The sequence below is a fragment of the Thalia democratica genome, chromosome 3 (genome assembly GCF_965202585.1).
Source record: "Thalia democratica chromosome 3, ktThaDemo2.hap1.1, whole genome shotgun sequence".
Classification (NCBI taxonomy): Eukaryota; Metazoa; Chordata; class Thaliacea; order Salpida; family Salpidae; genus Thalia; species Thalia democratica.
This window is the reverse complement of record NC_139167.1, coordinates 76586335-76658423: the sequence shown is the minus strand read 5'-3', so window position 1 is coordinate 76658423 and position 72089 is coordinate 76586335. Positions and strand designations below refer to the sequence as shown.

The window sequence follows — 72089 nt, the reverse complement described above, 5'->3', positions numbered from 1 at the left end:
GTAAATTTTCAAACCGCTAAGATTAATTCAACTTCAGTTATAGCACCTTTGTTTTTATTAAAAGTTACTGGACTTTAATAAAATGACGTATACAATAACATGACAATATTTAGACTAAAAGAATGTTTTTTTTATAATTATATTTTACAAACGTCGACAAGTGCTGTACTATGTTATAATTTGTTAAAGTTGTAGCAACTTTTTGAAAAATGTATTTTGCTCCTAAAACTATTTAAAGAAATAAAAGTGCATTTTGCTTTACCGCATACATTAAGCTTATAAATTTTAGTTTTCTAGTCATCCCATATTAGAACATATGTACACCATTTGAGTTTTTAAAGGGTTAAAAATAGATTTTCCAAAATACTTTAGACAATAATCTAATTTCAAAGAGGTGAAACATAATACACACTCATTATACATTTATGACAACCAAAATTACTTACATTATTGTCTATTTTAGTTTTCAATTTGCTTTTAAAACTCTTATTTTTAGATATTTAAACCTAAAATCTAAACCCTATTACTTGTTGAATTTTAAGTTTGCATAACTCAAAAGGTTTTAACCTTTACTGTGCATTTTTAAAGCAAGTTAAAAGTTTTTTTAGTTTTTAGTTTTAAGAATTATGAAGCTAAAATGTATTTTTGTAAGTAATTTTTTATACAGCTGTTCTGATATCTAACAAATGAAATTAAGTTTTTTTTTTAAGCACTTTTAAATTATATATAACTCTTCGCATCTTTATAACTATAATAAAAAGAACGAAGCTTCTAAATTATAGCATATGTAGCATTTTGATAACAAAGACACTACTTACTTTTACTAAACAACCGTAGTTTTTTTTTATTACCAGAACTATTTTGTTGAATACCATAAAAAAGCTTTTCTCGTTATTTAGATGAGTTTTAATTTTAATCAACACATGTAATTGATATTGAACACAATCCATAAGGAATTACTTTATAATTTTCTATTTTGTGCTATATTTGTAAAAAAGAACAAGAAACTTATTTAAGAAAAGTAAATTAGTTATGAATAACAAAATAAATTTAGATTTACTATAGTATTGATAAAAATTATACCCCAAGTTTTTTTATCTTGTTGTATAGATTTTTAACTTTTGAAATAGTATATTCTAATCTTTTAATATAATATTTTTTTTGAAACTTAATACAGGGCCGACAAGCACCAACTGTCATTTTATTTTATCTTTATTGATGATACATGTGAATAAAATGTTCAAGTTTGTTTTTTCTTACTGCATATAAATCGAGCGTCGAAACTTTCATTTGGATATACATTACTTTTAAATAACTTGGGAAATTAGTATAGTTCCAACTTTATAAAAAATATATCTTTGTCTAAATTGGTGAAAATAAAGACAATTTCCATGAAATGTGGGTTTAAAATTAACCGATGCGATTTGTAATCTGTGTTTACGACTGTCAAGCTTAAAGAAAATTACACAAAACTTTCTGTTTACAAAGGTTTCATGATCGAGTATTTGGGAATATAATTTTTTTGCTGCTTATACTTTATTTTTAAAGCTGTACTTTTTGTCTGTTTGTCTTCGAACTAAATTATTTTTGTTTTTTGTAATGTTATTTCTAACTAAAACTTTAACCATAAGAAATTATATTCGAGAATAAAACTTTTAGTCGAATTATTTTATTGGTATGTGTTTGGTTAAAACTTGTTTAAGTATTACTTATTCACAATTTAAAATATTAAAATAACTTATTTAAATTCAGTTCATGATTTTGCAGTTGGTTTTAATTTATAAGAAATTTTCTTATTCTAAACACAAACATGTACAATGATTAAAGCAATTTAAAAAAAGAATAAGAAAAATAACATTTAACGCTTCAAATGTTTTTTATAGTTCTAACAACTTATATGTAATTCAACAAAATTTTGATTATCGTAAACTGACTATCAATAATATATTTAAAACAAATTATCAAGTTATAACAAAATTAAAAAAAGTTTATTACTTAAAAGCATGTAAGAAATTTATTTAAACTAAAAATGAAACACCAAACAACGAAAGTCAACAGTGATGCTTTTAAATAGCTAAAATTACATCATTTGTCAAATTACTGTGTTAGTTAGAAATACTAATTAAATTTAAAAAGTTAGATTGAGTTAGAAACTAAAACAATGTATTTTAAAAATATTTTACTTTTGACACAAAATGTAACTAATTTTTGAATTTTTTATGATAAGCTTTTTAAAAAGCTTTTTTTTGGTCATTGTAATTATTTAGCTATAATAATTAAATAAGTTTTAAAACTATCTAATGAAAAAAAGAACACTTTAGTTTTTATTTTATCATACACTGGAGTATTAAAATAATAATCTAAAATAAAAACAGTTAAAACTTTTATCACATAGCAAAGTGTTAATATTAAATTGTTTATACTAACCTTGTACTAATATGTGAAACTGATGAAAAAAAGCTATATATATATTTTATTGAATTAAATATAAAATACATTAAATATAATTTAAAAACGTTGAATTGATCATAAACTTTTTGTATTTTTACTGATAAAAACTGTAACAAAAACTTTAGTAGACTAATAATTTAAAATTTATTTGAATTATTACTAATATTTGAAAATTTAGTTTAACTATTTAAAATTTTTCCAATTTTACATTTTAAAATGTAAAGTTAATTACTTGCCTTTCTTTATCATATTGCTAGAGTTTTAAATGATTTTTAACATATATTATAGTATGGAAAGATAATTTTTTCAAACATTTAAAACATAATACTTATACGAGTTAAAAAAATATATAATGTAGAGTTTATTTTTCAAAGTATTAAGAAAGTAGTAGAAGTTAATTTTACCTTTCTTTAATTAACTACTCCTATATAGTTTTTACGTAGTCTTCATTCTTAATTAACATATAAACAATCGAAAATTTTAAACAAAAATTTTTAAGGCAGTACTATGTAGTGAAATTAATTTATTTAATTTTTACAGATGTAAAAATTATACAGTTTTTTTTTGTCGCTATTATAACATTTTCTACAGTTTATTATTCCGTAATCTTCCTTTTGGAAATTGACTAACTGTTTATTATTAAACATTAATATTAAACTTATAACATTATGGATTATTTCTTGAAAAGGTGAAAACTTAACTTTATATATTAAAATTGATTTTATGTAAAATTTTACAACCTTAATTGAAGAGGCTTTTGTTATTCCATTTTGATTTAATTTTTTTTAAACAGCTTAAACAATTAAAATAGTAACAAGTAACACAAAGTTACTAAACATATTATTACTAAACATATTTAACAACTTATTATTATAATCACGCAAATAGCTCATCAATAACTTTTTGTAATATAACGTGTTAAGTTACTATAAAACAGTGCAACAAAACTTGAACTAGTTTCAATAGTTTTATCTTTTACTCAAACACATTAACTCCAGTTCAATAAGTTAATCTTTTACTCTAGCTAGTACTATGAAATCTTTTAAAATTTATCAATCTTTTACGTTTTAAATGACTAAATTAAGTTTGATCTGTGCTTTAGCGGTTTAAACTAATATTTTTTTAATTTATATTATAATTATTTTTAACTTGTAGTTAATATTTTTAATTTTTTTAACTAATTAATAAGATGAAATGATAAAAAATATTCAACGAAAAAATAAGTTTTATATAAACACATAAGTTAAACCAAAAGATTAACAACACCGATTATAAGTTTACTTTAATTCTACTTTATTATAGTTGTTTTCAAAACAACTTTTAATTAAAAGAAATAAAAGAGTAATTACAATCTTTTTTTAAATAGTTAAAAACAAAAACATGATTTTCTAGTATTTTTTGATTAGTATCAAGTAATTTGAAACTAAAAATCAAATTATCGTGTCTAAGTACGTCAATTGTCAAGGTAAATTCTTTTGAATGAGAAAAATCTATAATTAGGCGTTGATATGTTTTTTACTATTTTATATTTAATATATTTTTTCTATAATTGAGTGTTTTGAAGACTCTACTAAACAATTTATTTAAAAATGTTTGAAGAATGTTAAAAATAAAGTATATAAACTTAAAGAACTTTTTAAAAGATATATTTTTTGCCAAAAACAGTAAAACCAATTTAGTTATTAAAAGCATATTTTAACTTAAAAAATTTTAAACTGTGATTTTATATTGTGTGTATAATAAACATTTTAACTTATTATCAAAACTAATACTTTAAAGTGTAAATTTCAACAGCTTAAAAGTTAATTGACAATTAAAATAAGCAACTAAAAGTGCTAATTATATTTTATTTACAAATTTAGCTTAGTTCAATTTTATTAGCAGCGCATTTCTTTTATTAATGATGAGTTCTTTTTCAATGTGTTTAACTATTATTTATCTGGCTTTATTATAATTGTTAAAGCCTAGTGTACTTTTTACGTTGTGTTTAAATGTTGTGGAATATATATTAAATAGTTTTTTTTATTATAAAAAATTGTTGTGTAAAGTTAAAATAATAAAAAAACTATTTAATACTTTGTTTAGTAAAATTGTTAGAAAAAATCATATGTGATTGAAATTGAAAAGTATCAGGCTATAGAAAATAATATAAAAAGTTTTTTCGTTATTAGTATATTTTTTCTAAAGTCGTAGCTTCATTGTTGTTTTGTTTCATTTTGCTTGCCATTAAAACACGAAGTTTAAATTTACGAGAAACAAAAAAACTGTGAACAAAGGGAATAACTAGAAATGTGCCACAAAAAAAAAACATGTAATTGCTGTAGCTGGCTCGAAAAACCCGAAATAAAAATCTGTACAAAATTAAATAAAAATTGTTAATTTCTAAAGTAATAGAAAATTATATAAATTGAGACAAAACATGTTGATAATACTAAAACTCTGACTAGCATCTTCAAGATAAGTTCTTCAATAATAGACATGACACAACAAATACGATGAACGTGAATTGTGACACTAAATAGAACAATTTGTTTGTTAATAAGGTCACTTACTTGTCCTATCCAGTAAAGAATACAAATTACAATGCTGCCGGTTGATGATATATTCAATAAAATCCATCTTGTTTGGTTTGTAAGGCTAAATTTTTCTCATTTTTATTTAGAACATATTTAAAATTTAAAAAAAATTCAGCAATAATGTTCGAAAACTACTAACTAAGTAAAAAAAGCTTGCAAATAATGATGATTTAAGTTTAATAAAAACTGTAGCATTATCTTCTATGACGTTTAGTTTTTATTCTTCTATAAAGTTATTTGTCTTAACTTAAAAAGATTGCTCAGTTTGCTGAAATGTAAAGTGCTTATTTAAATAAAGATCATAAGTTTGGTTAACTTCAAAAACTTAATGTTATTAAAACTATTAAACACGTCTTTCAAAAAACATTATGAAAGAGTTACATTTATTTATTGTGTTTTTTTAATACAAATTTTGTTATGAACACTGCAACTTTTTTTTATTTATCTAAAATAATATTTTGAGCGCTTTATAAGATTAAACACGCAAGTTTAACCCGGTTAAGCCATAAAAAGCCTTCATTATAAATTTAATGCCAACCGCAGTCAATTTTTGTCTTGCACTTTGAAGTGTTTGTTTGTTATTGAAACACTTTCTTGCGCTGTCACGAAACTATAGCATGGAATACAATTTAAAATCGAAAGAAAAAATTTAAAACAATTAAATTCACAACATTTTTAAACATTTTTTAGTACTTTTTTAGTTAAGAATAAGAATTATGTACTTACGTATTTTATTAAGCTTGCTAACTCAAAAATAATTAAGCATTAAGTTAATTTTGTCTAATTACTAATTTAAAGGCATCATAATACTTTTGTATATTTTTTGTATACTGTAAAAACAAAACATAAATAAGCTTAATTTTGATTCCAAATGTAAAACGTTACAAATTTTTACTGAATAAAAACAAATTGTTACTATTATTTTAGCGTAATTTAAAATGATTTTATCAAGTACAACAGCACAACTATTAATTACTTGAAAGTTATTAAAGTTTATATATTTCGTACAATGTTGACAAATATGAAAATTATTTTTATAGACTAGTCTAAATTTTAAGCTTTTTTTCTGTGATTACGTGATAATATTTTATAATTCTACAGATTTTTACATCCACAGTTATTTTTGGATATAATTCAAACCAATAATTTTTGCATTTAATTGTAAAATAATTTAAACCGCTTTTTTTCTAAGCTGGCTAATCCTGCGTAAAATTGCTTAAACAACAAAAACAACTGTTTTTAAGTTCAGTTAACCTAATGGCGTGGTAACAAGCTCTTTATATTAAACTTTTAGATAAGTTAGACCTATGTAGTTAAACAACTTTATATATGTAACTTAAATTTGTTAAATGTTTTATAGGTCGTCATTTCTTTTAAAATCTTAAATAAAAAATTTAAAACAAAATCTTAACAAATTATTAGAAATAAACAATAAAACGTACTATCAACTTAATATAATTCACAATTTTTATAAACTTTTGGTACTTATACATAAGTATATCAACTAATTTTCTATAATGTACTAAATATCAAAAGTTTATTAATTTTTCAGTGTGTGTTTCATGTTAGTATTTTGTAGTTATTTTTGTAATTACCAATATAATTTGTTTGACTTAAGAAATTTTATACTTTATTTATTGTATAGTCTTTTATTATTTATTTTCAAATTTATCAAAGCTTGCTTGTTCAAGTTAAAGCTTTAAAATGAACTTTTTTTTTATCTGTCACGAAGCAGAAACAAACTGATAAAATAATACAATAGAAAAATTGTAAAATTAACTTTGAGTTGTTTTAACAACTAGAAAAAATATTTTTATATTAGATCATGTAGGTACCTAAGAAAAACGGCTAAAGCTGGCATGTTTATATGTCGTCAAGTTTCTATAGAAAAGATTTTGCGCGATATAGCTAGTTAAACTATCACGAATATATAAATAAAAAGCAAACACAACACGAACATACAATAACTGTTTGTTTAATCTTAGTGCTTACTTGTATTTAGCTAATTTGTTTTTAATGAAAATACATTTTTAAAATCTAATTTAGTTGAACGATTTTTGTAGAAAAAAAGCAAGTTTACACAAATTTAAGTTCTACTTTTTGTTATTTAACCTTGTCTAAACTTCAACGAGAAACCACTAACATAATTAAACAGTATAGTCATTATTTAATCAAAACCAATTAAAGTTTTGGCACATCTTTTTAAATATTATTTTTTATACTTTCAATTTAGAACAGGGTTTCCCATACAATTTTTCTAATCGCCCTCTTTAAATAAAATTAAAAAGCTATGGCCTTCTTCAACAAGATTTCTCAAAAAAACTACCATTTAAAACACCTAAGACCTTTTTTTCTCTTCATCAACAAGTCCAAAATATATAGTGTAAGTTTCAAATTATGACCTCACGGCACTCCTGTGGCCCCTTAACTGCACCCTTTTTTATGCTGAGAGCATAATCGCTTGATCTTAATGTTTTTAACTCGCTTTGTTTTATTTTTCCATTTATTTTGATCCAGAGCCGTTTTAAAATCGGCTCAAGTATTTTATCCGGTTTAAAACTATTAAGACCTTAATTTCTAAAAGTTCGATGCATGTTTTTTTTTTCTTTTGATAAACAAAATATATATCAGATACTTTGTCTAACTTTTTATTTATTATTAGTTTTTCCATAACAATAAGTTATCAGAATAAACTAAAATAATATTTTTTTTGACAATACATTAATGTTGCAATGTCATTTATGATACTTACTTAAAAAACATTACAGTTACTAAGAATCATATATTTATCAGCGACTAAAACACATAAGAATTTAAAAGATTTTTGCCTAAACTATACAAGTTAATTGTATGTGAAATTCTTCTATTTATCTATACTCTTTAGGTTCAAACTTTTTGTCAAAGCCATTAAGCTGCAATTTCGATCGTGTTTTTCAACCCAACTTGAAATGCAATGATCGTGGAAAACATGGTCGTATTTTCCAAACATTGCACCGCAATCTCCGGTCTTGTTTACGGACAGACACTTGATGCACTCGTGGTGTTGGCAGATTGCATACTTTTCGATCTTGGTGTCGTATGCCCAAGTTGCCACGGCATAGATGTTTTTAACTTCAAGCAGCTTTTTAGGTCAGTTTCGAGGAGCTGCCTCAGTATTTGAAGTTTTTGTCATGGAAGATGAAGATTTTTTTCAGTCATTTTTATAAGATAATAATAGTTAGATAATGATAATCTTAATGAATAAAAGTGCTCAATACTAACTGAAATAAGTTATTTAAAAAAAATGAATATGTTTAAATTAAATAAACGCATTTAATGAGAATTAAATACATCAGTGTGGCGTTGCGAAAGCGTGCTGGGCCCAAAATTCAGAAGTCGATGGAGCGAGACCTTTGTTTTTATTTAAACATACATCACCTAATATTTTTCGGCCCTGTTAACGAATAAACTTTCAGTAGTTCATTTTCATCAATATAAGTTTGTTTTACATAAAACATTTTTGTTACGGTAACCTCTACAACAAAAAGTTATTATTTTTAACTGCATCAAAATTCCACACTTTATAACAACATATAGACAAATATGTATAGTCTATTATAACATGCACATGAAAATACATACAATCGAGTTATGTACAACAAAATTAATTAAAACAGATTTATTTCAACTAATTTAATAAAAAGGCTTTTATTACATTTTTATTCCTCAATAATAACAAAAAGTTAAGAAGATGTTTTTAAAGTTTAAGGGTTGTAATTTATGTTTTAGGTTTAAAGTATGAATATAAGTTCCATAAAAACGGATAAAAAATTATCTAACTGAGCTAAGTTTTGTAAAAACTCCATTTTTTAATTAAAACTTCAACATTGTGATTTAACCTCATTAATATATAATAATAATTTACAATTTGCTTAAAACCTAAGTTATTTCAGTGTTAATATACAAAAAAAAAACGCAATTCACAATTTATTATAATTATATTGGTACATACACTTTCAAAAACTAACACACTGTGTGATTCAACTCACATAACGCATGATAACTTTCAACGCAATCTTCATCATAAGCATTACCATCTGTTCACTACCGCGCAATCGAGCTTTAAATTTGGGTTGCTTCCATAAATTTCGTCCAAATCTCCCGTTTGAAATGCCTGTTTTGTTGAGTCTTCAGCTGACCCTACTTGAACTGGGCTTCCTTAGTGTTAGCGTCCGTTATGCTCATCCACAATCTGACTTCCTGGGCTTAATCTACTGTTAAAAACAGTTTGTTCCAATATAGTCTTATAATTAATGATTTTTTTAACTAGTTGTGTTAAATAATATTTTCTTAACAGTGTGCTGCAAGCACTTATCTAAATATTCATTTTTTTTCTTATATAAAACATAAACAAATAATTATAATATACTTTATGATAATTAAAACATATCTGGATCAATTTCAGGGGTATCAATATAAAATTTAGTTTAATTTACTAAAGTTGCAGTAATTCCAATTAACTCGTATTTAGTAAAAGTTATCATTAGATAGCTTAGCTAATAATAACATATAAAAAATATATAGTACCTATAAAAGAAATCTTCTGAACTGAACCTAAGTTTTAAACTTTTAATATTGTCCAACTAAAATTAATTATCACTTCAAAGCAAAGTATTTTAATTTTTAAACTTCACAAATCTGTATTAAGATTTTTTATTATTTAAAAAACGTTTATTTTTTTTATAACTGCATTTCTAAAACTTTTTATCTTTAATTTTTTTTTATAATTGAGCACCTTAACTTGAAGCTAAAAGTGAAAACTACGATTTTATTTTAACTAAATAATAAATATATACATTAACAAAAAATTATAGCGCAATCGTACATAGCATAGTTTATTGAACAAATAAATAATTTGCTCAAAAACTTTTTGGTTCAATGACCTGGATAGCAAAAAGACTTCTCGGTCATCGAGTTGCATACCCAAACTTAATCAAAATTAAAATGAGCTAAAAATAGAAAAGAAGAAAAATTTAAACTCTAAAACGAAAAGCTCTATGGAAAATGAGACTATTAAACTTAACAACATTAAATATTTTTCAAAAAAAAAAAATAAATAAATAAATATCGAAAAAAAAAAAGAATTTTTGTACACACATATATCTAACATTATTAAAAGTCTTATAAAAAGTCCTGGTCGATAGTGCTCGACAAATTAAATTGGAGCTAAATATTTATCTAACTACATAAAGACTATAATTTATACAGCTGTTTCACACATGAAATGTAAAATTTCATGTGATCCTCAGTAAGTTACAGTTTATTGTAATAGTAAACAAGAATTTAGATTTTAATATTTTTTATAATAATTGTGACGTAGTAATGGTACAGTTTATTGTACGTTTAGCTGAATTTGAAATAATACGCTGTGATTGTTAATCTATGCTTTTTTAGGAAAGTTTAGAAAGGTTATTTTGGAAAAATGTTATAAGCTATTAGAAAAAATTTTTAGACTGTTGAAAAAATGTTATAAACTACTCGTGTTTGCCGATTCAATTTTTTTTTTCAATATTAAATTTTATGGCAAACTTTGTAACTTTGAAAAAAAAAATCGAAAAATCGGATAAGAACGTAACACTAAACAAAAAAAGCGAAAGACAAAACATATACATCCATTATCAAAAATACTTTTTTAACAAAATTAAAACCAACTAAATATTAAAATAAAATAAAATTGAATCGGCAAACACGAGTATTTTATAACATTTTTCCAACAGTCTAAAAATATTTCTAACAGCTTAAAACGTTTCCCAAAATAACTTGTCTAGACTTTTCTAAAAAAGCGTATTATTAACAATCACAGCGTATAATTTCAAATTCAGCTAATCGTACAATAAACTGTACCATTACTACGTCACAATTATCATAAAAATTTCGAAATCTAAATTTCTGTTTACTATTATAATAAACTGTAACTTACTGAGGATCACATGAAATTTTACATTTCATGCGTGAAACAGCTGTATAAATCATAGTTTTAATATAATTAGATAAATATATCTAACATTATATACACATAAATATGCATCTAACTTTACGTTAAAAGGTTAAGTTTTTATCTAAAGTTTTAATTTTAGAATTCATCCAGAATTTCGGAAATAAATTAACCTTTATATGATTTAAAACATAAAAAAAAACAAAAATAAATACATTTGAAGCTTTAATTTTTTTATTTTTATAAGAATGTTTAAGAATTTCGACTCTACTACCAACTTATTTTAACTTTACAAAAAATAAGTAACAGTAAACTAAAGCTATAACATTGAAAAAAAAATAAAATAAAATAAAGCTGTAATATTCAAAAGAAATTAAAATAAAGCTGTATCCATAATAAAATTTGCTTTCACAAAATAAAAAGTATAAATAAAAGTATAGAAGTATAATAAAAGTAGTACTGTTTGTTAATCTCAGTAGTTATTTTCTTTGAGAATGTTAGAGTAGTTATTTCTCAGTGAGATTGCAAAATCTTTAGTATAGAAAACAAATAATAAGTATTTACTAAACGTTTTCGATAATAATGTATAATATTTTCAATTTTAGTTTTCATTATTTTTAAAACGGTAATTAAAACCATGTATACAAAGTTAGATCTAGTTGGGGAGTTATTAATAGTTTTGCTAAGCTCATGCAACTTCTCATGCAACTTCAAAAATACAAGAAACCATATCCACTTATTAATTACCTTATTCTGTAAATATGATTTTACACAAAATTGAAGACCATGCAAAAATTTATAGTAGACTAGTTGTTGTTGTTTAGTATAATTTGTATACAAAAGTTGTTGTAACCATTGGCTTTCACCAAGTTTCTAGTTTCTTTATATCATTTTAAATTATGTAATACTTTTGTTGAATAGGATTTGTTCCCTTGCTCTTTTAAAGATACTGACCTGGTGCAAAATGATGTAATTAATCATAGGCCTACTTTTCTTCCTTTTCCATTTTCCAATTTCTTAAAAATCTTGTACATGTGTTGACCACGGGGTCTGATAGAGTTTTAAATGATAGAGTCATTAGGACCCTACTTTATTATGCCAAACTGTCATTTTGAGTCATTAGTGTGTGAGAGACTTAGGAAAGGGTTGCCAAAAAATCCAAAAACCTGGGAAAACCTTGAGTTTGGCAGTTTGGGCGAAAACCTGGTAATACCTGAAATTTCTTAATAAAATAATTTAAAAACCTAAAAAAAATCTTGAGCTTCAAGCTTATATTACATTCAAAGTAACAGAATTTTGATTTGATACAAAACTCTATCATAAAGATTACAAAATTTGTAAAATTTTATTTATTTTTCATTTTAAAATAAGAAACTTAAAAAATAATCACAATATCAAAAAAAGTAAGCCTCAAATTTTATTGCAGTCATAAAAAAAAGGTGACAAAACAAGCTTACACACACACTATGCTCTTTCCTATAATTAAAAAAAAAAATTCAATGTCAGTTAATTAAAAATGGTAGAAAAAAAAATGATGTAATTTATTAAAGGCCTATTTATCTTCTCTTTCCATTTCTAATTTTTAAATCTTGTTCATGTGTTGACCACTAGATTTGATAAAGTTTTCAATCCTGTCATTAGGACGCTACTCAATTAGGCCACACATTAATTTGAATCATTAGTGTGTGAGAGACTTAGGATGGGGTTGCCAGAAACCTATAAAACCTTGAGTTTGACAATTTGGGCAAGAAACCTTGTAATACCTGAAATTTCTAACAAAAATAATTAAAAAATGTAACAAAAATATTGTGTTTTAAGCTATTATTACATTTAAAGTAACAACATTTTTATTTGATTGATACAAAATTCTATTATAAAGATTAAAAAAATTGTTTAATTAAATTTATTTTTTATAAAAATAAACACATTCAAAGAAAATTAACAGTATTTTTCAATGTTGTTATCTATTAAAAACAGTTTTTTAAATTTAATCTTATACTAAATATGTACAAAAAATACTTGTTGTGAAAAACCTAGAAGAAATTTAGAAAACCTGTAATAAATTTACAGAAAACTTTTGACAACCTTGTATTTAATAGTTAATCTCTTAACTTTTTCTTGTGTATTTCAAAATTTTCTTAAAATGTTTTCACTTTGAATAAGTAAAATCATAAAATCAAAAAAAGTAAGTCCTAAATTTTATCAAATCATGTAAAAAAGGTGACAAAACAAGCTTACACACACACTATGCTCTTTCGTATAATTAAAACCAATTTTGTTTGTTTATAAATTTAAGTGTGGCCTAATGGCATAGAAGTCCCAATGCTGGCTTTTAAAACTCTCATTATTGAACGTTGCAAAATCAGAATCCAGTGGTCAACATAATGCAAAAAATAAGCTAGCTTTCATTTAAATTTCAAAATAGGAAACTCTTTTAAAAGTTGATAGTCCACAATTTAATTAGTCTAAAATTACAACTAACTACATTTCTAAGCTAACATTGCTTGGTATGCACAATTATTTATGTATTTTTTCATTTACATAGTACACTTTTATTACTACACCGAAGTAGCTCTAACACTCTGACTAAGTAACTAAAATTGTTTGAGTAAATTTTTATTCAATTTTGGAAGCTTGTGTTTTATTCATTTTTGTTTCAGGTTTCAGAAAATGATATTTAACTTATAACCATCTACTAATCAAAATGATAAAAGCAAAACCAATTCTTAACTTCTGCTTGAAAATTAAATTTCAAAATCAGATATTAAAAAACAGATATTATGCAACAAAAGGTGAGTAGTCACTTTTGTAGTTTTATAATGTTTAAAAGTGAATACTCTTCTAAAAATAAAAATTTAGCACTTTGTTATTAAAATTCATAGTTTTTAATATATTTTACTGTAATTTTTTTTAACAAATTATGTGTACAACAGGCAATCTATTAGAATCTCTTGTATGTAATATTTTATATAACAATCTGGTTAATTATGTACATAATATATTTATAAAAATAGTAATGTCATAAAATTAGCATAACATTAACTATTAATTTTTTTGTTTAAGTTATTATAGATTTTAATTCAAAATTGTAGGTACCTCAAGAATATAGCAGACAACTCCATTGAAAACAAAATAATAGTTATTTGTTGTGGACTTAATTTTTTTTAATTAATTTTACAAGCAAACTCTTAAGTAAACAATATAAACAATATCAAATTAATTATTTAACTTAAACTGAAAAGACTTGGTGGTAATTTATTTTAAGCTTAAATTTAATTTAATTTAATTTAATTGTAATTACAAACTTTGAAGTAAACAATTACAAACTAATTCAATGTACATAGCAAAATATATTAAAAAGTAGTTTGTTATACTCTTTTATTTAATTTAAACCTATGTCGAAAACCAATCCTAAATAAACAAGAATTTAACTGTAGTTTTGTAGTCAAGTACATTGAAAAAACTTGATAGTAATTTGAAAGTCTTAATTGTTGTTATTTTAGTAACAATTTCCAAGTAAACACTAACAAAATAACTTTAGTTTTTAATATTTCATACTAAAGTAAATTAAAATTACTATCACTTTGTTGTAACATATCTCAAATTAACTTTAATTAAAAAACTCAAACTACTCACCAAAGTACATTGAAAAGAGTTTTGTAGTGATAAATAAAAAAAAAACTAATTAATGTTTAAATATACACAGTCATAGAGAAGGACTTGGTAGTGATAGGAGGTGGATCGGGAGGACTCGCTTGTGCCAAGGAGGCTGCCGATCTCGGTATGAAGGTTGCAGTGTTGGATCTTGTTACTCCTTCACCCCAAGGTTTTGAGTATTTTGTAAAACTTATCTGTTTTGAATATGTATCTCTTTCTGGATAACACATGTTGTCATTAGTAGCATTGCTTCATTTATTTGCCACAGGGTCTACTATTATGTATTTATTATACTTTTTATCAATTTTTATCAATTAATGCTTTCAACCTTTATTAACTTTACTCAGTAAGTCCTTAACCACAAGTACTATAATGAACTTAATCTTATACAATTTGATCCTTTGTAATTTTATTTAAAAAAAAGTTGTCACAAGTAGTTGTAGCAAAACTTTTTTATTTACCACAGAGTATTTTATTTGAATTATTATTATATTTGAATATTATACCAATTTGTTTAAAAAAACTATTAAAATCAATTTTTTTTAGCTATATATGTTATATGTGCTGTCTAGTTCTTAAATTTCTAAACAGAATATTATGTAAATTTTTTTTAATATATGAAGCAAACCTACTGACAATAAAATTTTGTTTTTCTGTTTAGTCAAGATATACTTTATTTTGCATCATATTATTTATTACTTATACAAATCATTTGAATTACCACAACTAAAAATTTCTACAGACGGCTGCAGTTCATTACAAAGATTTTAAAACACATACAAAGGCTACTTGATTTAATTAATCTTTATTATTTTCATGGTACAAAATGAGGGTTGAGTGTTGTTAAGCACTATTATTTACAGACCTCTATTAGTAGAAAATTGTGCATTTAAACAAGTTTATAGTTATACTAAAACACAATAGTATTTAATTTTTTCAATTTCAAGGTACAAAATGGGGACTGGGTGGAACGTGTGTGAATGTCGGGTGCATTCCAAAGAAACTGATGCATCAGGCAGCCATACTGGGGCACTCAATAAAAGAAAGTGAAAAGTATGGGTGGAAATTACCAACTAAACCTACTCATGATTGGTGAGTTTATTAAAATATAAATTTATATTGTTAAATTGAACTTTTTTTTGTTCATTTAAATTTATTTTTTTTGTGCTTTGCTCAATTTTATGAAACATGTGAACATCAGGGGTTAACAACAGCTCAAATTTTACTTTTCAAACTGTAACAATCTTAGTTATTGTCAAATATCTATGTTATTATTTTTATAGTATTTTACTATAGTTTGCTTTATTACTTTGACTTTTTTATTGTGTTTCTTTTTTAAGATAAGGCGTCTTTAAAATCTCAAAAATAGCAGTTGTTGTAATTAAAGTTGTCACTAACCACTCATACTAGTGTTCAGAGAGTTAAAAAAACCTGAATGTTGTTTATGAATGGTTTTTTTTTCAACTAAAGAGTATTAAACATTAAAACTATACTTTAAAACAGTTAAGTTAGAATACAAGAGTAATTAATTTTTTTTTCTTAAAACACTTTAAGGTTAAATAAAAGGTCTGTGAGAAACTAATCAACCTAATAAATTTGTTTTAACATTATAAATATTTTTTAATTTTGAGTTATTAAATTTTGTTACAAATAAAGTTTTAATTAAATATAAAAACATCATTTATATAGGATATAAGACAGTATAAAACTAAAGATAATATTTTTTGTAATCAACTTTTTTTTCTATTTTTTAAATCAATATTATTTCTATTCGTGTGTAAAGTAAATTTAAACTGTTTAATTTCTATGTTTTAATACTTTCTTTTTAAAATAATAAAATAGTTTAGTAAAGTTTAGAATAAATAATAACACTTAATTGTCTTATTAATTTTGTTTTAGTTAAAAGTATCAATGATATATCATGCAAAAAAAGTTAGAACGCTTTTTTATTTTCAAGTAAACAATTGAATAGCTGTAAATTAATCTATCAACAAATACTTTGAATTCCTGTCACTCATGGTTTCAAAAAATAAATATATTATTGTGATCAGTTTTGTAATTCATTTTTAACAAATTTTCTTCTTTATGATTTAAAATTTATTATTATTTACGTTTTTAACTTGTATTGTTCTAAAATCAAGTTATGGCTTCTCATGGTTTGAAATAAACAGCTTAAATTAGTTTTTTAAAATAATGTAACCAAGTTGATTTTTATAGGGAAACTTTAGCATCCGGAGTTCAAAACTATGTGAGGTCTCTAAACTGGGGACACCGCGTTCAACTGAATGAAAAGTATTTACTTGTTTTTTATATTCAATAATTTTTGTTTGTGTTTTTTTTTTGAACCATAATTTAAATTAGTTTCTTAGAAAATTTCTTTTAGTAAAACCTAAATATTTTTCGAAAGCAATAAGTCGTGTTGTTTATTGTTTATACTACGTTAATGGATATATTCTACCAAGTTGTAACTGATGTTGATGATTTTAAATTGGTCTATGTAAACTAAGTTCATTTATTGTTAATTAAATCTAATAGTATTTCAACAAAATTCAAAGTTCAATTTAGCCAAATTAAAGTTTTTTATAAAATGTATGATATATTTGGTTATCTATCAAATACTTTTTTAGATAAGTAAAACTGAGTTATTTTTATATTTATTTTATTAGTTACATACAACTCTTTGAAGTTTTTTGTCTCAAATTAAAAAAAAAAAAACAATTTAAAAAAAACAGAAAAAAAATCCCATCTTAGCGTTTAAGTTAATGCAACTAAAAAAAATTAGAACTACGAAGCTGATATTGTTCAAATAAATATTGTTTAGAGGGATGAGAATCATTTACCGGAAATATTTAAGTTTGAAAACAGACAATTCTGACTTTTCTTTCATTTTTAAACTTGCCATTAGCTTGGCTTTCAAAGTTTGTGCTTCAATGAACGTTTCATTGATATTTTTTTATAATGATAATTTACAATGGACAGTTCAAACTCATATGTTTGAACATTATTATAATTAACAAAACTTAGTTGTTTTATAAAATAACTAATTTTTTAACCAAAGTTGTATAACTATAAGTAGATAAAAATAAATTGAGTTTATAAATTTCTAACAACAAAATTTTCACAAGAGAAATTGAATACTTCAACGGCAGGGGAAGCTTCATCGATTCAAATACAGTCAAGTCGGTTAATAAAAGGGGAAAAGAAACTTTGATAAAAAGCAAAAATTTTGTTGTTTCTGTTGGTGGAAGACCATCTTTACCCAATGTAAGTTAAGATTATCAGTTAGTTTTAATTGTTCTATCCTTGAAAATTTCTCAATAAAATATTATGGTATTCTAATTAAAAAATTAGTATAGTTGTTAGTGTTAAAATAGAAAATTAAAGCAATGATTTGTTTTGTTTTTGTTGATTTGTTACAAGATTTTCTTCATTTTAACTTTTAGCTTAAAAAGCTTTAAATTAACAGTCTGATGGATTTTTTTTAATTGTTAAATTTGTTTCTCTATGCATAGAAATGATTTAGTTTGCTGATTTGTCTGAGAGATTAACATAAAATTATTAAATAAGTTCCAAATAGTGTTATTAACTCTTTTAAGATTTTAATTTATCAGATTTGTTTTGGATTTCACATTTAAATTGTTAATATTTGGAAAGTTATTTTGGTAAAAATTAATCCTTTTTTGTTTTGTTTAATAAAAAGAAAGTTTTTTAAAATATTTTGTAGAAATAAAATTTGCCTAAAGGCAAGAACGACTAAAAAAGTTGAAAAATTGTAAAAGCATTACATTCTTTTCAGATTTCACAAATAAGTAAATTACTCTATAAAAAAATTATAAAAGTATTTTGAAATAAACTCAATAAACAACCTTTAGTTTTTATGAGCAGATACCAGGTGCTAAGGATTTGTGTATTACAAGCGATGATTTGTTTTGGAAAACTGATTCACCTGGTAAAACGTGAGTTTGTTATATATGTTTACTTTAGATATTTTCTTTTCTGTTCTTAATAAAATAAAAGTTTAAACAGTTAACCCTTATTTTAAAAAGTTGTATTTTTAAGAAGTATCAATAAGTCATTGAAGTAAAATGAATGTGAATTTTTATAAACATTTTAAGGCCATACATAAATAATTAAAAAAATTACTCTGCAGTGAAGTTAATCATATTTTAAGTAACACTATTTGATAAATACTAGTCTTGTAGGTTAAATAGTAATTAATCAATATGTTTATTAATATGTTAATCATTTTCAACCTGTGAATTTAATTTTGTAGGTTGGTCATTGGGGGAAGCTGTTAGTTTTTTTAATAATATATGTCCTTGTTTTTAGCTCTTTTTGTATTTCGACTATTTTTTAATATATTCTTTTCAATTATCTATTCATAAAAAGCTTCAATGTATTTTATAACGTTTTTGATCAAAATTTATTTATATTTATGGGATTAATTCGATAAAAGCTCAAGTGTTACAGTTTCTCTTTAACAAAATGTCTTATATATATTTTTTTTACTTAAACAAAATAAACTTATATATATATACAAAAGTATAAAAGTTAAAGTCTGTTTAAAATACATTTATTTTATTTTTCAGTATAAATAACTTTTTTTATTACAAATACTTCATACCTACTAAAGTATCAACTGAATATTTTTACATTCTGTTATTTTAACTTAATTTTTCATTACCAATTGTGTATAAAACACATATAACAGTTCTTCAACAAACAAGCAAAACTAACAAACAATTATATGTTAATAATTTTTTGTTTTATGAACACCAGATGTCGGTCTTGAGTGCGCGGGATTTTTGACCGGATTGAATTTGGATTGTGACGTCATGATTAGATCTGTACCGCTGAGGGGATTCGATCAGGTTTGTACTAATTAACCTTTTAGATTTTTATACTAATCAACGTGTTTTATATATTCAACAAGAACTATGTTTTAATTTCACTACTTTAGTAAAACTTTTGCAGTTTACCGCTGAGGGGATTTTATCAGGTTTGTAATAATTAACACATACAGGGTTGCTAAAAAACCTGGAGTTTGAGATGTTTTGAAAAAAAAACCTGGAATTTTGAACAAAAATCACAAAATACCTAGAATGTTGGATGAAAATCACTATAAAGTCTGGAATGTTGAACGAAAATCACTTTAAAATCAGGAATGTTGAACGAAATCACATAAAATCTGAAATGTTAAACAAAAATCACTATAAAATCTGGAAAAAACTGAAATTTTAAACAACTTTTACATGTCAAGTAGTAAATTTTCGATTTTACACAAAAAAATCTATCGTAAAGATAAATTTTTGTTGTCACCATCAAAAAAGAAATTATTTAAAAAACTAATTTAAAGAAGCTTTAAGGTATCTTTGAAATTCCTGTAATACTATTTAACACAGTTTTTTTACTTTAAACTTAATTTTAAACTAAAAATAGACCTTAAAACGTGTTATTTATAAACCTGGAAAAAAATTGTTAAAAATATTTTGCAACCCTGTATATACCGTTCTAGTTAGGGTATTTTAAGTATTTATCAAGAACAATGTTTAAGTTTCACAAATACGTTGTGTCGTGTAATTCTGATTAGGTTTGTGGTCAACATATACATTTGTTTGATACAGTCGTAGGTACAAACAGTTTTCATTAAGTTTTCTTTTTTTAATAATGGTTTTAGCAATTTTATATCAAATGCTTGTTGACTTTTCACCTAGTTTTACTAACCATTACTAAATAACTATTCTTCAAATAAATGTTTTATAATATTATTTTAAAAAACAACAAACATTAAGTCCAGTAAACTATCAAACTCAACTCATATAATATTATGTTTTTTTACTTAATTTTAACTGAATAAATTAAATACTAGTTATAGCACAATAAAAATTGATCTTAGGAGACTCGACGCATTACAAAGCCCAAAATGTGTTTTTTATGTATTGTGTAGCAAATTTATTATAGCAAGGATTATATCACTTCCATCAAGTTTATGTTGAGAGTATTTGATGTTTTCATTGTATCTACTTTTACGAATTTTTTGCGCTTTTATGTTCTTTAGTGGTTTTTATATTTCCTCTAATATTAGACTCCTAAAAAAATTGAAAAAAAACTTATTTGAAAGTAGTTTACAAAAGCACTTTACTTAAAACTAAGTAAATAAATTATTTCACAGCAAGTAGCGGAGATGTTAGTGGACGAGATGTCGTGTAATGGAACTAGTATAATGAGAAACACTTCACCACTGAGTTTTGATAAGAAGGATGGTAAAATACTTGTCAAATACAAAACTGGTGATGATATAAGTGAACAATTGTACGATACTGTACTCCTCGCTACTGGTTAGTTGTTGTTATTATATTTTTCAAATTAATATAAGTTTGAACTCATACTTGTTAATAATATTTGTTCTTTTTGCTACTGTTTAATTACTGTTATTATTTTTTTCTAATATTTTTAAGTTTTGATTCATATTTGTGTTGCTTGCTGGTCAGCTTTTGCGTATTAGTATGTTTGCTTATGCTGTAGCGAATTTAAATGTATACTATAAATGTTTTAACTATACATACCTATGAAATAAGTTGATTTTGTGCTGAGAACGTGTTACTGTCATTTAGATTTAATTGCTGCTTCTGTTAATTTAACAAGCACCAATGAAATTGTATAGCTATAAATTCTCTAAAGTTATTAACTTTTTATAATTAAAAAAATATAAGTAATTTTTAGTTTAAGGTTATTCCAAAACATATCTTTATTATTTTACTCGGTGATTTATCTTATAAAAATAGTTTTTAACATGTTGAGTTTTTTTTAGGTAGCATAAATAAAAACATTCATATAAAAAAGGTGAAAATTTGCTTTAACTACTTAATACTCAAACAGGCCGGAGAGCCGACACGGAATTGTTGGGTTTGGAGAAGGCGGGAGTCGATTATGACGTCACTGATGGAAAAATCCCCGTGAACGAAAACGAACAGACAAACGTTGATAACATTTACGCCATTGGCGACGTTGCTAAAGTTTGTTTTTATTTTATGGAAAAACAAAGATGTTTTATTAACGTTGCTACATTCAATTCCTTACAAAATGAAGCTTTTGCAATATTTTTGAGTGAAAATTTACACTTAAACTAGTAGTGCTGACAAATACTATTTAATGTGCAGTTACCATTATACGCTTATCAGACAAATTTAAATTAGTTGTCACGTTTTTGTTGTTCAGCTAATTCCAGGACAAATTAAAATAAAACAAATACCAAGCCCTTCCGACCAACATTGTAAAAGTTTCCACTTTTGATCGATTTTTTCGTCAACTCTTTCACACTGGTCCTGATTAGAACTGATCCCTAGAACAACTAGTTCTAACTAATGTTTTACTTTTGAAAGCGAAAAAAACATTTTTATATACTTAATAATTTGCACAGGACAGATTGGAACTGACGCCGGTAGCAGCGATGTCGGGCAGGACAGTGGCGCGCCAGTTGTCAGGACAACCGGCAACAATGGACCACAAGTTGGTGCCCACCACAGTGTTTACACCTCTCGAGTATTCATGTGTCGGTTACAGTGAGGAGGAAGCATTGAAAAAATACGGACAAAATAATATTGAGGTTTGTTTAGTGCATTTTATAAACATTGTTTTCAAATTAAACTTACTCTATTTGAACAAGAGTTTTGTTCTAATTGAGGGTCTCATTAATTAAATGAGTAGAAACTTGAGAATAAATTTGTATTTGTTATAAACGTATAAAACGTGTGATAAATTGAATGAAATGTAAATAGTTTGTTTGTTTTGTAGAGTTGTTTTAAACCAAGGTTTCCCAACATGACCCCTTTAGAGCCATTAGTAGCAAAGGGGCTATGAGTTCATTATTAATATACACTAGATATTCTGGAGTTGATGATGAGGAGCATAAAAAGTCTCAGGCGATTTTAATTGTAGTTTTGAAACAGATACTGGATATTATGTAAAAATTTTAGGGAGCTACAAGGCCATAATTTGAAACTCACACTAGGTATTCTGGAGTTAATGATGAAGAGTGAAAAATTAAAAAAAATAGGTATTAAGCATTTTTAATGGTAGTTTTTGAGAAATCTTGTTGGAGGGTACTATAGTTTTTCAATTTCTTTAAAGGAGGCCTTTTGAAAAAAAAGGTTGAAAAATATAAAGCTAGAAAGTTGCAGATATAGAAGTGATATTATTGAAATATTTATTATTAGTTTATAGCAAATCTTTGCTTGTTATTTTTTGTTTTTTACTACAAATTATATCAATAAACTTTATTTTAATAGCTTATTTAGTTTAGGAATGTTTTGTATTTATGAATAAACAATAACTGGGATACTAGATAAATTGTTAATAAAGTTTTTTAGATAATTAAAAGAATAATATTTTATTGGCTTACAGAACTGCTAAAATCTTTTATTTGAAATAAACTTTCTAGACATAAATTGTTATAAAAATAATTCTAATGTAATAAACTACTAATTATAAGTACTAAAAGAAATAAGAAAATTAGTAAGTTGTTATAAAGAGATTAGACTTTTAAAGTTTTATATTAAAATGTTTTCTAAGGCTTTATTATGAGTGTATTTTTTTGTGATTAAATATATCAAAAAGAAAAAAACTAAAAAAAAAGATATTACTAATTTTTTCGTTTAAGTATATTAAGTAGATATAAGTGATTTTATACATTATGCAAACTTAATAAAATAGTTGCAGGTATTTTAAGAGTTGTTATTCTTGTGGACAAGCATATTAAAATGATAAAAATGTTTTCAATAAAATATAGTACTACCAAAGACTTTCTCTGCAAAACTGACAAAAAACAAGTTATCACACGAATTAAACAAATAAATAAAATTACAGGTGTTTCACGCTTACTACCGCCCACTAGAGTTCAACATATGCGACAAATCGTCCGACAACTGCTACATAAAGCTGATATGCATGAGTGATTTCCCGCGCAAAATACTGGGACTTCACTTCGTCGGTCCGAACGCCGGAGAAGTAATGCAGGGATTCGCGTGCGCCATCAAGTTCGTTTAATTGAATAATTTTTATTTATATTGTTTTTATTTTGTTATTAAATGCAGCTCTATAGTTTCAGTTGTTTTAGTACAATTTTTTTTTGATTTTATTTTAAAAAAAGTTTACATAAATCTAACAGTTTTTAAAACAAAAAACTTCTTTTGTTACTTTACAAAATGCTTTTACAGATAGCAGAAAAAAAAAATTAAATTATAACATTTTTTTGCTATATCACTTAAAGTAATGTTGTATATTTTTCAAACATAAATTAGTTAAAACACATGTATTTAAACATCAGAATAATAGTTCAATTTTTATGTGACATGCAAAATAAGTAGGTAGCAAATAACACATTTGTTTTGATACAACTATTTATAAAGTTTTGAGTTAATTAGCTAAAGTTTAATAAATTTTAAGTATCAAATCTTTTATCCCTGTTATTATTTCCCGCCTAAACCAAACGGCTAAACAGTTTCAATAGTAAAAATTATTATTTTTTGAGTAATTTTTTTTAAATTTCTTCTAACAATAATGAACTTTCTTACAAATTCTTCTTCTAATGAACATAAGAGTGAAATGTATGAGCAGCATGCATTAAAGCAGTGTTTATCTATTTATTCAACAAAATTAAATGTTTTTAAATATTTTACCTCTTACCTTTATTAACTTTTCTAGATATATTTCGACTTGAACAAGACCAACTAGTTATGTAGCAATTATTTCACCAAAAACAACCTGAAAATGTACCGAAATTAAAGAAAATAAAACATGTTCTTTTTACAGAGTTGGTCTCACCTACGAGCAACTAATATCAACGATGGGAATCCACCCGACTTGCGCGGAGGAAATTGTCAGACTGAACATCACTAAGAGATCGGGTAAGGATCCAAAAGTAACTGGTTGCTGAGGGTAAATTCACCTGCTGAGATGGAGAGTAAGTTTTGTATATATTAAGTTTGTGATGTATGTTTAACTATATGAACAGACTTGTACAGTATAAACAATGTTTAGATATACCTGCTGGTTGATTGTCGGTTTGTTTATGTAAAAGCATCCAAAAATAGCTTAAAGAAGATAAATTTATGTAAACTCATCTAAAACTTTTCTTTTTGTCATTAAAATTATATCAGAAAATTTGATAAATTGATTTTAAGGCTAATAATTTTGAATTCATTAACTTTAGATGGTGATACTAAGAAGTATAAAACATTTTTGTTATTTTCTTTAAATGTCAGTTATAACGAAACGTACAAAATACAATTAAACTCTGGTTATAGATTTTTTAGATTTTATTTTATCTTTTTTTAAAGTTTTTTTAAGTCTTTTTATTTACTCTTTACCAGGTTAACCTGATGTTAATTCGAAGTTTAGCAGGCCTTATAGAAGCTTCATTTATTTTCTATTATGACGTCATAATCTTAAATTCCATGGAAAGGAGAATGACTGAGCTGAAAATAACCATGTTGCTTTTATTATATAGCAGTTATCGAATAATTTTATCTAGTTTATTTATTTAGGCAGTACTTTTGTTTTGTAATTATACAAAGTGATTTATTAAAAATCATTAAAGAAATTGTTTTTAGTGTTAAAGTTTTTATAAAACTAAGTTCAAAAATTCTATTTTGTTAAATATTTATCTAAAATATTAATTAGGTTCATCATTTAAGACTGGTATTTCTATTCAGTTCTTCTGTTTTGTATTCACTGTTTTTTAAAGACTTTTTTTTGATTACTTGGTTTACAACAAGTTTATTTATTTAAAAAAATAAAATTAAATAAAATATTTTTTTCAATGATAGTTTTAATTTGTTTTATAATTTCTTTTCAATAGCAAAATTTAATCTTTATCTGTAGATAATTACAATTTTTATTTTTTTACAAACTGATTAAACTTCAATATAATTGTGTTAGCCTTATCTCATTACATTCTTGAAGTGAGTTTTAAAAGTTTATCAAAAAAAAATTTAAGTTAGCCTATGTCACTGATCAAAGTTAGTCTGAGAAAATTTATGCAAATATAAAAATGATTTTTATTATGTTAAAATACTACTTGCACTATTTACACTTGATATATACATGAATTTTGTAATGATAATTTTAAATTTTCATTAGAAAAATAAAACTCAACTTACTTCGTAAAAAAAACTATAAACACTTGATTGCTAATATATTTGCTCAATTTTGTTTAGATGTTGCACTGCTTTAGTTTATACCAATCATCTTTATTAATTTAATATGTTTTAGTTTAAGGTTACCATTGAAAACTTTAAAAAATGTGTAAGATAAATGCTTATAGTCAAACATTATACAGTTTTATCAAGCATTAGTGTTATTCAATCTAAAATAAGTTAAGAGAACTTTTCTATCCAGAAAAATTTCTAGTCGACTACACGCCGTATTTCTTAGACTTTCGCTGGTTGTTAATAATAAACATCACGTTGTAACGAATTTATCGTAAAGTTAGCACCACAAGTTACTAGCAGTTGGTTAAAAAGCAGAACTGTAGAAATTCTATAAATCTTTTTTTTTTCTTATTAGTTAAACTTACAGGATGTATGTTTTCTACCCTCGCTTAGGATATACTTTACAAAATATAAAAAAGTGTGTAAAGAATATTTGTTCGAAACTCTTATAAAGTATATGTCAAAGCTAACTTCGCAGACTAAAAGTTATTCTAATTTATTTTAAAATTGGATTATCAAAAACATTACTAGAAGTGTAAAAAAGGCGCGTCAAGAAGCTAAATAACTAATTAATGTCATTTAATATGTAACCATTTACATGTCTTGATCATAAATCATAACTAATGAAGCTACAACTTGATCTATGAACACATCTAAAAGTGCTAGCTCCACAACAGTCTAATCTTTAAAAAATTAAACCATAACTTTTGCAGTATGCTATGTTTAATACGCTTTTATGTTTCTACTGTTACTTAATTTATTTTAATATAACTATTTAAATGTTTTTCTTGACTTTTTTTCTTCAAAAAATGAAGTTATAAATATTGCGAAAATTCCGCAATCTTAGTTTATTCAGGATCCGTAGGATGTCGCTTTGTTATGCATTTCATTTTTCAATAAAGTTTGTATATTAAAAACTCAAAGTTACTTGGCAAATATTTAATACCATAAGTATCACTTTTTAATGAACACGTTTATTTACATCGGTTACTATTTTTTAGGAAACATAAATTTCTATCGCTTGATTTAAGTTTTAAGTTAAACAGAAAATACTTTAGCTTCTAAGTATGAACCGACCGGCAAAATTATGCACTAATTGAGTACATATAATGTGTCAAAATTCTTTAGAGAAAGAACTTTTTGAGTTATAACTACTTTGTTTGATGGTAATTTGCATAGATTTTGTTGTAGAAAATAAGTGTATTTTCAAAAATTAATTGTTAGGATTTAAAACTACAAGCATGTAACTTAGAAAACTAATTGCTTTTATTTAGCTATTATTTTGCGAAAACAAATAATTTTTAAAGTCATTTAAACAGTTAAGCATCTTTTGTAAGTAGTAATACATACTTTTTGAAGAAAAAAACCACAAGCTCATGGTTAGTACAACTATTATTTATCAAAAACAACTTTTTGTCAAAAATAAAATGTTAGTTGTTTTTACTTACAGTAAAACTAAATGTAAAATGCTTTGTATGTTTTTTATTATATATATATTTTTTTTAAACACCATAGAAGTTCATTTTGGTTTAAATGTTTATTAAAAGTTTATTATTTCCAAGTATAACAGTTTTAGTAAAAGATTGTATAGAATTTATAAGTTTTAAAATTAAATTCTAAAATCATCTTTCCAAAATTGAGTGTTTATCAAATATAACCAGCTTTACTAGTAGTCAAATTAATTATTTAATTTTTTTTTTATTAAAATTGGTTTTTCACAACAAAGTTATTAAGTCTGGTAAGAAAATAAAAATACTTACATACTTGATGGTGATAATTTATCCAGCTTTGATCAACATTGTTATATCTTAAGAATATTTAAGTTTATTCTAGTTTCAATTTGTAATGCTTATATAAACTTCGTAAATTCCGTAAACTAATATAAATTATGATTAATATAAATTTTATTTGTTATTGACCTAAAAACACTATGCTCATTTAAACAAGATTTATTGAATAATATATCTTAGAATTTTTGAAAGTTGTTACCAAACTGTACCTTTTTGACTAATCATATCATAAATCTAAAAAACTTTCAAAACAACAGTTTCTTTGGAAATTTTAATGTTATCTAAGGTTTACTTTAAAATTAAAAACATAAGAATATAAAAAATAGCAAAATAATTGGTTTTACACAAAAAACTTTGTTAACCTTATTTTTGAATAATTTGTTACATATATTTATTAATTATTTCGCTTAACTCTTAAATTACCACAGATTTTACTATATCTTAACCAAGCTTTAGTTAGTTTTTTATTTTAAGCTTAAGTTAGCAACAATTTTATAAATAAAGTTGTAACTTGATAACTTAATAAACTCTTTTTTAGAATTATAAAAACTAGTTTAAGTATATGCAATACTTTTTTTCAAATTTAGATATTTTATTAAATAACAATGTAAAGTATGGTTAATATAAATTTTATTTGTTATTGACCTAAAAACACCAAACTCATTTATACAAGATTTATTTTATAATATATCTAGGAATTTTTGAAAGTTGTTACAAAAATTTATCTTTTTGACTAATTATATTATAAATCTAAAAAAAACTTCTTAAACAACAGTTTCTTTAGAAATGTAAATGGTATCTAAGATTTACTTTTATACTAAACACATAAGAATGCAAAAAATTTGATTTTAAACAAAAAATTTTGTTAACCTTATTTTTGAACAATTTGTTACATGATTTTATTAATTATTTCGCAAAACTCTTAAATTGCCGAAGATTTCACTATATCTTAACCAAGCTTTAGTTAGTTTTCTATTTTACGCTTAAGTTAGCAACAATTTTATAAATAAAGTTGTAACTTGATTACTTAATAAACTCTTTTTTAGAATTATAAAAACTAGTTTAAGTATATGCAATACTTTTTTTTTAAATTTAGAACTTTTATTAAATAACGATGTAAAGTATGGTTAATATAAATTTTATTTGTTATTGACCTAAAAACACCATACTCATTTATACAAGATTTATTTTATAATATATCTAGGAATTTTTGAAAGTTGTTACAAAAATTTATCTTTTTGACTAATTATATTATAAATCTAAAAAAACTTTTTAAACAACAGTTTCTTTAGAAATGTAAATGGTATCTAAGATTTACTTTTAAACTAAACACATAAGAATGCAAAAAATTTGATTTTAAACAAAAAATTTTGTTAACCTTATTTTTGAACAATTTGTTACATGTTTTTATTAATTGTTTCGCAAAACTCTTAAATTGCCGAAGATTTCACTATATCTTAACCAAGCTTTAGTTAGTTTTCTATTTTAATCTTAAGTTAGCAACAATTTTATAACTAAAGTTGTAACTTGATAACTTAATAAACTCTTTTTTAGAATTATAAAAACTAGTTTAAGTATATGCAATACTTTTTTCAAACTTAGAACTTTTATAAATCAACAATGTAAAACAAGTATTTTTTTTTTTAATCAGTAAATTTACTGTTTATAAAGTAAATAGTTTTATAGCATGATGTATAACTGGAATTTTTACTTTATACTTTATTTACTGTAAAACATAAGTATGTAAATAGATTAAACTTTTTATGTCTAATCTGCTTATTACTACTACATAAATAAAATTAAGTTGTTGTTTTTATCAAATTCCGATAACTTTTAAGAAGTGAAAACGAAAAGTACACAATTATTTGCTGATATTGTTTTAAAGTTGATTTACAGCACATCGTTTAAAAATGAAAAGTAGACAATTAAAAAAAAAACTTAATAACGTGTTGACCTTTAGCATAAATTTTATTTAACATTCTTAAATTAAGCAAGTACACAAGTAAAAGCGTGCAAAAGAAATATAAAAACGTGTTTAAATATAGAAATTAGATGTTTTCAAAATACATATATTCAGTAAATTTCATGTGACCTCATTTGTATTTAGTGGAACGAATATTTCTACAATCCTATGCTGATTTATTAGAAATCTTTTTTAAACATAAAACAAATTAATTATATAATGTTTAATTTTCAAGTCTCTAAAGTTAGTTTTTCAGCATTAAATAAGCAGTAATTAATCGGTTTATTTACAAACAAACACAAAACATAAATAACAGGATCTAATCTAAATGTTTATGTTGTTTAAATTGATAAATAGCGAAAAGTATTTTTTTATAAATATAAATTGAAGTTAAAAAAGTCAATTTTAGGCAAATATTAAACGTAAATGTTTATAAAAAACGTTAAAAGCTAGTAAGTGTTGTTAAAAGAATTTTATGAACACAACCGTGTTTGTACAAAAATGTTTCGCATCTTTATTTACCATAAGCTGTTTTAAAGTGCTCTCAATAAATTTTATTTCGTCTTTTTGTAATGCATGTCTCGGTTTTCTTAAAAAACTTGGAATTTTTAAAAACCACAAACGTGTCAAATATGTAATTTTAGTTTAAGTTATATTTTCACAGTGATCAAAGCTATTAATGAAATAGTTAAGAATTTTGAGTATTTGATAAAAACAGCTAATCAGTTGTAAAAAATTTTAATGTCTCATAACTGTTTATGAAAGTTTTTTTTTTGCTCTATTTCAGTTATAATTTAAACTGGAAAAATTATTCTGTAAAGATAAATAGTTAAACTATATGTACTGTTTAGTACTTTACACCTGAAATTAGTATTTAAACGTTTAGTTTCGGTTTTGATTAGATAAAAGTTTATTACATCAAATCAACAAACATAGCTTTTATTTTTAATTGTGTGTTTTTAAGCTGTGTAAGTAATAACAGATGATCTTAAAATACTACTTCTATGTTTTTATAACTTAGTACTTAAAACCTGTCATTCTAGTCAACAAAAACATTGACGAAAGTCTATTATAGAGCCGAAGTCTGGACTTTCATATGCCGTGAGACAAGCTCAAGTTTACAAGGTTTGATCATACCAATTTGATACTAATTTGGTCTCAGTCTACCGAAAGCTTGTGGTCTGATGATCTAATTGGTATGATCTATCATTCTAGTAATAATTTGTTTATTAGCAGTTATAAAGCAACACATTATATTTAATTTATACTTAAAGTGTGTCAGTAATAGCAGATACTGCTAAAATATTTTACCAATGTTACACAACTAACTTATATTTACTAAGCTTATGATTTTTAGACATTTTAAATTTTTACGGGAAAATATGTTGCATTAATAGTTTTTGTATGTAGTGTGCGACTTATTTTAACATTTTCATGTTTTTTTCTGCTTTGAAATTTTATTATGATATAGCTTTTAGTTATTAAAAAGACTTTTTTATATAAATTAATAAATTTCAATATATTTTAGAAGTTGTTTACTTATTTTTAAAACTATTTTGTTTTGAAAATTTGTAGTAAATATCTTAAAGCAAAGATTTTTTTTTTGAAAATGCTTTATAAAATAAAAAATTAGAACATTTGTATTCGATGTAAGTCTAATAGTATTAATTTGTTTTTCTTAATTTTTTTTATATCAACCTATAAACTCTTATTTCAATATTTTGAAAATATATTAATATTATTAATATATATATAGTTATTTATTTAGAGCATACACTGTTAAAACTAATGATTTGTGTGGTTTTTACAAACAGTCGATATTTACTAACTTAACTAACGTGTATTTTTTCAGTTTGTTATTAATCGATATGAAGTAAAGAAAGTAGGAAATAACTAAAACGCAGCGGTTTATTAAGTAGAGGTCATTTTAAATATTATAATAATATAGTGAAACTTAAACAATAAGTAAATATGTTCTAACTCTAGTAGTTTAAAGTTTATTTTTTAATTTTATGAAATAAATACTAGTTCAAAAGTTAAATGAGGTATAAAAACATTTCGAAAAAAATATATAAGAATACAAAAAAAAGTTTAATTAAAATGACTTTAATTAAAATTGCCCACAGTCTTAAACACACTTAGGGCTAAGATTTTTTAGAAATAGCTTGAAACAACTTAACAATCATTTAAAAAACAGTCGTTATACTAAATATTGTCTTTATAAATATTTAATTTTATCCTTTTATTTATGAAACGCTACAGTTCAGTTATGTAAGTGTCGCCTTTTGAATATATATGTAAGTTTAACAACCACAGTTTTAAGACCATATTATAAAAGTTTAGCTTTTCATTGTGCATTTTATATCAGTTCAGTCAATCGATCGTAAAACAAACAACATTTCAAATAAGTATTTTATTGATAAAAAAACCAATAACTTCATTTAATTCAATTTTAAAACCCTGATAAATTAAGCTAAGCGAAATAATTTGGCAAAAATATTCGATTATAAAAAAAAAGAATCAGTAAAATACTCTATTACAATTGTTTTATTTTTAAAGCACGCATGTTGAAAAATATATCTATAAGCAGGCTTAAGCAATCAACAAATAAAGTACAAAAAGTTCAAATATCTCATTTTATTTTATACTTTAATGTTAATATTGTTTTGTTTTGAGGTTAACCACTTTCTTTAAACACAGATGTTCAGTTTGTATTTAAGCTGTAAAAATTATATAAAGTGTTAAATAATTATATATTCAGAAAATTCTTTTGGACACCCACAAAGTGTCTATATATAAATAACATCGACGTTTATTAATAAAATATTTGAGTCGTTAGTTTAAAAGCAGTAAAATTAGCTAAATGATTTCTTGCGAAAACCAATTTCTTTGCACATTTGCTTAACTTACAAACAAACACTAAACAACGATTATATTAAATCAAGCTTCTGTAAATTTTCTTTTTTAAATTTTACACAGTGCACAATTTATTATAAATATTTTAAAAAATAATTTAAGTACATGCAAAATTTTTATCAATCTGAAAAGTTTGCATAAGATCAACATCAATATTTTTTTTCTAATCAACAAATTTGTTTGCAAAGTAAATGTTCTTGAAGCAGATTGGAATTTTTTTATACTTTGTTTACTGTAAAAAACGAGTACCTAAGTAAAGTAAACAACTAATATAACTAAACTGTTTACTACTAGTACAAAAAACAATTACATTGCAGTTTACATCAAAACCTAGTTTTTGATACTAAAACTTGTATTACTTGGTAATATGCAGATAATACTTTTAACTTTTAAGTTTATTTTTTCTTTTAAAAATTACTGGCTGTTTGTTAAAATTTTTTACTTTTTTTTTCTTGTTTACTAAACTTACTTAAGGACTGTTAAAAAATGCTTTTATGATTTTTTACAAAAATATTTTTTATAAAAGATATTCTTGAAGATTTGTTTCTAAATTTTGTATAACATTCTGTTTTTGAAAGAAATTACTTAAAACTAGAATTATGAATAGTCAAAACCTAACTAGTAAATATTTTCCTCACAAAAATTAAGATAAATAAAAAGAAGTAGTATGTTTTATTATAATTAATTTACAGGTTAGTAAAAGTAAAAAAAATGTAAGAAAACAGTTTGATTTCAGTTTATAAGTTGTTTATTTATTATAAATAACAACGTCGTCCGTGTTGTTATTTGGAACTTTTAGATGCACGATTGTAAGTAAAAACATTTAAAATAACTAAGTACAACATATCAAACTTAAAAGTTAAGTATTTTCTTATTATTCCTAAACTGCTTTTTGGTACATAACTTCAAAAAATTATAAAACTTACAAAATTACGAAATTCGCTGTTAAATGTTGGATAAATGTAGGTTTAGAAAAACTTTTATTATAACTTTATGATAAACTGATAAAAATCAATTTTAAAACTTTAAAATTCGAACAAAAAACTTATAGTATACAAATCTTAGTCAGGATTCTTAAAACCTCGACTTCAGCAACTTTAAAAAGCATACAAATTTAATAGTGTTAAAATTTTCAAGTAATGATTAAAATTATTTTTACTACAAATTTAATAAAAGCTCGAACTAGACTTATGTAGAATACAAAAACTTTAGCGTTTTTATTTATCAATTAGAAATAAAATAGTTAGTCGTTTAAAAGTGAAAAGTAGGCAAAACGAATACGTGCCGACCTTTAGCATACATATTTAATTGTTTTTAAAATTTTAACCCGTTACACAAGAGAAAGCGTGCAAGTTTCATACTCTAACGTGTTTATACAAAAAAATAGAAAAATATAATAAATTAATGTCATGAGATCTCGTTTCTTTTTGGTAGCAAGAACTTTTCACTCATATATGTTGTTCAAAAAAAATCTTTGTTATAAACTTTAACGCTAAACGACATTTAACTAACTACTTATGCAAAGTTTGATTTTTTTACAAGCCAGTAACTTACTAACCAGTAACTAGGCAGTAATTAAGCAGTGGTTTTTCTAATAAGACAAAACATAAAATACAACATAAATTGAAAATGATTTTGAGGATTTAGACTCAATATCTTTTAACACAATCAAAAAAAATGATGATGTTTTTGTTAAATTGATAGATTTTTTTCTATGTTTAAAAAGATGTTAGATTTCTTTATAAATTATTTTATTTTTTATTAATATATTATTGTTTATTAATATATCATTGTTTTTATGTTTTACAAAAACTACACACAAATTTACAATTCTAAATAAGTAAAAAAGAACTTTTATTTAGAATTTGTATTTATTAACTGTTTTGACATAAAATGCTAATGCTTATTTGATTATTGCTGTTTTAATATTTTGTCAATAAGGTTTATATAATGTTTATAAAGTTTTAGTTTACTTAAAAAATCTTAAACTACTTAAATTTATTTTTTTGATAAAGTCGTTAAAAAAAAACGGAATACAATTACATTTTAAAGTATTGAGTCTACTAGAATATACAACTTTTAAAAAATATTATTATTGTAAAACAAAAATATCTTAAAGATTTTTTTTACAAAAAAAATTAATCTTTAATATAACTAAGATAATTGAAAAATAAAAATACTAACGTGGTAATTTATTCGTAGAGACTAGTTTAATGGTTTTAATATTTTTTATGACTAATAAAAAAAAAATATTTTAAATCAGTATAACGTGTAAACATTGATAACGTTCTAGTAATTAAGTTCTAGTTAATTAAATAATATTTTTTTGTGTGAAATTTTTCAGTTTATGATAAGAATTAATTTTATCATGCTTTCATTACTTATTTCGATTAGAACTAAAACCAAACAATTACAAGTTTGTCTAGTCAGTTTAATTTTGGATTTGTTTTGTTAAATTTAAATCAGTTAAATTATAATTTTCAAAGAGAATTCTTATATGCAAAAGTAACTTTTTATAAGAACTATTTATATGTTCATAAAAAATATTGTTAAGAACACAAATAACAAAAAACCACTTTTTCCTTTTTTTTGCAATTTAGATTTGTTTCTCTTTTTCTTATAAATTTGAAAGTAAACCTTAAGAACTTTAATGAGTATTGTATACTTCTTGTAAAAATAAAGTTAACTTATTGTTAATACTAGTTTTTTATATTATAGTTTAAGATTAAGTTTAGGTAGTAAATCAAAACAGTTTTTTTTTTATTTAGACGATGACTGAAATAAAAAGAGTTAATTTACTTAGTTTCAGAAGCATAAATATAGTGCAGTATACATACAAAAAGTACATCTTACATTAGTTTATTATAAAGTCGAATTTTGATAAATACATTCAAATTCAAAATTAAAAGCTAGCTTTAAAATATTAATATTGGGAAAAGTTAGTAAAAAAGTTAAATAGCTAAAAAGTAAAAATAAAAAATATATTTAAAAAAAAACTTTTTTTAATGAAAAAAGTTACATACAAACAATATGATAATATTGTTTAATATGAATAAATCATATAATAAAATGTTTAAAAGCAACAGCTAAAAATATAAAAACATTAATCACATAATAATTAATGATTTTATGAACGACAAATGATACGCTCTAAATATATGGTCCTAGGACCTGGTGCAAGAAGAACCTTTCGGTTATCAAGTCGTACATCACGGAATTTAAACGTCTTGTTAAGAATCATATCTGTAAACCATTGATACAATAACATGTTGTGTAATAAATTTTATAAAGTTAAATAAATCTTAGCTAGATATATAAAGTTTTGAAAATTGGTTAACTTTAAATTTGTAAATTTTATTTTTTTATTACTGATAAGTCTTAAGCACTCATTTTACTTTTATTATAATAATTTTTTGTTTATTTTTAGAGTAAGTTGATTAATAATGAAAAATTTTTTAGCTAAAAATAAGTTCAAATTTTAAATAAAGCTGATTTAAAAATAGTAAGTACAATTTAAATACTACAAATTACTTACTTAATAAATCGTTAATGTTTATGAAAAGTAGTTTAAAAATATATTTAAAGTTAATAAAATACGTTTACATTTAAGAAAAACAAAAGATATTGATCAAATATTTATGTTTTCCTTTAAATTTTTATAAGATAAAACTATTATTTTTGATATAAAAATTGTTTCAAATATTTTTAATAACTTGAAAATTTTTGTGTTCTGAAATATTCTTAAATATTTTCACTTATAACGAACATTTTTAAATGATATGAAACAGTAAAGAACAATAAAACTTGGTTTTCTAAATCTTATTTATAATAATTACAGTAGATTATTAATTGACAGTCCAATATATTGAATTCTATAAAAAGTAGTTTAAAAATGGATTATCAACTAGAACTTCGTCAAGAATTTCAAATAAAATGTTTTTCAACAAAATATGCAGTAAAAAACAGTTTATTTAAAAAACTTGAGGTAAGGTTTAAAACGTTTTTAAAAACTTTAACCAAATTTATTTTCATTTTAAATGTAAAATAATAAATTTTCCATAATTAAGATTTAAGTATAACCTTATTTCGTTCGTGAGAATATTAATTTTTAGTTAATTAAGTTACATACAATAACCTTTTCTGACAAATAAAAACAAGAATATTTTATCGTTTGTGTAATCTATTGCATCATAATCACACTTATACCTCTTAAAAAGGATTATAGATTTATATCAAGGGATTATGAAACTAGAACTAAATTTAATTTGGTGCTGTCTGTGCAAAATTAAATTTTTGTGTGTATATGGCTTCTACTTAATAAAAAACAAACAAATATATTACAGTGGTCGAATAAAAAATGGACTTACATTAGCTACAGAAGTTTTATGGTGTTTTATTCAGTTACTTGGCTGATAACAGATTTCGTTACAAACAAAGATAAATATTATCTTTTGTATATCAGTAACTTGGTGGAAATTGTACAATGTATTTACTTCGGTGAGTTTTCTTTTATATATAACTTTTGGTTTTCTAAAGTTAAACATATCTAAATAATTTTTGAAGTTTTTTGTTTAAGTTACCAATTTGTTATATATTAACCAAGAACAGATTTTAATTTTAATTTACATGTAAAATTTATAAATATAAACTTTTCTTTAAAAAAAGCAATGCAAGGATATTTAAATTCAAATTTACATTACGTGCGAAGCTACCAGTTTTTCTCATATACATTTATTTAAAGTACATGACTGTTATAAAGATATTTCATGTCACTTTCATGTTTTTATATTTTCACCACAATCTGTTATAAGAATGCGCTTTAAGGCTTAAACTTTAATGTTCAATGTGTTCTCTTTCAAAATGCAGGTCTCAGTTTTACCACTGCTGTCAAGGAAAACTTTAATAACCTCATTTTAAAGCCGACTAAAGAAAGTAAGTTTTGAGGCAATGCTTGGTTTTATGTTTAGTACTATAAATGAAATAATTCAGTTACCAATAACATTACCAATTATTAGAGAACATTTTAAAAACTGTAAAACTGTTTTTGCACTTAAAATAATTTTGTAATTTTTTCAGTAGTTTAACTTTATTAAACCAATAGAAAATTTTATACGTCTATCAAAAAGTTGTTAAATTAATTGTACAATTTAGTATCAATGTGATTCTAATAGCAATTTGGTTTTTAATGGCTTTGAAGCAATAGTTTTTATTTAAACTTTATTCAAAGTTTGTAGTAGTAAAAGAATATTTTTTACGTGTTGCAAAAACAAACTTTTATTTTAGAATTAAAATTTATGCACTTTTTACAATTCAAACAGGAACGTATTTCGCTTTAATTAGTTAAATTTATACGCTTTGTACGATTTATTTAGTTATTTTTCACGTAATATTCTAGTTAAATATTTCTTTTTAAATTAAACTTTTTGTTATCCAAAACAGTTTTCTATGTAAACTCAGAAGTTTTTCTTTAAACAAGTTTTTTAAATAGATATTTTAAAACTTCTTTCTTTAAAACAGTTTAGCATGAATTTCAACTAAGGCTATTTAAAAAGAAACTTTAACGAGTTAAAAATATCTTTTATCGATTTTTAATCTATGTTTGATTATATATAGTCTAATTATGTTTAGTTGTTCTTGTTTCGATATAAACCATCTAAAGACGTCGCATTTTAAGTTTTACAAACTTAAAAGTTTAGTTTTACTTATTTTTTAGCTTTATCGAACTATTACTGAATTCGCTTGTTTTTCTTTTAATACGTTTATGAACAAAGTGTATAAATCTTATTTACAAACAAAATCATTTACTTTTTCGGTTACATGACAAATTAAATTCAGACAGTTAACTCTTTAGAAAAAAAAGTTAAGGCTAATATTCAACAATTAACAAGGAAACCCAATACAATATGTACTATTACGTTTAATTATAAAAAAGATATTAGATGAGCACATTCGTAATTACTAGTGATAGCTATGTTTGATTAAGTAAAAAAGTAGTCATATATTAAATAAATACTTGAACATACAAAAAACCAAAAATGACCTAAAATATTAAGCTATTGGTTTGAAGATGAAGAAAAATTTTATTAAAAGAAGTAATTAAGAAAACTTATTTTGAAAAAATAAATTCTTACTAGTCGTGCAAATGTTTTTTTATTATAAAAATAACTAAAGACTTTTTACAACTAATTTGTTTACAACAAAGTTTTTTAAAGTCAGTTTAATCATTTAGAAAAAATTTTTTAACCATGAAAAATTATATCTAGCTGATCAGTCTTAAAAAATATTTTATAAAAAAAAAGTTTTGTGTGTAGCAAAGTACAAAATTCAAAAGTACAACTTATTAAAGTACTTATAGAAATTATTATTTAAGTTGTTTTTAATAAATAAATTACTGCAATAAATGAATAAACATCTACTAGTATAAACACATTTTTTAGACGAAAACAACACTTTAAGCAAAACAAATTAAGCAAGATGGATTTTATCGAATATACCAGCAACTAGCAGTATTGTAATTATAATTATATATATATATTTAAACAAATTACAAAAAATAATAAAATCACTTACTTTTTAGATGAAAACAATTGTATATGCCTGACAAATCAAGCAAGATGGATTTTATTGAACATATCAGCAACTAGCAGCATTGTAATTTGCATTCTTTATTGGGTAGGACAAGCAAGTGACCTTATTAACAAACAAACCGTTCTATTTAGTGTCACAATTCACGTTCATCTTATTTGCTGTGTGATTTCTATTATTGAAATATTTGTTGTAAAAATACCCATAAGAATTCTTCACTTTTATCAACCAGTTTTGTTTTCATTCCTTTATATTGTTGTAACCTTAGTTCTAAGCAAGTCATACCCGCCAGTCTATAAAGTCTTAGACTGGGTTAACGACCCACTCACAGCAGTAGTTTGTTCCTTATGTGGGACGTTTTTAGCTGTACCGTTTGTTCATTGTTGCTTTGTTTATCCGTTGTACAGACTTCGTGGTTTATTATTAAGTAAGATATCACATTAGGACTTTAAAAAAAATAACTTACCATTTTAAAAAGTACAAACTTGTTTTAATAATATGATTATATTAAAAATAAACTTTAAGAAAGGAAACATACAAAAGTATAGTTTTTTGAAATGACTTTTATACGTATTTGTAGTTGAAGTGTAATTTTGTGTTAATGTCGTTCATTAGTTGAAAAGGCAGTAAAAAAGGTAAAAGACTAAATTTTTGTATAAGCTTTTTCTAAAATATCTGTACTAATTTCCCTGGTTATCGTTTATCGAGTTATTTTATAGAAACAATTGTATTAAGCAATCATTTAGTACAATTGTTTTATTGTTATTGTTATTTTTTTTATTTCGATGAATCAAAAATGTCATTTTATTTTATCTATTTTTCAAATGTTTGAGTTTAAAAATAAAATACGTAAAATACGTACTAAAACTTTAACGTTTTACAACAGAAAAACAATTGGTATTTATGTATTGCTACTGTTCAGCTATGTAACCGTTGTCTTATGAACAAATATGTAAATTTGCAACCACAGTTTTGAGATCATAAAGATTAAAGATATCATAAAAAAAAACATCAAGATAAAAACTCAGGCAATTATAGCCATTTTAAAGTTTTTAGCCAGAAAATTATAGAAAAATTTACCTTTCAAAAAAGTTTATCACCAACAAAATACTTGTATTTAAATTAACTCAAGTTTAATACCTAAATAAACCGAAAATACTACAAAATATAAACCATTTGAGTGAAGTTAATTTAATTAGCAAAAAATTCAGATTTAAAAACAATAGTCAATAAAATAGTTTTTAAGATGAATGTAATTTTCAAACCGCATGTAATAAATAGATATTTGAACAAATCAAAGCAATTAAAAAATTAAAATTCAAATGAATCATTTTTTTGATTTCAATGTTAATTTTGTTGTTTTTGTGAGGTTAACCACTGTCATAAAACACAGGTGCTCAGTTTATATTTAAGCTGTATAAGTTATAAGAAGTATTACATAATTATATATTAAGAAAATTCTTTTGGACACCCACAAAGTGTCTATGTATAGATAACATCGACGTTTTTTTAAAGAATATTTGAATGCTCATTCAAAAGAAGTATAATTAACAAGGTTCTCATTAAATTTATTTTTTTTGATGTATTTTACCGTCTTTAATATTAGAGGTTGTAGCTTTGTAGAGCTACTCATTCTAACATTGCATAACATTTTTCTATTCAGTTAACTGTTTGAGAACAAAAACTCTCGTTTTGTAGTATTGCTCTAACATATTTCACTTTAGTTTAGCTAAAAAAATATAATCATTTACCTTATCTAACGTAAGTTTCTAGTCTTATCAATATAGGTTAGTATTAAATAAAAGTAAAAAAAAATACTCAAAACATTTTATTTAAATATTTTATATCCTGGTTAACTAAAAGAATTTAAAAAAAAATAGATTCAACTTACTACCCTTTACAAGTTTTTTATACTTTTTAAAAATTTAAGAAAATTGTGCAAAACTTATTTTTTATTTAGTAATAAAATACTTATTTTAAATATTTAAATCTTTTTAATAAAAAGTGATGTTAGAAAGAAATAAAAGTTTTTTTTTATAAATATACATGTGAGCTTGTCTACGTTTTTACGAATATTTTTGTAATTTTTCAAGTTTTAAATTTTCGATGATAAAAAATAATTATTTTCCTATGAAGTCTTAATTTGCAATAGCTTTCACATAAAACATGAATTATAAAATTTCGCAGTTTAACAAACTTGTCTTTTAAAACTAAGTAAACAATATTTAAATAAACGAATTTAATAGTTATTAAAGTTTTACCTTAACTAACTAAAGAAAGGTATTGTCGAACTTAGCTAGTTTATTCAAGTATTTAACAATTAGTAAATATTTTTATATTAGTATAATAAAACTTACTTTTAAGAAACTAGTCAGTTACATTTTTCTACAATCTTTAAAACTTATACAGCAATAAATGTAAAATACTTCGTGTTTTTGAACCAATTATTAAGTGTTTTAAAATGCAACTGTTTTTAAGTCACCGAACATTAGTTTAAACTAAATAATATAATTCATAAGACAGGGTTTTAAGTTAAACTCAAACCATTGTGAATTGAAAACGAATAAAGTTTACTAAATTATTATTCCTTGACATTAATTAGCTATGTATATGTATTTTGTAATTAATTTAAGTTTTTATGAAATTTAAAAAATTTTTCTTTAGTTTTTTTTTTTTGTAATAAAGTTAGAATTTACTTTGCAAACAAAAATAAGTGATGACTGTTTTTTATAAAATGATAATTAAAAACGCTAAAAAATTCACGTTCTAAATTTTATTTTTAGTTGCTTTAATGTTATAAGTGTTAAACCCTAAACATTAAATTTCTTTATATAAAAATTTCATTACTGTGTTAGTATGGAAGTTATTTTAGAATTTTTACAAAATAGTAATGAAGTCTAATAAATATTTTACAATTATTCTAAATATAACAGTGATATATACTTAAAACCTAAATTTCAAAAATGTTATTTTTGTGATAGATTAGATATCTTTTAAATTGTAAAAGAGATTTTGTTAAGCGAAAACTATAAAAATTTTGTGTTTTAAATAACACTTCTGTGCTTTAAGATATTGAAAATGAATAAAATTCGTTATAATACTATTTATCTACCTGTAAGAACAAAAAAAATATTCAACCGTGAAGCGAAAACCAGTGGATTTATTTTGTCACAGAAACTTTGTGTCTTTCGGCTCAGCTTCTTGGCTGACTATATAAGATGCAGAAGTCAACTAAAACACACTCATATACTCTTTTAAATCAAATTAATCTAATTATTCTAGCGTGAAATTTAATTTCAAACAAAAAAAATTCTACGCCTCAGTATAAAAAAATTAGCGCTTCGACAACTTTGAATCTAACCATTCATCAACATAGTTGTTTCTTGGTAATGCACAAAATCATATTAGAACTTGAGTTTTTCCATAGTTTTCATAAAAAGAACTATAAGTTGAATCTAATGATAATATAAAATATTTATGTAACCCAAGTACAATCGTAAATAAACTTATAAAAATTTACACCATTTGCAGACAATTTAAAAAAATTACACGTCTTCTGAGCTACTTAGCTTATCTATGAAGTTTTTATTGTTTAAGCCAGTCACAACAGTTTTATAGTATTAAAACTATTATCTATGTTTTAACTTGAAAACGTTTTTAAACGATAACTAATTTAAATATGTGCTAACTATTCAAGATGTTCAAAGTTGAAAAGTTGAAAAGCAAACTCGCTCAATGAGAGCTACAAAGTCAGTCTGATTTGCATATTTGCTGAGTCAGCGAAAATGACATTTTCATGTTATCTAAAATTTTAACTGTAAAAACTTTTTTGATTTTTTGATGCATAAAAGTAAACAGGCTAAATCATTTATGTAACAAACTACTATTTTATATTAATTGTCAATAAGAACTAAAAATTTAAGTATTTATAAACTGTTTTCAAATTATTTTTCAATATAAACTTTTTTGTGGTCTGAACTGTTTAGTTTTGATTGTTCTGAAAACATTATTTATCTAAGCACTGAAGCTTACTGAGATATAGGAACTTTGTTTGTATAAAATAAAGCTTCACTTTCAAATAACTGGAGTAATTTGTTTTAATAAGGTGTGATGTGTTTTAGTTTATTCCAATACCATTTGATAGGCTCTGTTCATTTAAAATACCTAAACTGAAAAAGTGAGTTTTTGCTGCTCAGTGAAGCAAGTAACTACAATATGTTAATTATAGTTTAGATAATTAAACATTTTTTGACAATATAATAAATTCTTTCAAACAATATAAATAAGACTCAGTTTTTAAAAACAATATATATTTCATGCTTCTTTCGTCAGTTGTGTACTAGGAATAAAAATAAAATTTCAATCTAGCTTATATAGTGAAAATGCAATTAACGTAATTAATAATAAAGCAAAGAGTAATTAACAATACATAGGTACTTCTAACTACAATGCAACTAAAAAATTGATAAAACAGAGCAACAACTTATAAAACAATTTAAGAAAACAACGAAACAGTATAATCAAAATCTTTATGTTTATACAACTAAGGTTTTCTTAGAGAATACAAATAGCCTTAAGTTTAATTAAATCAGAAATGTGAAAACAACTTTTAATAATTTTAAACCTTTTTAAATTATATTTACTAGCACGATTAAGGTTATTTACTAAGTTTCAGCAATAGCAGATCTTTATGAAGCATTTATTACTCTAATAAATTTAGTTTTTTTATTACTCATAGAAAATTCATCGATACTTTTTTGAATATGATCCTTTATACTTTTGCCAAATTGTCTTGAAGTCATCCCGACATAACTAGCTTCACAGAAGCAGTTAAACTGGTAAACTATCATATATTGTTTAAATTCTGCTATCGGATCTTTGCACTCAGGTCTAAACATTGGTTTGGATACGAAAATAACGATCGACTTTGCCGAATGATAAGTCCTACTTACTAATTGACAGATATCTCTTTCTAAAGCTCCTGAGTTCTTATTGACATAAGGCAGTACTAAAAAAATCAAGTATTTCTCCGGCCCAGTTGGCTTTAATTTGTTTAAACTATTAAGATGTAAATTAATTATTTTATTAACAAGTTCTTGTGGGTAGCCATTTTTATTTAGTATCAATTTTATCTGTTTTATTTAATCAGCAAATAATTCTCTTGAACAGATTTTATGTGCTCGATGGCAGAGCGTTCTTATTGAATATCATTAAATAAAACATATTCCAAAAAGTATCGATTAATTTTGTATGAGTAATAAGAAAACTAAATCTATTAAAGTAATAAATGCTTCAAAAAGATCTGCTATTGCTGAACACTTAATAAATAACCGTGATTGTGCTAGTAATTATAATTTAAAAAGATTTAAAACTATTAAAAATTGGTCTCACATTTCTGATTTAATTAAACTTGAGGCTATTTGTATTTTTTAAGAAAACCTAAGTTGTATAAACATTCTTACTTTTAACAAAAACTTAATATATGTTTTTACACTTAATTTTTTAAATAAAAGCTAAAAAGTTATTATTTTACTCCTCTAAGAAATTATTTAATATATTAGCTTCTAAAAAAATTCTATAAAAATTGTACAGTTTTCGATTTATTATAAGTCATTGAAAATTGTTCAAAAAGTTTAAACTTGTATTTTATAATTTTCAAAGATTACTTAAGTTTGTCTTGGTTTTTGCTAATAAGAAAAATTAAGCTTAGTTTTAAGTTTTTTTTTAATTTACAATAGCTTGTTTTTAATTATCATACAGCTTTTTCATTAATAAAATTCCATATACAAAATATCCTTATAAAACGCATTTATATAAAAAAGTTATGTTGTAAGATCTTTTAATACGAGATGTATTTGAAGAAATGAAAAGGTTGTGTTAATTTATAATAGCAATTACCACTTTTCTAAAATTTAAAGTGCATAATTTGAACCAATATAACGTTAAAATTTTAGAATTCTTCAAAACAAACGTATAAATAAAAATATTTAGAAAAAAAAATTATGAAATTACTAGGAAAAACAGTTAAAAAAAAGTTTTTTTTAAGAGCATAGTTAATCAGATAACTATAAAATAGTTACCTAGTACGTATTTTAATTTAAAAAAAAATTTGTAAGTATTATGTATTAGACTTATTGTAATACAATTTAAAACAAACAGACATGAATTATATTCAACAAAATCATATATTTTTAATGAATTTTCTGTTATAACATGCTTTTCACTCTTTTTAGTATAGTTTGAGTTTTCCTTGCTACATAAAGTTTAGTAAATTTAGTGTTACTAACACAGACTGCAAACAACTTTATTGAATAGACAATTAAGTTATAAAATAATAGTAAAAAAGGGTTTTTAGTATGTATTTTAAGAGCAAATTTAGAAAAGATTAAAATAAAAAAAATCTAGAATCGTTATAAGACAAAAACATGGAATCAATAAAATATAGAATCGTAAATAAAGCAAATAAACAAAGCTGCTAAATCAACTACTTCGAATAATTGTTAATTAAAAATTTCAATTTTATTTTAAGGCTTTAGAAAACCTTATTAGATAAAAATTTCTAGAGTTGCGAAATTGAGCACTTAAAAATTTAACATTTTGTCTAAACATTTAGTTCTTTCTACTTCTAAATTTTTTAAGCTAACATGTTTTAAACTAAATAATAAACGTTTAAATAAATTAAAAAACACAAAACAGTAAAACTTTTTCTATTAACAAAATTAAAAAACCTGAAAAGCCTTAGTTTTTCAAATAACAATTAACTTTAAAAATTAACCAATTTACTTAATAAAATTGTTGTATATTCGTTAATTAATATCAATTTAGAGTTAAACATTTAATTTAGCACAGTTAATTAATCAGTATGTTGCGAACAACAAAGTTTAAAAACTAGCATTCATATGCATATATATTTAAACAATAACATTTAACCTACTTAAACAAAAATAACTAATTCTAAGTTATTTTAAAGATCAATTATAAATATTAACAATATCAAAATTATAGTTAAAAACATTGAAGTTAAATAAAACAATTTTGTGCACAATGATATTAAAAAAAAATATATAGAAGTACCAAAAAAACCTAAATATAAAAATTTGTGATCAAGTTTTTGAAAAAGCTTTGTGGTTATATATGAAGAAGTTATAATTTTTATTATTTATCAATTTTAAGTATCATTTACTATATAATTGATCTTCAAGTAAACAATGTTAAATGTTAACTATAAGTCTGTTTATAAGTTTGGTAAAACCATTACAAATAGAATAAAAGCTTAAACAAATGCTACACTTTCAATAAGTTTTAAAGTGTGTTATGTAAAGTTTTCTTTTTAAACTTTGTGCAAAAAACACAATCAACGACATCTGTGGCGTTTCATGTATAAAAGTTATTAAACTTAGACGAATTTAGTACATTGTTTCTGCACTCTGTAAACCTTTTCTTCTGAAAAATTCTTACTTTGAAGCGATCAAGTATAAAAGTTTGGAGTAAAAAGGTAACTACAACTCTTATACGCCTACTCTAAAACTTATTCATTGTTGTTTTTAATGTTGTTAAAATCTTTTATTGTTTTTTTTTATAGCTACTTCTTTTGCAAAAATTTCAAATGAAAACGACTTTTGAGTAGGCGGAGTAAAAACTTCTAATTTGATAGAACCCCTGATATCACTTTTAATATTACTGTTAAAAAAGTCTCATTTCCTCAACATTAGTTAAATATTTAGAACAATCCTTTGAACTCAACTCACAACTTAACAACAAGCTCCAATCATACTGAAAGTTTATTTATTTGAACCTAAAAACTTATTTATTCAGTGAACAATTTATTTATTTTCAATTAGCTTTTTTTTATTTATTAACATCGGTTTTTAGGCTTTTTCTCAACTCATTATTTGTTCATTCAACCTTGTTAAGTTCATCTTCAAGTAGAAAAAAATTAATTGATTCACAAACTTGGTGAAAACAATTCAAAGTTTTTACGCGGGAATCTTCACCTATTTCATGCAATGTTGGCTGAATCATTGAAAAAAAAAGCAAAACATTTTACCAAACGGGTTCATACTTCCCTATTACTTGTTGGCAATTGGGACACTTATGGACTGCATCCCTGGTTTCATTCATACAAAATGGCAGCAGACAGCAGCCTAGCAACAATCCCGTCATGGCAACCAACGCGCATGACAACCAAGCGCTCTTCCCTACTTTTGTTTCTACTTCTGTTTGAATTATCTGTGACAATGAAATAGGTGAACATGGTTTTCAGATACATACAGTTATACAATTTCTAAAAGGTCTATTTGAAGTTGCTGTTTGTTAAATTTGTTAGTTAATTTTTGAAATTAGTAAATAAATATACTAATAAAGAAGTTGCATGATAATTATTCAAAATAAAGACGATTTCCTATCCTATAAATTTTTACTAGAATCTATCTTCTCGTTCATTCACATATAAGAACTTCATTACTAACTATTAAACTACTTTTATATTAGTACAATTAATATTTTTTTCATCTAATCTTTCGATCTTACTATTTCTAAGCAAAAACATAAAGTTTATTTAAAACATTATTTTGAATATTGACGATACATCAATGTTAATATGGATCTACTTAACCTAATAACTTTATATTTACACTTGTTTGTTTACAGCAACTTATAGTAATAGAATACTATTATTCAAACAATCTAACCGAACTGCAGTAAGGGCACTGGAGCGTAACGGGTTCGCTTGTGATTATTTTGATTGGCTCTCCCGCCGAAATTATCACACCTTCCCGCCTCGTGATTGGACGAATCGGAATGACGTCATTTCTGTTGTCGTGGTGATCGGAAGTTGGTTCTTCCAATCTCACGTAACCGATGTTTATCTGTTGGAAAATTGATTGTAAGTTAAAAGTAAAAACTAATATCTTTCAAATGAATTTGGACATTAAAAATTATTTCTGGTTAAACTAAAATGTGTTGACAAAAACAATGGATGTCAAGTATATAAGTTTCTAAAATTGACAACTATTTTACTCTACGCTTATTAAAACTTTACACGCTGTGAGCATTTCATTTTTGATTTATTTCAAACTTTTTAACTAAAAGTTTAAAATAGTTTTCACATAAAGTTTAATTTAATTAAATAAATTAAAAACTAACTTGTGAGTAAGAAGGTGGTAAATCATTTCGATTATTTCTTGAATATTTCTTCCGACGTCTTGGCATTCTGTTTTAATGATTTATCTGTATTCTAGTTGATTCTGGGTACTTTAAAAACTAAACCATTATTAAAAAGTTTTCATTTTGTCACACTAATTTAATGAAATTATCATAAAAAACTAACCTTTTAAGTTTTTATTTCAAAGCAAGCTACATTAAAGCTGCTGTTTGATTTTGAAAAAAAATTGCAAAACTATCTTTAAAAGTATGAAAACTTACGTCATTTTTGTTGCTAAGCATAAGTTTATGCAAATTTATACAAAATTTATTAAAAATCACGACAATTTTGTTGTGATATACTTAACATATTTTTACATTTGTTGTAAGATTCAGTATGTATTATTATTTAATCTTCTTAGAAAAAACACTCTTGATTTTTAATTTTCTACTACCGCTAAAATTAAATATGCAAATATATAATTATCAACATAAAAATTATATTAAAAAATGATTTTTACAGTCATTATACAGCGCGGATGGTAGAACGCGTAAAACAGTATAAAATAGAAGAGACGAACCAAAGAATTTTAACCAATAGAATAGTAAACAAAAACAAAAGTTGAGTTATCATGTGCTTAACAGTCGTTTAAATTGTTTTTAGCTTTTTATGTATAATTCATGCATTAAGATAAAAATAACTTTTATTTACAAAAAGTATTTGAATTTTTTTTTGTGTTGTTTGAAACAAAATTTAAACTTTAATTAATTTTTTCAAAGTAAGTTTTTACGTAACAAATTTTCTTTTATCGTTAGTTTGTTTTAGCACAAATTTACGGTATAGTGTTGTGGTATATATTTTAAATAAAATAAGCAAACAATAATTAACAACATCACTTTTAATTTAAAAGATGTCTTTAAATACTGTTTACCAAAATAAAAAAGTCAAAGTTATGTTTTAAATTCCTGTAAGCAAAGTTAACAATTTTTAGAAGCTGTAAGAAAGTTTTGCAGAAATAAGAAAAGGTAACAAAGCACTAGTTTTATTAATAATATGAAAGTATAACAACATTTTAGAACTAATATCTTAAAATATGTTCAATAACCAAAATGACATATTCAACTGATAATTTGACAATTAATGAACGAATTTCTATACGATAAATGTATTACAGAAAAAAAGTGTATTGAAATAGTTAACTATAATATTTTAAATATATTTAATTAAATAGTAAGTACATTCTAACTGTAAGCACTCAAGTGCTTTTATGAAACAGTAGAACTAAAAGTACATTTGAAAAATAAATTTATTGTAAAATTCTTGCAAAAACTTATTCTATATCTGAGTAAACAAAAATTATAAAAAATCATTGTGTGTAAAAAGAATACCTTTTTATAAAATTAAGTTAAAAAAAAGCTTTTGAAACCAAGTAAAGCAAATTATCTTTTTCTAACACGTAATTAAAAGAACAAACTGACTTTTAATAATTCTAAGTTTAAATTTTGCAAATAATGAACAAACTAGATTTATAACATAAGTTTATATTATCTAAAATAGCTTTTATTATTTAATCTTTAAAAATTTTTCAACACAACATTTTACTAATAGTTTTCTTATTTATTGGTTATACAGTTTTTTTGGTTTTTGGTGGAAATTTGAATATGATCACTTTAAAATATATGGTAGGAAAAATATTAAACAAATAGTACAAAGTTCATACGAGTCTAAATACTTTGTAAAAAATTTTGACTTTACGTCAAAATTTAAACTTTTGCACGACTTTAATCAAAAAGTATGAAAAAAAGCATGTTAATTTATTTGGTATGTAAACATGTTACAAAACAAAGTACATTCAAAAAAACTAAAGTTTTGTTAATATTCAAAAAAACATCATTTAATATTAGCTAGAAGCTTGAGTGTTTTTATCTTGGTCTTTTGAAAAATTAAAGTTTTCAGCAATAAATGACCAAACATTTCAAAAATCGTAAAGTAAACTTTTTTAACCTTTTAAATTGTTTATCATAACTCAATGGTGCTGTTTTAAAATATAAACAGCGTAAATGTACTTTACACGATTGAAATAATCAACTCTTGAAGGGTTTATAAAATACAAAAGTAATAAAGAAAAAATCTAACAGCTTTAGTTATTAATTAAACCTTTATTTAGTGTTATATAGAAGTTTTTACCATGTCACGTAAAGTCATTTTGATGTTTATATTATATTTGCAATCAATTTTTTACTATAAATATAGCTAAAAATAAACTATATAAATCTTGTTAAATAATTCTTTCAATAAAAAATTTAATGGTAAAACTACACCCTTATTAATAACTTTTATCTTATTTTCTTTGAATTACATGCAAAAAAAAAGATCAACTAGTGAAAAACAAAAGTTTTTTCATAAGGAAAAATATTAGTATAGTGATAGTTCATTTGTAATAAAAAAATACTTATTTTATTTGTAAAATTTGGTGTTTTAACTTGTTTAAAATCATTAATTTTAAACTCTAAGTACATGTTCAAATTACGTTAAAAAAGTAAAAGAAAATTACAGTGTTTTATTGTAATTAAGTTTTTTGTCAGGTGTAAGTATTTATTTCGTCACACTTAACGTTTATACGAATCGGTAAAAAAAAAAAAATATTAATTATTTATTAATTATAGTCTTTTAAAGTTTTTTAATTAATTTTTGAGCAATACTACTTAATTCGTGAGCAGAAGTAATTTTGTTACTGTAGATAATTAAATTTAATTTGCGAACGAATAGCTAATTTGTATTACTTTAATAGTAGTCTTAACTAATTTCTTAATTACATTTTAAGGTTTGTTAACTACTTTTTTTGTTTGAACTATAAGTTTTATTACTTTTCGTGAGCTGTATTTGTTTTTTTACAATTTTTTTTTTCTCGCAAAAAGATGTTTCTTTTTTCCCATACGTTTAGTTTGAGACAAATTTCAAAAGTATTAAATCACAGTAAATGACAAAGTAAACTGAAAAAGTTACTCTAAGCAGTACAACTTATGTTTTTTGTTTAAGTTTTAGATTTTTATCAGCTTTAAAAGTATGCAAAAAAATACTAGATTTACATTACTAAGTATGTTTTAGTGATATAATATGATATAGTATAAATTGATATAGTATAAAGTGTAAAAGAGTTGTAAAAACAAAAGTTTAAGATAGTATTTTTTTATTAGTTTGACTTAAACGATTTAGCTTAGTTTAATATGATTTATCAATTAAGATTTTAGTTCAACTAGCTTTTTGATTATTAAAGTAAAATTACTGCTACTTTATAATTTACATACATTTGCAAAAAGTTAAGCTTTCGAATAATAATATATTTACTTAAAAAGTTGTATTTAAAAATAACTCAAAATTTGTTTAATAACACACAAATATTAATATAGTCTAAGCTTAAATCTTTAACAAAATTTAACTTACTTTTAAGTACATTGAACAAAAGTATCTTTTTAGTATATAAGTTTCATCAAAACTTTTTTTGAATAAGAAAAAAAATTAGTGTAATTTTAGTGTTTATCTTCTACAAAGTTTTTAATTCTTTAATCTTTGAAGGGTTAAAAGCTAACAAACATTTTTTTTTTAATAATTTTATTTACTGCTTTTAATAAAGTTATTTAAAAATCAAGAATGAATTTAAAACAACAATAAATTTTAAAACACTTAATCAACTTAAAACTAACAGATTTAATTAATTGCAATAAATAGTATGGTTTTAGTATAGTTTAATAAGAAAGATAGGAAAACAAAAATAAATTAATATAAATACGTTAAACATAACAAACACATTCTAATAACTGTCAGATCTTATGATTAAGCACAGTTAATGTCTAACTACAAAATGAATAATAAACATACTTTTCAATTGCATCAAGAGTTTCAGCTGAAGTGTTTATCAACAAACTATGCAGTACAAAATGATAAATTCAATATGTTACAGGTAAAATTTACACAAGTGTTTACAGAGTTTGTTTGCTATTAAATTTACTGATAAGTTTTAGTAGTACTTTTTTCATAAGTTCAGAATGGTAAAGTAAATGTTAATTACTTTAATAGTTTAGTTTCTCAGTAAAAACAGGATATTCATAAAATTGCAGGTAAATCTTTTTATCAATAATTACAAAGTGATTTAATCAGTTTTAGGTAATAAAGTTTTTGGTGTGAAAGTTAATGCTAACCATATGTTAGTTTATTAGGTCATTAACATTTTATAATTGTCGAAACGTTATCAGGAAGCAGGTATTATCAAAAATTTTCGATGTCATTACTGCAACTTGTTTATAGTTAGTGTAAATAATTAAAATTCACAAAACAAAAGGTTTTATACTCTCGTTAAGATTTTAAATAAATTCATTATTTCTGTTTTTATTGTAGTTTTTAAATTAGATTAAATACTTTAAACTTTATTTTAAAGTTTATTCACACGTTTATCTCTTTGCGGTTACTTTAAGGGGAAAATGCAAACTTATTTAATGTAGAGTTAAAAAGTTGCCGTCTAAAAACTCAATTTAACCAACTAAAATACGTATTTTGCAGTGGTCTGACAAGCAGTGGATTTATATTTGCTACCGGAACTTTATGATGTCATATTCGGTTGTTTGGCTGATGGTAGATTTCATTACAAACGAAGATAAATACTACTTTATGTACATTAGTAACTGGGTTGAAATTGTACAATGTATTTACTTTTGTCAGTTTTAATTTGCATGATTAAGTTTTAAAAGTTATAATTTTCAAAATACTACCATTAATGCTTCTTTTATCTTTTTTTATTCTTTTCGATTTATAAAATAAGTAACAGTCTATATTTAAGTACTAAAGTTTTTTCAAACTAAGTTTTTGTTAGTACTAGGTAAACTTTAGCTTAAAAATTTCTCTTAAAGCATAACGTGCGAGGCTACATATTTTTCTAAAAGTATTTATACTCATGCACACAAACGTGTTTGTATGAAAGTTTTGCTATCTATTACATCTTTATATATTTACCACAAGCTGTTATGAGACTGCCTTTTATAAATTTAATCTTTTGTTATTATGTCTTTTTGAAATGCAGGTCTCAGTTTTCTTACCGCTTTCATGGAAATTTTGAAAAACCAGAAAAACTTGAGCTTTGAGCCGAAAAGAGAAAGTAAGCTTTATTTTTGTTATTAAAAATTATCTTTTTTTTTATGAAGTTATTAAACATAATAGAAGTTTGGCTTAAGTATCTAAATTATTTTATCACTTATCAGAAATACTTTATGTTAATTCACGCACAATATATTTAATAAAAAGATGTTATTTTAAGGACATTAAACTGTTTTTATAGTTATTAAAACAACAATATTGTTTACTTTATGTTGAAGTTTTAATTAATTTTGTACTAAATCCTTGATATCGTCTTAAATACAGTAACCTCTCGGATCTTTACGCACTCGTGACGTTACGCACTCTCGTTTAGTTACGCATTTCAGAATTCTATAAAATTCAGAAAATAAAATTTTTATTTTTTTCCAATATTGCACAAATTACGTTTAATGTATATTTTTAAATTAAAATATGTTTTTGAATGCTAACACACCTCTCTATATCTTTAGACTTTGTAAATTTTTGTTCCTTGACTAATTGATACATATTTAGTTATACCTCAGTATATCAAAAATTTTGTTAACAATAAGAGATTAAATCAAAATTCTAAAACAAACCCAACTGTGTTTAATAATGAAAGTATAATGAAATAATGAGAGTTTAAAACACAAAGAAATAAAACAGCAGTCTTGCCCTATATATTAATAAAAACCATTTTATAATTGTAAAGAAATGCTTAATTATAAATTGAATTTGCTAAGTAGAATAGAATATAAATGTCACATATAAATAAAGATAAAGATAATTTATATTTATTTTTAAAAAAGTATAAGTATTTCTACTCGTATTATTATTATTTTATAGAAATTCAAATCCTTTTTTTAATATATGTATAGTTTTATCTGTTGTTTTCATATTCATAAATGAAGTAAACAAATAGTTAATAGTGGGAAAGTGCCCAGTCTGCTTTTAACTAGAAGCAATATCAAAAAACAGCCATTATAGTGAGTATATTTGGTACCTCTCGTTTCTTTACGATCTCTCATATCTTTACGCAGTTTTTTTGTGGACACAATGTGCGTAAATAAGCGAGAGGTTACTGTACTTGATTTGACTATAAAAATATATTAAAAACATCCAGAAATATAAGTTACTAATGACTTTTGTTTTAGGTGTGTAGTCTTATCAAACTTAAACATAAGATAAGATATAATTGTTTTCAAATGGAATAAAAAATATAAACTCTCTGTTTTATTATTTTTAATTTATTTTTTAATCTTTGCAGACGTCGCTAGCTTTTATTTATTTGAGATTTGTGTTTATTCTAATTTTAAACTTACACACATTTACTGGTATTTAGCAAGTTTCATAATTTGTTTTTAAAATTTATCTGTATAGTTATACAAAATGTACTTAAGGTAAGTAAGATACTATTATAGTACATAACTATGTTAATACTTGGCTATTCTTTTAATAAACGTTAACTTCAATTAAAACACCTTAAAATTAACTAATGCTAAAACATTCTTTTTAGTGAGACGATCTACAAAATTTATCTAAGTTATTCATCTTAGTAGTTAAATACAGAAAAATGGTTTACACAAATGTTAACTATTAAAGTTAAGTTACAAGAATTCCATCAAAACTTAAACTAATACTGTAATAAAACTTAAGATGTAATAAAAAAAAAATGTTTTAAATCTTAAAAATTAAACATTTTTGCATAATTTAAAACTTATATTTTTCATTTTTAGAGATAAGCAGCAGTATAAGCAAAACAAATCAAGCAAGATGGATTTTATTGAATATATCAACTACTAGCAGCATTGTAATTTGTATTCTTTACTGGATAGGACAAGCAAGTGACCTTATCAACAAACAAACAGTTTTATTTAGTGTCACAATTCACGTCCATCTTATTTGTTGTGTCATGTCAATTATTGAAATATTTTTAGTGAAAATACCAATTAGAATATTGCATTTCTACCAGCCAGTTTTGTTCTCAGTTGTTTTTATAACTGTTACCTTAGCAGTAAGCCAGTCATACCCGCCAATTTATAAAGTCTTAGATTGGGTTAATGATCCAGTTACATCAGTAATTTGTTCCTTATGTGGAACTTTTTTTGTAGTTCCGTTTGTTCATTGTTGTTTAGTTTATCTGATGTACAGACTTCGTGTTGTGATTGCAAATAAAGAATCTCAGAGAAATTTTGCAGTAAACGTTTGAAGAAAAAGTTAATGATATTACACGTTAAAAAAAAAATAATAAATAATATTTTATTAGAGCACTTTTTAACATGAAAATTTTAAGATTAAGTCGCTTGCTATTTAATAAAGCTGCTTTTATGGTTTGAGCTTACAAATTTTACGATAAAAAAAGTTCGCATTCATTTATTAATTGTTTTACGATAATTATTTTTATGCTAATTTTAATTCATAAACTTATTTATTGCACTTTGAGTACTTATAAATTTGTTTAGAACAGTTTGTGCACTGTAAGTTAATTATGTCATCTGTTAGAACTTTTGTAGGTTGTTTTGATTAGAAGTTTTGCAAAAAAATTGTTTAGAACTGATTTTTTTCTACTTAAAATAGTTGTAAAATTATCTTACAACTTTAAAGTTAATTGTAGAAACACATGTATTTATTTATGTTTATCAATGTAAAAAGAACAAAATTTTCTTTATGTTTATCAAAAGTTTTAACTTATTTTTTCAAACAAAGAAAGTAAGTAGTACTTGTAATGATTTGATTAAGAAAGCTTCACTGAATTAAAGTTGTATTTAGAATAAATTATTAAAAACATAAACTTTTATAAAAAAAATATAATATAATAATTTACTTCAGTTACACTAGATTTAAATAATATTTTAGAATTTTTTTAAGTTGTATAAAAACGTTTATCTATTATTGATTTTGCTGTTTAACATTCGATGAGAAAAATAAAATGAGAGTTTCAGTGTGTTTTCGCTGTTTTTTTAAACCAACTTTAACTAATACAAAATTATGAATATCTAACTACGAAAACTAATAACGTTTTCATTTACTGTAAAAATATATAAGTTAGCTTTAGATTTGTGTAAGAATACCCATTAATCAAATTGTAAACCAAAAGAGAAAAATAAAGAGAAGTTTTAGTAATGCATTTTAACATTATAAAGTAATATTAAAGTTGTTGTATTATGCAAAAACTTATTACTTTATAACTTTTACTACGTACTAATATGAATTTTTTTTTAATTAACTTAGTTACTAGTAGATGTATTAACAAAATTTATTTAGCTACATGTATAGATTTTCAAGTATTTTGATGTAATGTTTTGAGTAGCAATAATTAAAATTACAATGCCTGTAGCATTTAAATTTATGATTGATTATCAAGTGTTTAAAACTTTTTTTTTTAAATGGATCTTAATAAAACATAATTATTCTTGCGTAACCTTTTCAGAAATTCTAAATGATTGAATTTAAAAAAAAGTATTCAAAACCGTACATGCTTATTTCCTTAGCGAAAGAAGTGTTTTGCGATAAATATTTGTATTACTTTTAAGCACTTAAGTTTAATTCTAATGCAAACTTCACCCCTTCAGTATACACACATGCAATTTTTATTTTATTTAAAGGTTTTTTAATATTCTTTAAAGTTTAAATAGACAACTCATGAAATATTGATATTAATTGCTACTCACGATTAATGTTGTTTTGACTTCCGTATTTGTAATATTATTTACAACGGTTTTCACGAAATTTCTTAAATAAGCGTTAGGGTTCAAATAATTAAGATTTTAGCATTTAAAAAAGCTAAATTTTCTGTTAAAACTAGACGAGTACTATTATAAAACTATTCAACTAGATACAAAATTTTTTTTCTAATTTCAAAAATGGCTTTAAAGCGTTTTTATATGATTTAAAATAAAATAAAACTTGTACAACAAAAACATTGTTTTAATTTTGGTTGCATGAATCCTTACGATAGTTTTTATTCTCTATGGTTTATTTCTTTATTATTTAGTAAATATCAAACTTTGTGAACAACAAATGAATCAATTAAAATAAATTAAATCAAAAGAATCAATAAGTATTTAGCTTTCTATCTCTTCATTTGTAACTTTATCTGTTATTGATTAAGTAAAAATAAATTAACGCTTCTACTAAACTTTATTTTTTCATATTATATAGGTTTGATATTATGTTTTTTTTTAAACATACCGTTTTAATTTTTACTTAACTCTATAAGTTTTAATAACTATGGTATAAGATGTTGTTATACATTATAACTATTGAATTAATTTTTTTGTTAAGTTTTAGTTGATTGTTTTAGTTTAAGAAATTTATGTTTTAAAGTCAAAACAATCCAAAAGATTTTGTTAATAGAATTTGCGCAAACTTAAACTTTGCAAAGTCGTTTTTCAAACAACTATGGCTATATATATCATATATTTCAATATACAATATTACAGTCTAACTCAAGGTAGAAACATACTATAAAAAATCTTATACTTGTTGTAAAAACAGTGATTTCACACTTAAAAATAAACTAAAAACTAATAATACGATTTTTAAAAGTTCTAACTTAACTTTTACTTTTGTATAATGCTGTTTTAAATATTGCAAGATTTATAAAAAAAACGTTAAATGTATAATGTTACAAAATAAAAAATACTTTTTTACTTTACAAACTCTAAGTATAGTACAACCTACTGCATAAATAATCAATTCAAAATTAACAAATATTAACTGTTTTATTTACCATATGTATTATGTTCTGTATAGTAAGAAATGTATTCATTTTAAATGTTATAGAAAAGACATAAAGTACCATTTATAACTTAGTTTAATTTTTTTTGTAAAAATATGTTTTTTACAGTTTTGAAAGTAATTACTCTACTTTAACCGCTGTCTATATAAAAAATAGAACACTTAATATTATTAATCAAATGTTTTTAAAAAATTATTGATTAATTATCGAATTTTTAATATACTATAAGTAAAACTAAATTAAATTTAACTTTAGAAAAAAGATACATAAAAAACAGTGAAAATGTTAAATTTTATTGATTGTTTAAAATTTGTTTAGAGGTTTATTGAGGTTTTTGTAACATAGTGCATTAAATATATTTATTTCTTCCAAATAATTTCTAATTAAGTTGTCAGTTTTATGTTCGTTTTCGGTTGTAATCACGTGACATAAAAATTTTTATAATATCGCTACAATCAATTTATGATTTTTTTTAAATTTGTACTATGAAATCAAGTTTAATTTTAAAGTGATTTATGTATTACCTAAGAAAACCATTATGTTGTTAAATGGTTAAACTCAAAGTTTTCAAAATTATTATAGTTTTTATGTCAATTGTAGACTGAGGCGTAAAAACTTTTGTTTGTTTTCAATCACAACTTCACACTTGAATAATTAAACAAACTTGTTTTTTAAGGATAGTTGAGTATGTTTTAATTAGTCCCACACAATTTTTTTTGAGATCTGCACATTCTAAAATCTATAAAATAAATAGAGAGTTTTCGCTGATCAGTGAAGCATGTAACCACAAAATATCAATTATAGTTGGGTGGCTTCGCGTTTAGCCAACAGATCCTTCGCTTTACTGAGCACAAAAGATAGCTTTTTTCAAGAAAGTGTTCAACGTTTAAAAAAGCCTACTGTTATCTAATATGAAAGTTCATTATCGTAAATAGTTAAATAGCGATGAAACCAATGCAAGTTGGATAAATCAAATTCAAATATCAGTTTTAAACAGGCATATTTTCAAGTGGTTTTTACTGTATTCTTACACTATACTTTATCTATTTTTTACTATTTGTACAAATTAGTTATGTTGTTTTGAGGTTAAAATATCTAATAAAATATTATTTTGTTTAAAAATTACATGTAAAAATCAACCTTACCTATCCAAAAACTATTTTATATATAAATTAAATATTAAGATAAAATGATTGTTGTTTAATAAAACTTATAATAGTGATCTAAAAGTTTTAAACTAATACTTTTATAATTTTTGTACATTTATCGTAAAATAAAATTACACGATTTTAAAATAATTTTAATAAAAGCATAAACTAATTTTTTTTTTAATTAATTTCCTTACACAAAGGGATATTTTCACATATATCAACTTATTAATTGTTTCTTTTTTATATATAAACTAATAAAAAGTAGCATTTACTTACTTATAGTATAATAACAAATTTTATATTGAAAAGAGTTTAGACTTTTAGATATAAAAATGATTAAAACTGGTAAACGAATATACTTTTTCTCTTAAAACATTAAAGAAACTGTTTAAACGTAATAAAACAAATTTATAGATTTAAAGGTTAGAATTTGATCAATTTAAAAAACAAAAAAAAATGTTTGAAATAAAAACAAAAATAAATTAAACGTAATAACTAGAACTCATTTTTAGTAGTTATAAGTAATAGTTTCTAAAGTTTCAAATAAATGTTTTCAATAATTAGTCTTTCAGTTAAAATAAACACGAAAAACCGTTTAAACGTCCTTAGTAGAACCCTTTTGTATATATTTAAGATCAGTAATTGGACGAGGCATGGCTTTATAGGCAATTTAAGTAGAGAAAAAATGTATTTTTAACGTTTAATAGACACGAAAACAAAGTTATAGTATCTAAAATTCTAAAATATTGTTTTAGTACATAAATTAGACAGACAGTTTAAATATTAAGTTTACAGTTTTATAAAAAAAAATTAATAAATCTACTTTTTAGTAACAAAAAACATAAAAACGCTTATAAAACTCTTATGTAGAAGTTTTTAGCACAAAAGTTACAAAAAATAATATAAATGTAGTTTAAGCAGGTATAGTAAATAAACTTAAAATAAATAAACTTTTTAACAGAAACAAAAACACAATTAAAGCGTCCTTAAAGTTATCTTAAACAAAGTTTTATGAAAAAACAAATCAATTATTGTACTTAACAAAAAAAATAAATTTTCATAAAAATTTCTACCTATAGGCTACAATCCTTATTGACAAGATATTTTACAATTCAGATAGTTCAATGATCCGTTAGGCAATTAAACTTTATAACAGTTTGTATAGGTAATATAATTTTCTATGACAATAAACAATTTAAAATGGTTTGGTAAGCAGTTATAAAAAAGATAATCTTACAAAGTACAAACTTTTAGGTAAAAAAATACAAAAAAACTTTTAAAACGTCCTAAGTAGAGGTTTTTATCACATAAATTCGAAAACTAGTTAAAAAATGTAAGTTGAGCATGTTTAATAAAAAAAATTACAATAAATGAACTTTTAGGCTTAAACAACCACAAAAGAACCTTTTAAAGTTTTTGTAAACAAGTTATTTTAAAAATAAATAAGTTTGTATCTCATGTTTGCTTTATAAATATTTTTTTTCTTGTTATATTAGCAAAATAGACATAAACTTTATAAGTTTAGCATATATTTCTTGAACTTACATCTAAGTTTATAATTGCAGTGCAGAAATTTGTGAAAAATTTCCAAAATTATAAAGTTTATATAAGCTAAATATGATCCGCATTGCAAGCCCCGACGGCCGAGCAGTTAAGCGCATGGCTGTAAAACACCGTTTTTCGACCAGTGTGGGTTCAAACCCCAGCAAGGCCATGTTTTTGTAATTGGTGATCTGCCTGGCCCACCACTGCTGATATTCACCTTTTGACTCAAAAAATTTTGAGTCTAAAATTTTTGTTTCATTAAAAGTTGTTTTTTAAACAAGTCAGTAGAGGAATCAGATTAGCTCTGCTGATTTAAAACAGGGTTGATTGAAATTACCTTACTGAAATTTAAAATTAACTAAAAGTAGATATCCTCCATCTTTTTTAAAGCAATATACTTTAAATGATTTCATAAAAGCAAATTTAAATTGTATGAGCCAAGAAACAAACAAACTGTTACTAAGGCTATTATAGAGAGGGGTCAATCAATTTTGTAAAGAAAATTTAACACTAGGTGTTAAATGAAAACCTAAGTGTTACCTGTAAGTCTGTTGGAATAAATACAAAATTTGAAACTTTGGCAGAACAGAGTTCATATATAACTATTTAACTAATCACTATCAATAACTAAAGTTGTTTACAATAAAAATACTTTTATGGTATATACCTTAAGCTTTTAAATGCTATGTATTATCTAAATTTATTAACTATATATAAACTGGGATATATATTAACTAAATATCTATTATAAATAATGAGAACTTCAACTAAACAAATGGACTTAAAATACTATAATGTTCACACTATTATCACATTCTTAGATTCGATTAACATCAATTTTTTTTATCTATGTGCTGTTAACTGTGTTACCATTACTACTGTTTATAAATTCAAATATTATAAAATTTTATTATTTCACTCATAAAAATTTATGTTGTGTTTTACTGTTTAGCTGTTAGCATCAATTTATACGGTTGAACGATTTTACCTCATTTAAAAAAGCTATCTTTCGTGCTCAGTAGAGCGAAGGATCTGTTGGCTAAACGCCAAGCCACCCATTATAGTTTAGTGACTTTCTGGAATGATTACGGATAAGTAACCAGTTATCCTTTTTTATTTATCTTATAATTTTCTTCAAGTTAATTAAAAAAAAGGTATTAATGATTTAATGCTTATTTTGTACAAATAAGCTAAAACTAAGCGACAATAAAGTAATAAGGCCAATGGTTTTAATATTTATTTAGCTAAAATTTGTGAAAAATCAAATAATGTATTAGTCACAATTTTGAGCATAAGAATAAAATTTATCTTAGTTAAGTGAGGTATAAGAAATAGTATTTTTAAGAGTAAAACAACACAAAAATATTCTTAGAAAAAAAAGTCATAGAAAAACTTGAATATGTTTAGCTTAGAATAATAGCAGAACTTAAATAATAAATTCTATCATAGACATTGTTTATATATTGATATTAAATAAAGGTTATATGCTTTTAGTGCTCTTAATAAAGAAAACATGTAGAAGTGTATTAACTCTCTGCACAGTTTTCTACTATTACCGTACACAGCTTGATTGTAATTTTATAAGTTGTTTTTTGTACCTTAAAACTTGAACAATTTCATTTAAGCATAGTTGTCTGAAATAATGATAGACTCTAATTTGTGAATGATTAGGGTTGCCAAAATACCTTGAAACCTAGAAAAACCTGTAAAAAACATAGAGTTTGACAACTCAGGTTAAAAAACCTGGAAAAAAAATTGGAATTTGAGAAACTAAAAAAAAACCTGAAATTTTAACATGTTAACAAGTAAAATTTCGAACTGACTCAAAAAATCTATCATAAAGATAAAAAGTTTGTCATCATTTAAAAGTTTTTTTTTAACACATTTAAAGTAGATATAAAGTATTTTTTTATGTTTTTATACTATTTGATACAGTTTCTTACCTTAAACTTAACTTAAAACTAACAATAGACCCAAAAATGTGTACTTCAAAAAACCTGGAGAAAATTTTCCAAAAAAATTTGGTAACCCTTAAATTACTACTAAAGTTGTCATATGTTAATTATTATGTTTGTAATTAATGTTATAAATAAGTTTAACCTTTTTATTGGTTATACTCCAATTTGTTAAAAAAAAGTAAAGTTTGTATATATTCTGTCAAAAATTTTAAGTTTATGAACCTTCTTACAGTTTTTAATAAGTTTTATTAAAGCTAGAACTGAATTATTTTAATAAGATCCTTCTTTTTCAGATACACCTAGAAGTATTAAAAGTTTTTTGATTATGATTAGGTTTAACTAAGATGTGTTAATAAAATTAAAAAATAATTTTTCAACTCTACTTGGCTTTTTTATACTCAACTTTATAAAAAAAACTCTATTTCATTAAAAAATAATTGTATCCTAAACTTTTTATTAGTGCGTATTTGATTCATTTTGTTTTAGTGCTAAAAAAGCTTTTGTTAAAGTATTGTCTAATAATATATGGGATAAAAACTTATCATGACTCAATTTTTGCTTTTCTTATGTATTTCCTAATGATTAGATAATTAAAAACATATAGTAGTTTCATTTTTTTACTTTTAGCTTTTCTACTTATTAGTTTTGTGGCTTAAATTTTAATTTTATTAACATTGTAATAAATTTATATTTTTTATGTTTTTATTTTTGACAACTACAATTTATTTAAGATCATTGTATGAAAATTAAAATTTTCATAATCTTCCTAATCTTTATTTAAGATTTTTATTTTTTTATACAATAGTTTGCAAAAGAAAACAATTTTAGTTAACTAAAAAGTTCTGGAGTCCTATTTTCAATTTTATTTATCTAATTATGTATGACTTTACAATTGATTTCTATAATAGTTTGAGTTTTCAGGGCAGCAAAATGGTCAGGATAATCAGTAAAAACCACGAAAAACTAAAAATATTACAAAGTTAGGTAAAAAGGGGTTTATAAAAAAAAGTCAGGAAAAGTCAGAAAATTTGTAAAAAACTTTAGATAATGTCATTTTAAAATTACCAATTTTCAATTTTCCAAAGCCTTCAGATGGTAAAAAATTAATTAAAAATTATTTTTATTGAGACTACAATTGCAAAATATTTCTATAAATTTTTAAAATTACTTAATTTCCAATGTCTTCATCTGGTAAAAATTGATGAAATATCCCTTATAAAACTGCAAAAATTTTAAATTTACATCTTAAATAACTACCCAATTTGAACAAGCAGTTTTCTTATTCTTTTTAGTATTAATGATCTAGATTCTAGGGCAAAGAAATTTCCTTATTGAAATTGTGTTGTATATAAAAAGTAAATCTTGCAGAATTATAGAATCAAAGTGTCTTTGTTTTAAGGAATTGATTAAGTCCTTTGTAATTAAGCACTAAATTTAGTATTTTATGTAACAAGTTTATGTGTAAACTTTACTTCTTTATAACTATTTCAAAGTTGTTTAAATTCGAAAATAAGTTATAAGAAAGGTATAAATAAAGGTTATAAGAAAAGTATATGCCATGGTTAATTTAGCCTTTTTTAATTTTTTTGTAGAATAAGTTAAATTTTTTAAAGAAATAACAGTAATTTTATTTGTACAAACTTTGTACTAAATGATAATAGGAAATACTTTTTATAACAGATTTATAGTTTCTTTTTATAAATTTTTTCACATCTATAAGTATATTATTTTCAAACTGATTTTTATTATAAGGATTTTTGTTATCTGCTTAAGTTACTATTTTATCAAACTAAGTAAACATTTATATAAGTAGTACATGTTTTAGATATGTTATTTCTGTAATTAGATATTATTACCTTCTAGGTTATTGTAGAACTTATTTATGCTAAGTCTGATTATATTTAGCTGATAGAGCAGTTTATTGCAAACACATCAATCAAACACAGATGTTTCAACTGATGTAATGAAAGTAAGGTTAATGAATTCAGAAAAAAAAACTGTTGTTTTGATCAGTATAAAATAAATGTTTAAAGCTTTAGATAGTTTCAACAGTTTGGTTATGTACTTAAGAGTAATGTCAAGTTAAGACTTTAACTTAGATTAGTCAGAAAAGACTTAGTAAAAAGTCAGGAAAAGTCAAAAAATCTGAAAAGCCTGATTTATATACCAATATAACACCATTATATGTATCTTTTAAACTCAGAAAATACTAGTTTATAATGAAACTATACATATTTCCTTTATTTTATAATATTTAAATAATTTAGATTCCTTAATCATTGTACAGTTGTATAAGAGTCGATACTATAAATAGATGATAGTTCATTGAAAAGCTCAACTTTTAAACAAAAATTAAAAATAAATCTTTAACGTTTTATAGTTGTATGAATATTTCTCATGATTTAACTTTAAAATTTGAATGAAAATGATATATACATAAATAAATTTATAAAAACTTACTTAGTTGAACAATGATATTTTTTTTACTTGGGCATATTTTTTTTCTGGTAGTTATTTGAATATTTTTTAAAAGTAAGATAAATATGAAATGGTTTAACTTTAAATGTTATTTTGGTTGTTAGTTAAAAAAACTTTTAGTTTTAATTAATGTTAGTACTTTTTGTTGATAATTTATAGTGATTAAACAAAATTCTAACCCTTATTTACCTTAATACCCTCTAATCTACTGTAAAGAAGTTACAACAGTTTTATTCTATAAATTTAAGACACTCAAAACTAATGAGCCCAAAAGAGTCAAAGCGAAGTCCTTACTGGCTGAGGGAAAGAAATAAGAAAATATCTAATGTTAAGAAAAGGAAATTGGAAAGCCAACAACAAGCTGGTGTTAGTCATCAAAATAAAATTCGTAGCTTTGTTGAAAAATGTTTGGCAAAAGCACAAAAGAAAAAACTTGAACACAACACCACTAAAAATTCTACAGTAAGCAAGAAAAATTTATACACAGGTATGGAAAAGACTTGTTATAGATTCTTCTAGTGTTTAATACTTAAACTTTTTTTGCAGAAATTAAATAAATATCCGAACTAAAGTATATATCAATGTTTCTTTATTATAGAAAGTACAAAATGTTATTCATAAAAACTTCTTATAAAAACTAAACAAGTTGAATACATTTATTACGAATTTATTTGATTATAATTTAATTTTAGAGTGTTTTGTGCAACTTAATGCATAATATTTTAAAATTGCCAAATATTATGCTGCTGCTCCTATATCTACATTACAAAAATGATTCATATTATTTTATATTTCATTTTTTACAGATAAACTTCAATTGGAAGAGTATTGCATCACCAAAACCATGCAATTAAACAAGCTTGTTTTGAATGCTAATGAACAAGATAAAATAATACAGTTTCTAAAAAAGAAGATAAATCATAAACATATTTGTATACATCTTGAGCTCTCAAAAATATTTTGTCCTTCTAGTGAATATGCTTTTAAGTATATTGATAGCTGCTTGATGGCTATTTATAAGACTGCTGAATTTTTGCAAATGGAAATAGATTTACTTGAAAATATACTTTTAAGATCAAGTTTGTTAATTACTTCTGAGATTGATGTGTACCATGTAGCTAAGGAATGGATTGGTCACAAAATAAAAAAAAGAGGCAAGTTTACAAAACGGTTACTTCAAACAATCCGTTTTCCGCTGTTAGGTAGAAATGCCCTAAAAAAGATTCTATTGATAAATGATTTATCTTTTGCAAAGAATAAAGACTTCTGTTTGGCTATAAATGAGATTTTAACTGAAACTAACTTTTCTAAAAACAAATCAAACAAGACCTCAACAACAAGATACTGTGGTCACAATTCATTTGACACTTTGTGTTTTGGAGGTCTCAAACAGGGAACAGTGACTACTGAAAATAAAAACTCAGTTGTTGAAACTGTTGATAACAAAGTACAGCGAATTAGAAACCATTCTGACGGCTTCAACAATTCTGAGGTAGTTTCTTCGTTAGTAGAAAAACGTTGCAGATCCAAAGTCGTTTATCTTAGGGGAAATTTCTACATTTTCGGCGGTACGGACGGCAGTAAAGGTATCGCCGGTTGGTATATTGACCGTATTATACAAGAGGTAGAAGTGTACAGTCTTCTTACAAAAGACTGCAAAGTAGTTGCCAACATAGAAGACGCAAATGATGTGTACTTAGGGTGCTATGCCGTCTGCGGTTTTGCTGATAAAATTTACCTGCTCGGAGGGTATGACTATGATGTTGATGAAGCAGATTATTGTTTAGAGTTTGATACGAAAGACTGTTCTTGGAAATACAAATCTCCCATGCACGAAGTTAGAGAAAATCCCGCCGCATGTGTTTTTGAAGAGAAAATAATCGTGTCTGGTGGAAAGCAATATGAAGACGACGACTTTTTTCAGGTTAATTTAAACGATGAAAGTAATCATCGAACTATTAACACAGTTGAGGCATACGATCCAATAGAAGACACTTGGGAACGACTTCCAAATATGAACTTTACCAGAGTTCATCATCAATCAATTGCAGTTCACAACAAACTGTTCGTAATTGGTGGAGGAACTAAGATGAACGAGGTTTATGATTCCACCTCTGAAAGGTTCACTGTTCTCAAACCACCATTGAGTCTACGCGATACTAGTCAGTACAATACGTTCGCATCATTCAGTATTGGAAGTAATTTGTTTGTTTATTTAAATGATTTGTCAAGTGTGCTTAATTATGACGTCATAAAGAAGAAATGGTCTGAAGAAACAAGTGAACCAATGAAACACCTCACCGACTTTTCTGCTACCAAAGCTCCTCGACTGTAAAGTCTAGAAACTGTTAATTCTATAATGTCCGGAAATGTTTATTGACGTTTTTTAATGTATAGCAGGTATCATACTTGAAAGACAATTGAAATTTTAAAACTTCATTTTAATTATCAAGCTTTGTCTAATTTATATTACGTTTGTTCCCATACTAAATGTTTTGAATTTTTTTATGTAATCTTAAAATAAAATTCTGCAGTTAAGCTAACCTTCATACTACTTTTAAGATACATGCTTGCACTTAATTTGTTGATACAATGCCATGGTAAAGTTAAAATGTTTTTATTTGCTCATCTTTAAAACTTGATTTGTATCTAAAAAATTTTCTTAACAAAATATACAGTTTTTGATTTATTAAGTTATTGAAAAGTTAGAAAAATTTAAACTTGTATTTTACTAAATTCTTCTGCATAGATCTAGTTTATATTTTATTTGATTTATGCTTTTCTTTCGATAAAAAATATTTCGTATACAAAGCTTAGTTTTAATTTTTTTTTTAATTTACGGTAGCATGTTTTTAATTATTTTACAGCTTCTTCGTAAATAAAATTACCGATACAGTATGTTTTTATAGAAAAAATATGATTATAAAAGAAGCTCTGTTGAAATATATCTTAATATCATATGTATTAGAAGGTACTAAATAAAGTTATGTTAATATTTAATAGCATTAATAGCTTTAATATAATTTTAGTGCATAATTTCAACCCATATGAAGTTTAAATGACCCGCCCCAAAACCTTTTTTTAAATTTAAATGGAATCCGGCCCGCGGACAAAAATAATCCGGCCCGCGAATAGATTATTCGGCGCGCTAAGCATTTTCCAAATTTATATTAATTACGGCCAGCCTATGTAAAAATTACAAAATTTGTACAAAACCTTTTTAGAACTATTTTCAAAAATAAAAAGTATGACTTTGACCCTGAAAACGTTAGTAAAATTAGCTTTGAAATTTTTTGAAACACTTTTTAGTTAAAGTATCTTTTTTTGTTTCGAGTCAGCTGAAGTAATCCTTTCTCAAATTATTCAAAAACAATTGTTTGCTAAACTAACTTTGATGATCTTACCTACCATAATGACTTTCAAAAAAAATGGACGTTTTAAAAATTGCTGTCTTTCCCAGATGTGTAATGAGTTGTTTTTATACTTGTTTAGAAAAAAAAAATATTTCTAGACATTGACAGTTATTATGAGTCAAACTGCTCAACATTAAATTTTAGTAAAATATTTCAAGTTAAGACTACAGTATGCACTCTTTTCTGCTATTGATTTTTTTATTAATGACGTTTTGATTAATTATATGGTTATGCTTAGTAATGACAATAGTTTCACTTGATAATGAGTTTGGTTGTCGTTTTGCAGACTTTCAACAATTAATAGAAGAATTTGATATTGTGTCATCATAGTTGACGTTTGACACCGAAAATGCACCAGATAATATGAAGTTAGAACTGTTAAACTTCAATGTGACAGTACACTAAAAGAAAAGTTCAAAACCTAAAAACTTGACAGATTTTATGCCCTACTTAATAAGTCAAAGTTCGTTAATTTAATAAAGATGGAAATGAAGTTATTTGTTCTGTTTGGTCTACATATATTTGCGAACAAACATTCTAAACCATGTATATAAATAAAAGTAAGCTGCGTTCAAACATTACTGACACCAATCTGCAGTCATTACTATACTCGAGTATATCTACTTTGAATATACTTCCAGATTTTAAACAACTCATTGAAAACTTTAAGATTAACAAATGTTTCATTGACTTCTTTTTAGTGTAATTACTCTTGCTAAACTCTTTAAACTTTACACTTAACATATAATATGAACAGTTTTATATGTTAGTTTTTCGTTTAGTAATATTTTCGTAAGTGAAAATGATCTTAATCAAAAAACCTATAAATTAGCATGATTATCATGTTTAAATACAAACTAATCTGTTTTTTATTTGGTATTTCTTTATTTTATGTTAGTATTTATACAAAAGTATTTTATATGAATTGTTTGATAATATTATTTTTAAACTACAGAACTTAGTTAAGTTTCATAAGTTGATCATTACTGTTTGATATTTTGAAAGTAAAAGTATTAAGATTTTAAGCTAGAGTAAATTTTTATCTAGGTTTAACTGTTTTTAAATATGTTTATACGAAAATTTAACTCAAACATATAGATTTCGTTGCTTTTAGTAGATTTTTAGACAAAATTTATGTATTATTGGAGGAGCCAATGTTTTTCAACTTCAAAATATGACCATTGTTTAGTCCGAGACTTCATACATTTCAAAAACAAATATTTCTGACCATAAACATCAACAAGGAAAAGCTAACTTCAAACCTAATCGGTATTTCAGTGCATTTGCAGATTTTTCCAAACCGTCATGCAACTAGATTTAAACTACTGTAATATATGATCAATCTTTGATGTTTCATCGAGATCTTTTAGTTTTTTTTTTCGCTTTTTATGGTAAAACTGATTATTTTATCAGAACTACTTGTTTTTTTGTTTCTTATATACGTGCAAAAATTTGTAATGACTCTTTATTAGTTTGTTTAAATTAAAAGATAGTAGTTTAATATTGTAATGTTAGTTAACTTCCTAATAATATTATTAGTGCAAACTCCAGCCAACGATTGCCAAAATTAGATAATTTCAAATAGATATCAATTTTTTAATGCTTTACCTTGAAATATTAGGCTCAAGTAAATTTTAGTAAGTAAGTTATTGTTTTTATAAGACTAACTAGCAGGGACGTAGCTAGCTCTAAAAATTACGAATCTGCAAAAAAAATCAAGAATAACGTGTTATGACGTCATAACGGAAATAGAGTAGTTTTAACTACCTTTAATTTTATATGAAACTGTGAAGTTATATTAAAAGTTTAAAAATAAATAAAATGTTGAAGTATAATGAATTACTGAATATAAGGCAATTTGTACTGCTCTTGACCCCCTATAATTCTTTATGTGTTGAAACTTTTATGAGCCTATAAAACCTTTTATTTAAAATAAAAACATTAATTAAGAATTTAACTTTAATATTATTACTGATAGGCCTAAAATATATAACTTTGAAAACAGTTTCTCCACTTCAGAAAATATTTGCAAAAATTGTTGCTTTTATCAAAGTAAAAATCATAAATTTTAGGAGTTAAATAAAAACAAAAAGTATATAAAATAAAAAAGTTCACAACATTAGATAAAATTCAGATGTACAATTACTTTATTTTGTCAAAAATTATTAATAAAGAAAGGAAGAGTACACGTCTTTGTAAATGTTATTACTAGCTTTGGTAGCATAAAGATTTAAGCTGGAAAAAAAGAACAAAAAATTTTCTTTAAAAAAAAATTTGTTAAATAAAAGCTGTTAAAAAGAATCAAACTACTTTTTTTACAAAACAAACTTGTTTAATAAAACAACTTAGTTAAATTACACGAACTTATAATATTAAACATTAATATTTTTTAGATCCAATGTAAAACATATAAATAAATTCAAACATAAAGATTTTTAAACATAAAATATACTAATTTTTTTTTTAACTTGTTATGAATTTATAATACAACTATACACTTGTTATAATAAATAGTACTAACTTATTCTTTTTAATCTTAGATTGAAAAAGTCATATAAAACTTATTTTAAAACTTTTTATCATTTATCAAACATAGATTAAAGACTTAAACTGATATATTTTTTAAATTAGGTAAACCACTCTAAAATTTATAAACTTATTTTAAAACAACAGATACAATCAATAATAAGTTTAAAGAAAATATAAAATACAAAAATCTTCATATTGTTAACAACAATGATTATAGAAAAATAAATTTTACAGTAATATTTAAAAACAAGTTGAAACAAACTTTATATTTTACAAGTTTATAGTAGTAAAACAAATAAAATATAAAAACAATTTTCAAAATGTAAAGCTAACTAGAAAATACAAATGTACTAATTTAATTTTTTGTAATTTTGTAAACTACTTCAAAATTGTTAATATAAAGATGAAAAAAAACATAGATGATGAAAATCCTTTGAAAGTTAAGAATAAAACCAAAAACTCTGAAAATATATTCATATGATAAAACAATATGCATAGAAAACAAACTCATTGTAAACAAATAATATAACAATACAAGTAAAATAGGTATTAACAACAGCTCTACCCTATGACCAACACCAATTCCAGGATTTTATATTTGAATTTTTGTTCTTATTATTTTGAAATAAGACTAACTTTTCAAATTTATCAATGTTTTTTTACAAAATTAGTTATAAAATAAAAATTTATTAAAAATAGCTAGCAAAATCTCATTCAAATCTATAAAAACAACTGTTATGACATTATTAACAAACCTAAAATGTCCTTAGTTTTTCAAAGACAAAAAAAAAACTATACTGAGTCACCCTGAGTTCATAAATAAAAATCTAAAAATCCTAGAGTTATCCAGAATACTTTGAGTGTGTGGCCACAATGTACATTTTAAAGCTTTCAACTTTGCTAA

General features: G+C 23.8%; 3 protein-coding genes across 3 annotated transcripts; 2 read left to right on the top strand and 1 right to left on the bottom strand.

Moving 5' to 3' along the window:
- The first annotated feature begins 13659 nt into the window (after positions 1-13659).
- Positions 13660-25332, top strand: LOC145831421 (thioredoxin reductase 2, mitochondrial-like). Its single transcript, XM_082938679.1, has 14 exons — positions 13660-13793; positions 14708-14827; positions 15606-15750; positions 16876-16950; positions 17784-17922; positions 18544-18614; positions 18932-18951; positions 19438-19529; positions 20831-20996; positions 21538-21674; positions 22079-22264; positions 23524-23693; positions 24469-24619; positions 25029-25332. Exons 1-13 carry the CDS (start codon positions 13706-13708, stop codon positions 24590-24592), a joined length of 1533 nt encoding a protein of 510 aa, XP_082794805.1. The 5' UTR covers positions 13660-13705; the 3' UTR covers positions 24593-24619; positions 25029-25332.
- A 21833-nt stretch (positions 25333-47165) lies between these two features.
- Positions 47166-48332, bottom strand: LOC145832557 (lipopolysaccharide-induced tumor necrosis factor-alpha factor homolog). The gene is made up of 3 exons (XM_082939871.1): positions 48267-48332; positions 47813-47989; positions 47166-47351 (listed from the first exon to the last, which is right to left on the bottom strand). Exons 1-3 carry the CDS (start codon positions 48330-48332, stop codon positions 47166-47168), a joined length of 429 nt encoding a protein of 142 aa, XP_082795997.1.
- Positions 48333-60879: 12547 nt separating this feature from the next.
- LOC145832556 (kelch-like protein 25) lies at positions 60880-67578 on the top strand. The gene is made up of 3 exons (XM_082939870.1): positions 60880-60977; positions 65492-65730; positions 66050-67578. The coding sequence occupies exons 1-3, from the start codon at positions 60880-60882 to the stop codon at positions 67576-67578; spliced, it is 1866 nt and encodes a 621-aa protein (XP_082795996.1).
- The last annotated feature ends 4511 nt before the right edge of the window (positions 67579-72089 follow it).

What these genes read in the sequence shown, in the direction of transcription:
- LOC145831421 (XM_082938679.1), top strand. Translation starts at nt 13,706, where the DNA reads ATGATAAAAGCAAAACCAATTCTTAACTTCTGCTTGAAAATTAAATTT. An exon ending in CCATTGGCGACGTTGCTAAA is followed by an intron (nt 21,675 to 22,078) that starts GTTTGTTTTTAT and finishes TAATTTGCACAG; the next exon opens with GACAGATTGGAACTGACGCC. An exon ending in GGATTCGCGTGCGCCATCAA is followed by an intron (nt 23,694 to 24,468) that starts GTTCGTTTAATT and finishes TTCTTTTTACAG; the next exon opens with AGTTGGTCTCACCTACGAGC.
- LOC145832556 (XM_082939870.1), top strand. Translation starts at nt 60,880, where the DNA reads ATGATCCGCATTGCAAGCCCCGACGGCCGAGCAGTTAAGCGCATGGCT. An exon ending in TCAAACCCCAGCAAGGCCAT is followed by an intron (nt 60,978 to 65,491) that starts GTTTTTGTAATT and finishes TATAAATTTAAG; the next exon opens with ACACTCAAAACTAATGAGCC. An exon ending in CAAGAAAAATTTATACACAG is followed by an intron (nt 65,731 to 66,049) that starts GTATGGAAAAGA and finishes CATTTTTTACAG; the next exon opens with ATAAACTTCAATTGGAAGAG.
- LOC145832557 (XM_082939871.1), bottom strand. Translation starts at nt 48,332, where the DNA reads ATGCCAAGACGTCGGAAGAAATATTCAAGAAATAATCGAAATGATTTA. An exon ending in TACCACCTTCTTACTCACAA is followed by an intron (nt 47,990 to 48,266) that starts GTTAGTTTTTAA and finishes ATTTTCCAACAG; the next exon opens with ATAAACATCGGTTACGTGAG. An exon ending in AGTGCCCTTACTGCAGTTCG is followed by an intron (nt 47,352 to 47,812) that starts GTTAGATTGTTT and finishes TCATTGTCACAG; the next exon opens with ATAATTCAAACAGAAGTAGA.